Source organism: Osmerus mordax, chromosome 14 (genome assembly GCF_038355195.1).
Source record: "Osmerus mordax isolate fOsmMor3 chromosome 14, fOsmMor3.pri, whole genome shotgun sequence".
In the NCBI taxonomy this organism is placed as follows: domain Eukaryota; kingdom Metazoa; phylum Chordata; class Actinopteri; order Osmeriformes; family Osmeridae; genus Osmerus; species Osmerus mordax.
In genome coordinates this window covers 11,909,378-11,981,466 of record NC_090063.1, presented here as the reverse complement: position 1 = coordinate 11,981,466, position 72,089 = coordinate 11,909,378, and the positions used below count along the sequence as shown (strand labels likewise).

Sequence of the window (72,089 nt, the reverse complement as noted above, 5' to 3'; positions counted from 1 at the left end):
GGGGGGTGAGAGGACAGAGTCAGGCTGGGGGGGGGGTGAGAGGACAGAGTCGGGCTGGGGGGGTGAGAGGACAGAGTCAGGCTGGGGGGGGGGTGAGAGGACAGAGTTGGGCTGGGGGGGTGAGAGGACAGAGTCGGGCTGGGGGGGGGTGAGAGGACAGAGTCGGGCTGGGAGGGGGTGAGAGGACAGAGTCAGGCTGGGGGGGGGGTGAGAGGACAGAGTCGGGCTGGGGGGGTGAGAGGTGGGGAGAGAGAAAGGGGGAAAGCTCAAAGACACGGTGGGCTTCTGTCACCCACATGCCAGCCTGGGCTAAGGGCACCGCTAGACCATACACACACACACACACACACACTGCCAAACCACCCTATATTATAGCCCACACCTTGTATCCAATTCTCTAGTACTGGAGAGTTAAACCCCTCTTTCTCTTCTCTGTCATGTATAATGAATCCTTCAGTATGTGTGTGTGTGTGTGTGTGTGGCCAGTAAGATCACTGAGCCAGGCAGTGGAAAAATAACCATGTTAGTGAGAGAGAGCAGAAAGGCTACATCTGTCACTCTCTATTCTCTCTGTCTCACTGACATGGCCCAAGAGCTTGCTGCTACGACCCAGCTAAATCAGCCAGACACACACACACACACACACACACACACACACACTCCTAACACAGAAACACGCACACACATGCTCCAGTGACTAGCACTTACTCATGGAATGCTGGATACTAAAGAATTCCAGACTGTTGATTCTTCCACCCGTAAACAAACTTATCGAAAAAGGCCTCTTGAACGCTGGCCATATTGGACCCAAATTCACCTCTGCAGGATATTGCTTGAGACGACACTTCTTCCTGGCCCAGTCTGACCCAGACAATCACACTCAGGCTGTTACGCACCTAATGAATTTCAAACACAATCCGATCGAAAGGTAAGATGGAGTTCCATTCGCTTATTGAACCGGAGGTCACTCGGGGAGGGCCAATCAGATCGCACATCGATGCCATGCTTCCTATTGCCACAGCCCCATAGTACACTATCAGCTTCCTGTGTCAGAGATGGAGATACGGACGAGAAAACAATAGGATGAGTGCAGGCGTTTGAATATGCATGAGCGGATAAGGGCATTCAATAGGGAGACCAGAGGCTTTATTGTGGTTAGCAGGATCTAAGCCAGGCTAATTCATGCTAAACCCAGGTTCATCAGTTGCTCCGTCAAAAACATCACAAAGAAGAAGTAGCTTTGGCCTAACAATGAATATGCAACCTTGGAAGGTCCTCTCGTGTGTGTGTGTGTGTGTGAGGGTTTGCTGTGCTCTTGCTACTTCTCATCCAATATGTTTTGACCTTTAAGACGACAACTCGTCAATTTCCGCCGAGGCGCCATCCACCGAGACCCGGCTAAAGGTATTAGTATCTGACTTCCTGACCTCCCGCACTGGCTTCTGGGTAGGAGGAAGTGACCTCGGTGTCATGTTTTTGTTTTATTTTCTCCTTCAGATAAAAACTTTAAGTGAGTGTGTTGTCTCTCCTGAAGGGAACGTTTCTGTGAGTGACACAGATCGACACGTAAAATCACAGTGCTGTACAAAAATAAATGGATCCACATCGCTCAAGGTTTGTTTACGTTTGCGATGCATGAAAGATCGATACCCACCAGGGCTCCTCGCCGGCCAGCACCATCAATAAGGCAAAAGTTATCAATCCACACCTGTGACTGATGTGTACTTCTAAAGGTCGTAGTTCACACGCATTCTGTGAAGTGCACTTGGGAGGATTCAAAGCAACAAGGCTAGCTTTCCGCACATCATTTATTAAAATGGCTGGGATGGATTTATGATGGATTCACTCAGAAGTGGATGAACGTCATAATTTCTACGATGATTTGTGAGGGAGTGGGGTGGTGGTGTGTGTTTGTGGAGGGTGTTGATGTCTAAGACCCAAAAATGAAAGGGGGGGGAAGAAAAGCAAATACAAGCCAAATAGTCAATTTGTGTCTTTTTTTCACGCTTGGTTGCTCAGTCTGCTTTTTCCCCTCCCTGCCCCAAAAGCAAAACCTCATTTGGAGAATGGACACAATTGGTCTGCCTGTCAAGAACGACAGCATTAGGCGACTGAGGGAGGGAAAGAGAAGCGAGCGAGAAAGAGAGGAAGAGAGAGAGAGGAAGTGCAAGATGGAAAAGACGAAGGGTAGAGGAGGGAATTATTTTTAGCATTACCATTTAGACAGGCAGTGACCAAAGCAATTTAATTTGACAAAATAACAAATAGGGATGTGTTACGTGTAGAATGCAGAGGCAGGAGAGTGTTCCAGCTAACTGGTAAATTATGAATAATATCGCAAGGCTGTCATTACAATAGAGTATGACAGAGAATTACAATGAGGGTGTCAACGCGTAAGTAGCCGTGACAAACCTCACTGGTGACATGACTCATCTCTCTAATGCAAAAATGGCTCCTGGAGCAACCCTTATGAGGCTAAGACTTTGCTGGATGTTCTGCTTGACCTTCCCTGAAGACGAGTCAAAAAGGTACAACTGGAGCTGTGGTAAGCATTCCCAAGAGTATTTTTAGCATTAGCTTCATTAGCATCGCCAGCATCATTTGTGGCATGACTTGTGTATTCAATGTATGTTCTGTCCTCCCATGTGCCTATTTCAGCTATTGCCATCTTCATCTTCATTACCAACATCGCTGTGATTCTCAACTCAAAGGAAGCCCTCCCCTCCAACATCCTGCTAGAATTATCCATTCACAATGAAATCCCTCAAGCCTATCTGATTAAACAGCCAATCACAATGCAGTCCCCCAAGACTGTTCTACTTAGCAAATAAATTACCTCTATGCCTACTCCACTAAATAACCACTCAGAGATCTCCCCTACCAAACACACTGGAGATGCCACACAGGAGTTAGTGAGCAATGAACAGGGGCGGAGGTCTGGTTCTATGAGAGGAAATGACATCACACATGGGCAGGAACAGACTGATGACAGTCAGGGTGAGCTCACCGTCTGGTTTAACATGTGCGCCGATCGTTCCCTGGCACCCGTTCTCCCGCTACCGCACCTGACAGCTAATTAGCTAACACTCCGCCATCTGATAGGAGAGAGGGGTTAACCGAGAGAGATGTGAGGGAGGGGGTGGAGGGAGGGAGGGGGGCGGTGGAGAAAGAGAGAGATGCGGAAACTACGAAAGAAAGAAAAAAAGTTACAAGGAAAGGAGGAAATGTAATGTCAGCATGAGAGATGCTTTATCTTTCAAATGTGTTGCTTCTTCCTCTTTGGATCATTCTGGAATTTCTGTCCTACATTCTGTGTTCTGATTACAGAACTCCACGTCCACCCCAGCAGACAGCTGCACCGTGTGTGTTAGCATATGTTCAAATACGGAGCATTGGTGATTGAGCCATTCTATGTTTGATCAAATAATTGTTCCATTAGTTACTTGAGGATTCCTGTTTTTTTTTACCCGCACATATGCAAACACACACACACACACACACACACACACACAACCAGGTCTGAACAGATTCCACTGTTCCAACAAGCAAACCAGTGTCCAAGAGCATACACACATGAACACACAAAATCATACACATGCATTTGACAAGTAGCATCCATACAGCTGTACGCACACGCACACACACACAAACACACACAAACACACACAAGAGCAGGTGTCCACCCACACACTCTCCCCCTCTCTAAACACACAAATACACATACAACATTTTAAATTAAATAGCTCTCACTCATAATTTCCACACACACACACCGGCACACATTCTAATTTAGCAAAACACAGGTACAGTGAAAGGTGTTTCTCTCATGTCTTCCAGACCACAGAAACAGACTGCATAATTTCAGTTCTAAGTGTGATTATGCGTGCGTGTGTGTGCATCTATGTATGTGTGTGCTTTTGGTCTCCAACAAATCAGATGGAGTCTTTTTCTCCTACACGCTCTGAGTTGTTCTGAGTGTGACTGTGTGTAGGAGAAGGAAGAACATGCTGCGTCTGGGTTTGGGGTGTGAGTGTGTGTGTGCGTGTGGTTGGAACAAAGCGGGTAACCTATCAACTTCCACGCCGCTTATCTTCAGTCTCAGTACACCAGCTTTAATACATTCCACTTTTGAGGTTAACACACTCTCCACGAGGCTACCCAAATCTCCCCAGTCGTCCATAATTCACTCACACACACACACGCGCACACACACACACACATAAACTAACTAAATAGCCCTAACTTTCCCTAATGGCTCATCGATTTTACTTCAACCAGGGACACAACAACTGGTCAAAGGTTCCGAGACTGAATGTGTTCATATGTCTCTAGACAGTGGTGCACTCGCTCACCTCTTGGCTGCTGAAAACATTGTTGAACTTTTCAAACTCCCAAGAAATCTTCTAAGGGTTGCATCAAAACATCTGAGAATGCAAATATGGTATGAGTAAGTGTGAAGGTCATTGACCCCCGGGAATTTTTTTTTTTGTGACCTCGTTCACTTGCTTTGACATCCTTTTCTATTGCAGTTGTCCACTGTCAGCAACAGCCCCCGCCAGGAGAAAGGTTTTTCATCTGAGAGAGAGAGAGAGAGAGATAGAGAGAGAGAGAGAGAGAGAGAGAGAGAGGGGGGGGGGGAAGAGAGAGAAAGAGAGAGAGGGGGGAAAAAAGAGAGAGAAAGATGAAGAGAAGAATGGAGAGAGACAAAGTGAAACAGTCAGAAAGACAGACAGAGGCAGGGACAGAGAAAGAGGAAAAATAGGAGAGAAAACAGAAAGAGAGAGAGAGAGAGAGAGAGAGAGAGAGAGAGAGAGAGAGAGAGAGAGAGAGAGAGAGAGAGAGAGAGAGAGAGAGAGAGAGAGAGAGAGAGAGAGAAAGCGTCCACATTCCTATACAGAGGCAATTCAAATGGTGAGTGGAGGGGTATTTCTGTGCATATTTAATATGTTGAGGACCTACAAACAGAAAAACCACACCAGTATATTTCACCAGTATATTTCACTGAAAAAAACAGACATGAATAATTGAACTGTGTCAGAGTTAAAGGAAAAACCTTTTTTTTTTTTTTATCAACCTTTTGGTATCACTTCAAAGGATGCTCAATATCCCTCTCTTTCTGCTGTCTCTAAAGCCCTGGCTCGAAATGAGAGAGGGAGTGAGAGAAAAGCATGAGAGAGGGCGAGAGAGAGATCACATATTGTCCATTCTGTAATTGCATGGAATTGTTTACTACCCCCCACCCCCTGTCCACACACACACGCACATTTCTCATCCCATCACTCCCCATTTCGATGAACGGGAGAGGGGTGTGGGGGGGTGGAGGATAGGGGTACCAGGAGTACAAATGGTTCGAGCGACGAGCTATGCAGTGTGTGTCTGTGCGTGTGTGTGTGTGAGCCCCTCCAAATCTCTGTGTCAAATTTTGTGATTTTGAGAGAGAGGAGACGAGAGAAGAAGAGGTAGATGGAAGAAGATAGACTGTGGGGAGAAAGGGACAAGAAAAACAATACACGTGTTACGGTAATATTCACACACAATTATTTATTGCCAAAGTGGCAGGTGGAGAGGAAGAGACGGAGGAAGAAAGGGAGAAGAAAAAATAGCTGTGGAGAAGTGAACAAAGGAGACGTGAGAGAGGGAGAGTTGGTGGAGCGACAGATGTAGTAGAGAAAGTGGAGAGAAAGAGAGAGCGAGAGAGCCACAGATGGAGAGAGGTGGATGAAGGGCTGGTAATAGTGTTTGGAGGGTAGGTAAGAGAGTGATACAAAGAGAGAGAGAGAGAGGGATGGTAATAGTGTTTGGAGGGGAGAGGAGAGAGATACAAAGAGAGAGAGAGAGATACAAAGAGAGAGAGAGAGAGAGAGAGAGAGAGAGAGAGAGAGAGAGAGAGAGAGAGAGAGAGAGAGAGAGAAAGAGAAGGAGAGAGAGAGAGAGAGAGAGAGAGAGAGAGAGAGAGAGAGAGAGAGAGAGAGAGAGAGAGAGAGAGAGAGGGATGGTAATAGTGTTTGGAGGGGAGAGGAGAGAGAGATACAAAGAGAGAGAGAGATACAAAGAGAGAGAGAAAGATACAAAGAGAGAGAGAGAGAGATGGTAATAGTGTTTGAAGGGGTATATTCGCCAATGGGGAGAGACATTTCTATTCTGACCCCCTCGACTGGTCGGCTACGCCTTGTCAACAGCACTTACCTCTGAGTGAGGTTGAGACGGCCGCCCGCTTGCCATACACACACACGCTCACAATACAAGCAATGTCCACCCTCCCTGCTACACACACATATACACACACATATACACATTTTTGGAAGGTAGAACATCAGGAAAGATCAGCTGGTATAGTATAATGATGAGACTATCCCTCATCCCAGCCAAGATGAGAAAGTATGTGTGTGGGATGGTGTTGAAGGGGATGTACCTGGTATGTCAGCAAAACCATTGTTTTATGACCACATTGGTTACTGCTTTCTTGTGTATAATCATTTTTCATAATGTGTGTGTGCACGTGCATACAATTGTGTGTGTGTCTTGTGTGTGCTGTGGCCTCACCTGTCCTCGAGGATAAATGGAGCCTGAGATGTGTGTGTGTGTGTGTATGCATCCATGCGAGATGTATTAGACCTGTCTACAGGACACATCGACTATTTGTTTAAAACCTGCCTGCAAGGCTTATGCATTCTGAATGTGTACCACACTAAATGCATCAAAGCCACTGTTTGTTTAAACTCAGTGCACACATACAAGTTCTCTCTCTCACACACACACACACTTCTCTTTCCCTATTTTCATCTCTCACACACTCACACACTCACACACTCACACACTCACACACTCACACACTCACACACTCACACACTCACACACACACACACACACACACACACACACACACACACACACACACACACACACACACACACACTGACACACACACTGACACACAACCAGACCTTTTTCTCTCATCATTATGTCTGTGTGGCTCATTGTCGAACTGTCATTTCGAAAACAATGCCAACGTCATGCATGTAAGAACTGTCCTCTACCAGAGAGGGAGACCGCTCCAGGTCATAGCCTGGTCCGAGTCGCATGTTACAAAATATACTGCGGCCTGCGACAGCTCCAGTAGTTCTGATTTAGCTGAGTTAACTGTAGAACACTGCATTAAAAATAGAGCACTTTATTCCACTTATTTAATCTCTTTGATCACACAGGCGGTATGTACGACTATGTGCTAATCAACACACACACACACACAACGTTTTGTAGATTGTTTCATCACCTTCCTTTAAACACTTTCCTTTTCATGTCCCTGTGTGTGTGTCTCCCCCTCGTCATGTGCGGCCAGCATCGCAGCGGATGTGCTTACAGGTGTTCATCTTCAAACGGCCGGCTCACGCCGCCAAGCGCCTTTCATCCCTACACTCACCATACAAAGATCAGGATCAGAGCGAGAGGGTGGGTTACTAGTTACTGTGTTGTTGGTGGGTTTTGTGTGTGTGTGTGTGTGTGTGGGGGGGGGGGGGTGAAGGGGGGGGCACGAGGTGTTAGGAACGGGTGTGTGTGGGGGCCAGTGAGCACAGAAGATTCACGAGAGAGATAGGTTGGGTAGCAACAAATGACACTCATTTCTGTCTCTCTTTCTCTGTTTGTCCGTGTCTCAAACACTCTCTCACACACACAAACACACACACAGCTGTGTGTAACAGATGGTTAGGGTGGAGTGCTGGTCCCCAGGGTCAGTGGGATCTGTACCTGCAGCATGTGGAGACACCTGGGGCAATGCTTCCCAGTGTGTGTGTGTGTGTGTGGGGCTGTACGTGTGTGGAAGTGTGTTTTTGCCAATTTCAGCACATCAAGTGTGTCTGGCTAGGAGTGTGTTTGAGTGTGTGCTGCTTTTCTGCGGCAATTTCAGCGCATCACATGTCTGTGTGTGTGTCTGTGTGTGCCAGACAGTTCAGTCATCCGGACTGTGCCTAGACCAGAGCTCGCCCCTTGCAGCCAACCAGCTGCCTGCCCTCTCCTCGCAGTGCCTCAGGAAAGCTTTCAGGATTCCCAGGAAGGCCCTCGGGAATATTCAGAAAGCCCAGATGGAAATGTGGCTAAACCTGTGGGGAACATTCCGCTCCATCATGCGTGTTTCAGGCCCCGCAGGCACAACCAGAGGATCAGAAAAGATATTCACTTTTGAGAAAGGAACAGCCGATAGAAAATGATTGAAATCAACTCACTTTTAACGCTGCTGCCTAACCGCCGAACTTCAGCTCAGGGTTGGAAAAACATGCACTATAAATGATACGAAATTCTACTCTAGATATTACAGTTAGATCTGACCAAGTAATTTGATTGGACAAGAGACATTGTATCAGTGCTGATATTGACTATAACAAGAGAGGGACTTTTAACTATACACATACTGAATCAGTCCGCTTTGCTGTAACTGTTAATTACAGTTTATAGTATTAACAATCGTTATCTATCTTGCAACAAAGGTCTAACCCCAAAGACAAACATATTACCACAACAGAATCTTCTTTCACTGGTCGCACAACGCATGTAAATGTACAGAGAAATGCACATGATACAAAGGAACCAGCCTGTTGTAACTGTTGTGGATCTACATAAAGTAGCCAGTTGCTAGTGTGCAGAGGGAAATGTTTATATGTTGCTTGGCAACAGTCCAATTGTGGAACTATTTGTGTTGGCGCAGCCAAGTAAATGATTCAATAAAACATATTTGTCTATTTACTGTTATAAACGTTTGTCAAACTGTTAAAGCATTATCACTCTCGAGGTCATACTGAACATCAGCACAGCACAGAACTTCAAGCACTAAGCCTGTGACATAGTACCTATGTAATTTCAGGTGATAGTACCAATCACCTGAAATTCAGTAGGCTACAACACCACTCCCTCTCGTGTGATGGTGCTTAATGTACACAGATTGTGTTGCTCTCTGCCTGAAAATCTCCAAAAGCCATCTCCAGATGTGATCACCGTTGCTTGTCTATTTTGTTGGCTAATCCACTCTTGGTTCTCTCCTGGGCTTCACTCACTGCAACACCCTCCCAGTCAACTGCAAGAATAACATGAGGCGCTGGTTGAGAACAAAAGGAATGGGATATTATGAATGGATACAGCCTTCAGTGAACACACGACGAGAGGAGGAGGATGTGGAGGAGAGAAACATGGCGGGCGCCCTTGAGATGTTGCTATCACACACGACAACAGCAACAGACAATGGCACGGCGCCAAGTGAAACGTCCCCAGTGAAGTTCTGAGTGAGATGAGACACGGAGATGAAAGAGAGAAAGACAAACGTGAAGAAGGGAGCGAGGAAAGGAAGAGCGACGCAGAGGGTTTGCATCATGGGTTTGCTGTTGCCGTTTGATACAAACATGGTTTATTCATGCTGCCGGCTTGTTAGGCACCCTAACGCTATTGTTATTCTGCTGTAGGGATGGATGGATGGAGGGACAGTGAGATGGAAGAGAGAAGACTAATAAGGGACAGAGGGATGGAAGCTTTGGATGGATGGATGGTAATGGTTGGACCGCAAGCACACACAAGTGCAGATAAAAAGAAATCATTAATAGGAATGAAAGACAAATAGGTAAAGACAACTGACATGTTAAAAACCACCAAATGACTTGACCTTCACTGACACACACCCTAAGTACAAGGCAGGAGCAAAACATTTCTACATTTTACATTTACATGTAGTCATTTAGCAGACACTCTTATCCAGAGCGACTTACAGTGAGTACAAGGACATTCCCCCGAGGCAAGTAGGGTGAAGTGCCTTGCCCAAGGACACAACATAATTTGGCACGGCAACCTTCTGATTGGTAGCCCGATTCCCTAACCGCTCAGCCATCTGACCTTCACTATTTCTCAGACACGACGTGTGGAAATGGAACACCAGAAGGAAATTACAAATTACGTTTTATTTGAAACTATGAAATCCAAATTGACAAATACATTTCACAAAAAAACGGGACAATTCGTGTCCCGGGAAAAAATAAATAATGTCCGGGTCGTTCAAAAAGATAACTATCCTGGGAAAACCGGGGAGGCACTCAAAATTCTTTCATATATATATATTTTTTATTATTTATCATTATTTTCCCACCCTAACTAGATCCCTATTTTTTGAAAGCGTTGCTTGTATCGGTTGGAAGTTTCCGTTGCATGCAGAATGTCATTTTTGGGGGGCGAAAAGTGAAGCAAACAGTAGCTAAATAGCTAGGCAGTCACAAACATGCGCGCGATTACCTACAGTAAAACATCAGTAGTAGCCCTTATGCTGGGTAGGCTACACACAACAAGATAATCGGGCAGATTTTGGGCCAATTTCCCCCTTCCGACAATCCTAATAATTTCCCAATTATCTACAGATTATTTTATCAGATTTTCCCTTGGTATGAGGTGTGTTGAGAGTGAACGAACTTGCTCGGAAGAACGTCGGAGCCGCCCTGATCGCGAACCCCGAGGACAAACACCACACACTATAGGAGCAAAACGGTTACATCTAGGATTTTTTTTCCTCATGTTTGTGGTCTCTCACATTTTGAAAACCTTAAAAAAATATATATATATTTTAGTGTGTACCCAGCATTACCGGTCCGAGGGTCAGTTCTGAAGCTAGGAGCAAAACGGAGCACAGCCGACATCTCTCCAGCCCAGGTGAGCAAAATGGTAGGCTACATTATGGCTGCTAATGCTGGGTACACACTAAAAGTTGCCTTTTAGTCCCCTCTAGTTGCATTTGTTTTGTTCCGTTGCAAAGGATATAGACTAAAAATATAGGTTGACACCCACCTTTTTTAACACTGCTCATATCCCTGGGTTTACTTTGTGTGGGTCCCAATTCCAAACAGCAACATGGCAAGGAGAGCATTGCAGTCGCTGAAATTAGACCTCTCTGCGTTTTTGCTCATTTGTCAACATTTCAACATCCAACCATAATTCTAATTTGTTTATGGAGAATTATGTTCGTTCGAAAAGAAAACAACTGACAAATTGGCAGATTGACAAACATTTGATTAGATTAGGGTACATATTAATCTACAACATTCTCCTGTACTGAATGATAGTTTGCTGTTCTTGGAAAGCTACCTTGTAGATTATCAGTCCAGATCTAACACATCTAATGGTGGTAATGAAGCTGTTTAGTCCAGCCTATTGACAACTGACCCCCGGTCACTCATTATCTGATAGAGCAATACTCCTGTGTCTGTGTCTGTCAGAATTAAGTATGTGTGTGTGTGTGTGAGAGAGAGAGATAGAGTGCGTAGTCTTGGTCAATAGTCAGGCACCAGTGGTAATTTGACAGCAATTATTACAGTTTTTTTCAATTGTTTACACACAAATACTGGTACTTTAGACACAATGACCACAACATGTAACTCATGCACCAACCCCATGAACCAATTCTGCTAAACTACAAGCACAATTCCTGCTTTACACTCAAATTGCAGTTCTAAAACACACTTTTTTCAAAACACTACACACAATTCTCTGCATTTGGCACAATTTTCATGAAGAAAATATTTTGTTTTCACAAGGAACACACTGCCATTCAAATACCTACACTGACTCATCGCATGGACAAACACCTGTCACACAGTTTTACAATTAGCAATCAGAGCTTTAGCATAAAAGGGCAACAGGTGACCTCTTCTGTTTTGGAGCAATGGATGCCAACATTGGAAACAGAGGCAGAGCCAGAGGAGTGAGAGTAAGAGGAGGAGGACGGGGAGGACGAGGATGGCCAAGGACCATAATCTCTGATGAGGTCCGAGCCGCTTTGGTTGACCATGTGGTAAACCATGGGATAACAATGAGGGAGGCTGGGCAAAGAGTACAGCCAAATTTGAGCAGGTACACTGTAGCATCCATCATTCGGACTTTCCGAAATGAGAATAGGTAAGAAATTTATTCTCACTACAAAATTGCAGTAGGCCTACTGCATATCAATACAGTACTCAATGAGTACAGTAGTACAGTATTGCCTGTGGACTGTTCTGTAGGACTGTAAAAATAAAGTATGTTTCAAGTATATGGAAAATGTATTCCTACTTTGTATTCCTACACAGTATTTACAGTATTTTACTATTTGTTTGGCAGAACTGAAAGATTACCAACACAAGGTGGTTGGGAACGTCTTCTGTCTCCTGAACAGGAAACTGAAATCATGAACATGGTCCTAGAAAATAACGCCATAAAATTACGGCAAATACAAAGAAAAATAATAATAATGTAACTGTACAGTAAATTATTCTGTTGTTTTGTATGTAGACCACTGTATGTGCAACTTTGTGTTGGTTGGGATGTACACTGTGTACATTGTTTTTCTGGGAAAAATACGTAAAATATATTTGTTACCGTGTATTTGTGTTCTGAGTATAAAAACAATATTCTCAAATATTTTACAACACACTTATGTATATGTGCTGTCTGTAGTAAGTGTAACACTGAACAAAAAAAGGCCTAACTCACTATGATGAATGAAGAAGTGTTTTCCATTTATCATAGTGTTTTACATTAAGCACATCAGTGTTCAAATGGTTCTTATAAATGTCTATTCATATGATGGTTTGTGTTTGTCATTTGAAAACAAAATACAATTTTTAGATTAAATAACATTGTTTTGAATGTTAAGTTTAATTTTGCAGGAGAAGTGAGGGGTTTTGCCCATTGTGTGTGTGTTTTTTTTATTTGTGTGTAGAGTTCTGAGAGTATGAGGTAGGCATTCAGAAAATGTGTGTAACCAATCGAGAAAAACTGTAAGCACTGCTCAGGAGCCTGTGTGTGTGTGTGTGTGTGTGTGTGTGTGTGTGTGTGAGTGAGTGAGTGAGTGAGTGAGTGAGTGAGTGAGTGAGTGAGTGAGTGAGTGAGTGAGTGAGTGAGTGAGTGAGTGAGTGAGTGAGTGAGTGAGTGAGAGAGAGAGAGAGAGAGAGAGAGAGAGAGAGAGAGAGAGAGAGAGAGAGAGAGAGAGAGAGAGAGAGAGAGAGAGAGAGAGGAAATGAGATGGAACTAGAGAGTGGCCAAGAGAGTTGGTGAAAGCCCGTACCAGAACTGACTTTCGTGTGGGAGAGAGATGGCGAGCTCGTCAATGTGCTGATTCAGGGCTCTTTAAACAGGAGCTGAGAGCAAGGCTGTGATTAATTGAGCAGCTGATTGGTCAAAGTGGACAGTTATCGGCTTGTCTACAAGGCTTGTGATGGGCTCAAGTAGACAGTATACATTTACATCTTGAAGCTACACTGCAGCAGTGTAGCTCAATGTTGGCTTTTTATGCGGTAGCATGTTAACTGTTTTTCGTCCGGCCCGCCCGCGGGCCCGAAAACACTGCCCCCTGCCCCCCCCCTGTTACTACGCACTAAATGTTAATAAATAAAAATTTTAGACTACTACACATGTTACACATCATTGGAAAGCTAAGATTCTTGTGCTTGTAGATATGTAAACCATTTCAAGATCGAGTCACAACAACAAGTTTAGTCAACGTCTTTGTCCAGTCACCACTTTGGTGTTGTTTACAAAGCCAAACGTCTCTACTTACCCTCAAAGGTTCTGTGTCGTCCAGGTATGCAAACAACACATCAAAACTTGATCTGCGTACATTCCCAAGGGTTCAAAGTATCTAACCATGTAAAGTAATTCGTCCAAATACAATGTTTTACGTTCATGAATAGCCATTATCCTTTGTTTCATTATGCAAGTTAGCCGACTGAAGAAACAACTTGTTCACATAAAAGTGTTCTTTCTCCGGTTAGCAACGGAGAATTTACGATATGGAGGCATCGAAATGTCCGTTGAACCCTCCCCTTTTGATTGACACCTTGTTTGACCCAATAGGAGCTTCCATGCCCCGTTGACAGCCCTCTAAAGCCAATTAGGTCTGTGCGTCCTGCCCCCCCCCCCCCCCCACACACTCTTTCTAAACAAATTTCTCGAACTGGCTTCGACTGGCTCTGAAATGAGCTCGTTAGCCTTGTAGCTGAAAGCTAGCTGAAAATGCCAATACCTCATTTGTATGTGTCTGTGGAGCCTTCAAAATAAAAGTCGATTGCGCAATATGGTTGAAAGAATCAGTTTTCTTTGTGCGCCAATCCTGGGAATCAGATAAAGCACTCCAATGTGTTCATGCTTCAATTTTTGTGTTTCAGTAATACTAATTAGGGATTTAGCTATTATATATGATAGTTCTAAGTACCACCTTTCATTAGAGATAACAATTATGAAAAATAATACCTTTTATCCTGAGTATTTGACCTTGGTTACAAAGGGTCATTTTGGAGTCTCCAAAAGGCCCTTTTAGAAAATGAATGGATGTACTCTTATAAAAACATGTGTCAAATATGAATATATTGTGGTATTATGTTTGACTTTTGATTTGAATTGGGTAAGGCTTCAACCTGTGGTCCAATTTAGTCTTCCAGCTAATACCTACCACCTCTAGGCCTCTTCAGGCCTCTGTTTTCAAAACAAAATCTAGGCGGAAATAGAAATTTTCACTTTCCTTGTGTTCAAGCTTCTATTACTCAACACTAGTAGGACTGACAGGGGTCCTGACAACAGGGGACATAACTTCAGAGTGTCAGCTTTCAAAAGAGATCATTTACATGCATGTACTCCAAATGGTTCAAGAACAGCTTCCAATTTACTTTGGGTATGCTGTTTAGGCGTTTTCAGGCAAATTTAACAGGATTATGAAAAGGTTAAATACGTTTCACCCTCTGCGAACCCCCGCCAAGGTCCTACTGAAACTGCAACATAAACAGGCCACAGACTTGGGTCCATCACAGAACCTTAGCAGTCCGTTTCAAAAGAGTGTTCAATTTCAATGTGTTCAGTAGCACATGAATACACCAAGGGATAATTTGATTGTGCTATATTTTCCCTTTTTTTCTTTTTTCTTCCTGTAAGGTAATTAAGTGTAGGCTTTTACTTGATGTAAATGAACTGTACTGACAAGGTCTTTTCACTTACGGTATTTCTCAAACGTTCTTTTAACTTGAACATTTGGTGAACGAGTGACCTCGCCTTGTCTTTGTGCAGCCGGGTGGAGATACTTGTTGTCCACTGCTGTGTTTCCTCTAGGAAACCTTTCAGCGGCAGGGGAGGATGCACTGCACTGAGAATAATGTGTCACTTTGCTCTCTAGGTCATTTCAATTCCTCTGACACACACACACACACATACACATACAAGAAGGCCTGCACACACGTTCTCCCCTTGATGCTCACTTTGTTAACCCTAACTCATTTCTTGAGTCGATAATGTATGCTAAGTCTAAAATGTGCTATTGGGTGTGAGTGTGTGTATGTGTATGTGTGTGTTTTAAATCCCTCCCCAGCTTCTAGTCATGCCAGCCTGGTTTGGAAAATAGCCCTTCATGAATAATGTTCGAAATAGACTGTGACAAAACCTTGAGGTAACCAAACAAACAAACGTTGTACCCTGGAGAATGTGGAGGATCAAACACCACAAAAGCCCCAAGTGTGTGTGTGTGTATTTGAAGCGAATGATAGAGCAAATATGTGCATGCCCTCACGAGACCAGTGAAAATAAAACTGCCATGACACTTTCAAATGCATAATGCCAGTGAATGTGTGTTTAAAACATCAATGTTGCAATGGCACTTCTCCATTTGAGAGAATCCAACAGGGCCTGAATAACAGATCATTGGTTCTCTTTCAAATGCTTAAGTCTACAGTGTTTCTTTGTTGTTGTTTCTTTCTGTGTGTAGCCTGGATCTCACAGGACACACGCACAAACCAAGCAACACGAAGGGAATCAATATTTCATCAAAACAACTGATCCTCTGTGTTAATGTGCTCCGTCTTGGTGATGCGGGATGGCGGTCTGCTTCGTTGGTCGAACCGTTTCTAGTTTGAGTGCAGGTGTGTTGTTTAGTCTACTGTTTCAAGATCACCAGGGTATTTGGAAGTTTCTTGCTTGTCGCTTGCTTTCAGTGCAGTTTTCATACCAGGATGATTCAAACACTTGCTATTTGAGCAAGTGTTGGCTCCTCCAAAGCTCTCTGTTTTCTGAGAGGGGCCCCTTTGGCCTTTCCCATGTGTAGATATGAAGGCAAGGGGGAGGAAGAAAGAAAGACAGAAGGAACGTTGGTGCTATCTTCACGTTGCAGACCAGCCAAGGTCCGGGAGGGATGCGTGTTTCATCTAACCCCTCCTGTTGATTGAGAGAGGGTGGTTCTCTGCTTGTGGAGGCCTGCATGTGATTATGAACTCTCTAAATCATTGTCTTATCTCTCTCTCCCTCTTGCTCTCTCTCCTTTCCTCACCACTGCGTGTCATTTGCTTTCGGTCTGCTATTTCTCTCCCTCTTTCTCTCTTTTCTCTCCGTCTTTTTCTCCTTCACAAAATACGTGAAAGGAGGTGTTGACCCACTTTTTCTCTCCTGGTCGCAAACATTTTTTAGGAGCACGGTGATGAAAGCCATCCCAGCCTTTTGGATGAAGACCTCCTTTTGAACAGGACTAGACTTCAGCCAGGGTTAGATCTAAACCAGACATAGACCTTAGCCAGGGCTACACTTTATCCAGGGCTAGACCTTAAACAGGTATTGACTGTCCAGGGCTAGGCATTGATACACACACACACCCAATCCCAGACAAGACCATAAAATCAGTGTGACAGAGGAGGCCACCACCAGTGTTGTGCTGGGGTCTGCACGGCCCAGTGGGCCGTAGGACTATTTCCATCACAAAGTACCCTGCAGAGAACTGCCCATTGAAGAGACTGACGTGCTACAAAACGGTTCTAGTCAGAGAGTCTCAATGCAGGGTATTATCCCCCTGAATGGGCCTTGGGATGGAGGGAGGGGCCGGCGTTGTGGAGCCAAGCACTCGTCTGTCGGAAGAGACAATGGGAGAGTAGTGGATGATTGTGAAAGGTAGAGTCAGAGAGTGCATTTGGAGTTCATCTGTCCAGTATGACTATGACAGTCCTTTTTTTTTTTTTCTCAACCTCTCCTCATTTTTTTGGTTCCTCATTCTGTACAGTGTTGTCTTTTCTTTCATATCCAGTTGTGAGACAGAGGGAATGTTGGGCTTTCTGTTTTCACAGAAAACTGGGAACGGTAGAAAAAGAATGAGGATCGTTTGTTTCACCCCACCTGTCTCTTCCACATCTCTCCTTCCTTCCTCTCATCTTCACCATACTTCTCTCTCTCTCTCTCTCTCTCTCTCCCTTAAATTCGCTTTGATAACGCTTTATTGAGATGAAGGATAACCGACCGTTCAGTGACTCTGACCACTGAAGTCCTGTTGAACTCTGCCCTTCTGTTCCTGGCTGTATTTTCTATTTGCACTTCATCGCTTCGGATGTAATTGTCTGCTTATGACAATTACATGACTAAAATTGAAATGCACATTTACATCATACATCACAAACAACAGTTTTCTCTTTTTCTCTGCCCCTTGACTGCCTCTCGTTTTGTGCCCCTCTCTGCCTCTTCCACTCCGCCCCCACCCACCCCCCCCCCCCCCCCCCCCCCTCGCCTCCACCCCGTCTCTTTTGAACACCAGCTGCCCCGCTGCCCCCCTGACTGGTTCGAGCCCGCCTGATCCCTCTGTGGCGGGGAGAAATGAGGGCCCCATAAACACCCACCTTAATCAATGAACATCCTGCAGCACGCTGCAGGACTTAGCGCAGCGTACGCTGGGATCTGCTGTGTGCACCCTCCACATTACATTTACATTTAGTCATTTAGCAGACGCTCCCCCCAAGGCAAGTAGGGTGAAGTGCCTTGCCCAAGGACACAACGTCAGTTGGCGTGATCGGGAATCGAACTGGCAACCTTCGGATTACTAGCCCGACTCCCTCACCGCTCAGCCAACTGACTCCCACCCCCCCACCCACCCCGGCGTGAAAAACGACCTGCTAGGAACTTATCAATGGTGTTCATTCATAACTTGAGCGACACTCAAATCCTTCCACTTTCTGCCATTTTTTGAAATGTGTTCGACATTGACAGTGCCAGGGCGGTAAATTATAGGTTGTTTAAATGTATTTTTCTCTCTGGAAAATTCTCAGTCATTTTTAGCTTAATTTTTTTTGTCTGTCAGAGTCGTATGAAGGACTGGGATTGGACGACGAGAGGCGAAGAGGTGCTACTCCTCGTGGTGCTGTGTGTGTGTGTGTGTGTGTGTGTGTGTGAGTTTGTGTGTGTGGGGACAGGACTGGGTTGAAAGGGTTAAGTGTGTGAAAGCTAGTCTTTTCTTTATAATTTGTGTGTGCGCTTTAGTTCAGTTGTGGTACGTATTTGATTTAGTTTGTGCGTGGCACCAAACCCATATGGAGCCCATTACCCATGGCCAGGATACCAAGGGACAGCAGTCTACATTGCCAGTCAGAGCGAACAAGGGAACACTCATGGCCTTTGTGTGTGTGTCTCTGTGTGTGTGTGTGAGCCGTAGATATTATCTTAGGTACTTTCTCACATTTTACATGCATGTCTTTCATTACATGTCCAATTGAAACACAGCCATTTTAAACAGGTCCAGCACAGAGACCCTTTGTGCTCTGTGTATGGTCAACGGTCACTGGTGAATAGGGTTAGAAGGGAAATGGGTTTGTGGTTGTGCTGACCGCTGCAGATTTAGGGACTTGCGGAGTGGTGGGAATGAGTGGGAGTGGGAGAAAGTCGGAGAGAGATACGGGGAGTAATAGGAGAGAAAATGAGATGGACAGATAACATAAGAGAAAGAATGGAGAGATGGACATGGATAGCGACAGAGGAAGGCAGAGCGACAGGCCAGTTAGAGCAGAAGAGGACACACCACAGAGAACATTTTTGCAGCGCTGGAATGATAATCACACTGCTCCATTTCAGTGACCTTCCTCCTCCTTCCACAACAACACCACAAAACCTAAAAGCAGAAATGTTTAAATAAATCGCTGCAAATGAACAAAAAATAAGTAACTGAAGAGCCCTCTTTCAAGTACATTCCAAAGAAACCGAGGTGACTTCGACCAAACTCACTTTCATGCTCAAGGAACCGATAAAATATATTCAAATGACCAGCGGCTGGTTAGCGTGTTTGGCTAATACGGCTATATATTTCTGTCAGAGATATGGGGTGACTTGAAACAGAAGTGAGGTTTGAAGACAAATGGCTTCCATTTACTGTAGCAAATTAAAAGCCTTATCTCGCCAAGTCAGAAGTTATTACCATTTTGCTTTACATTAAAGAAGTCCTCTAAGAAGTTAGGGCAGAAATTCGACTGCATGGTGTGGAAAAAGCCGGCATGCATATCTAATGAAGATTTGAATGTGAAATTACACATGGAACACTTTTACATAGTAGTTTTGCTGACTTTCACCAGGCAAGGACAATGTTCGCATTGAAGACTAGGGTAGTGTGAATGTTGGAAGTATTTGGTAAGGAGTCTGACAGATCACACAGACCAGTAAGTGTACACTCCTTCCTAAGGTAAATAATTGAAGCCTCTACTTAGTGTCAGACCGTGAGCTTGGGTCTACCCTAATTAATACTGTTCTCTCTCTCTCCTTCTCTCTTTCTTTTTTTCTCTCACTGGGATGTCTGTTCCCCAGTGAGACAACCCAAGGATTTATTTTCATAATAAGCACACAGCATATCTAAATTGTATACAAAGACAACGGTTTTCCGACACGCCTTTGAGAGATAAGATCTTTTCACAGCTTAACAAAGTCTCAAGGGTTTTGTTTCTGAGCTTAGGTTGATACGGCACTTTCTTTAAAAGCAAGGGGAAATCAAAGAATATTCAAAGAATAATCTCTTAATCATCCAGGATATTTGATTGTCCCTCCATGTCTTGGCTTTTGACTGCTGTACTCAATCAAAACAGAGTGTAGCAGCGTAGGTCTTCAACATGATGCTGTTATCCACCTGTCAAATGAGACAAGATAGTTGTTCAGGGAAATGTAAAACACTGGCACTGCACTCCAGTGGATCTCATCCTACCTGTCGGGAAGATCCTACCAGGTTTCCTGGGGAGGCAAACTGTCAGGCCCTCGCCAGCTCTCCACTGGTGTCCCACAGGGCTCCGTCCTTGGACCCCTCCTCTTCTCTCTGTACACCACCTCACTTGGACCAATCATCACCTCCCATGGCTTCTCCTACCACTGCTACGCTGACGACACGCAGCTGTACCTGTCGTTCCCCCCCGACCGATCCGGGGATCTCAGCTAGGATTGAGGCCTGCCTCACAGACATCTCCGCCTGGATGACCGAGCACCACCTCCAGCTGAACCTCGCCAAAACAGAACTTCTCATAATCCCGGCTAAACCCTCCATCTCCCACGATCTCTCAAATACCCTGGGATCTGCGACGGTGACCCCTTCATCCTCTGCCAGGAACCTTGGGGTTACCATGGACGACGAGCTCTCCCTCACGGCCCACATTGCTGCGGTCTCCCGGTCGTGTAGATTCACCCTCTACAACATCCGGAATATCAGGAGATACCTGTCTGAGCACTCCACCCAGCTGCTAGTCCAAGCACTTGTCCTCTCCAAGTTGAACTATTGCAACTCGCTGCTCGCTGGTCTCCCAGCATGTGCAACCCGCCCTCTTCAGAGGATTCAGAACGCAGCGGCCCGCCTGGTCTACAATCTACCCAGACGCTCCCATGTTACCCTGCTCCTCATCTCTCTCCACTGGCTACCTATTATGGCCCGTATAAGATTCAAGACCTTGGTATTGACCTTCCGAGCAGTGAACGGGACTGCACCCGTCTACATCAAGTCTCTCCTGCAGCCTTACACCCCCACCCGTCACCTACGGTCTTCTTCAGACAACCGCCTGGTGGTCCCACCGCTCAAGACCGCCCGGTCCCAACACAAGCTCTTCTCCTGTCTGGCCCCCCAGTGGTGGAATCAACTCCCCACCTCCATCAGAGACACTGACTGTCTCTCCACCTTCAAGAAAAGGCTCAAGACGCACTTGTTCCGGGAGTACAACGGTACATAGGAATGGTTCGCTTGACCCGATGTTAGTTTCCTCAAGGATCACAATGACTCTTGCTCAGAGACTTGTTGCTCTTGTGGTTAGTGGTAACTGATTTAAAATTGTTTGTACTCGCTGTGATATATTGTTTTTATTATTGTTGCTTGTTTTTTTTTGTTTTTCTTTCACAGGTACACTTGCACTTATAGCAGTTCATGTTGTTTAATTGTAACTTGTTTAACTACATGCTCTTATCGTTCTTCCCTTTGGCACTTACTTTGGTTGTTCACAATGTGTGCTTCATGTTTTGGCTACTCGCAATGTTTTGTGACTATCTCGTTGTTATGATCAGTGACCTATGCACTTTGTAAAGCTCTCTCTTGGAAGTCGCTTTGGATAAAAGTGTCTGCTAAATGAATAAATGTAAATGTAAACACACCCAACGTTTCATCTTCTTCACATGAATCTTAGATCTGTTTCAATATTCTGACAAAGTAGTTGGTCTGTAATACTGGCCTCTTTTTTTCTCTTCCTGACCCCCAACTACACAGAAAAAGGAATGCTCCAAAGAACATATTGAACGGAGAACCGCCCCCACTTCCATCTCCTGTCATTTGTATATGTTCATATGAGAGTGGGACATTCCATGAGTGGAGCGAGCCGTGAGAATGTTTACGTGTGTGGCCCCATGTTGCTTCTCTCCACTTGCCCCCCCCCCCCCCCCCCGTATGTCTGTCCATCAGGTGTGTGAGTGTATCCGGCAGGGGTAGTGGGATGTGTGCGTGTGTGTGATGAATGGGTGGGGGTGGGTGGTTGGCAGGGGGGTGTATGGCTGACCTCTGATCCATGTTGGACCTGAAGTGAAAATGAATGTTTCCCATGCTTCCATGCTATGAATGTGTGTATGGAGCTTGGCATGTGAGCTTATTGAATGAGGCAGTCATTGCACAGAGAGAGAGAGATTGCACTTTTTGGTGGTTACTATAATTGAGAGCAGCTGTTTAGATTCTGCATAGAGCCTTGTGTCTGGGCAGGGTCCAAGGTAGTGCATTAGCTAAGACATTAGCTCACACAGAGAAAGAAGAGGGCGATTGTTAGTGTGTGTGACTTCAAGCTTGACTATGACAGCATGTCGTCACACAGACACACACACACCCGACACACAGTCTGCAGGGGCTTAAGAATGAATGAAGCCAAGTCTGCCAGTTGTAACATCACTGAACAACTGGCTAGCAGCTGTAGTGAAAGGCCTGTGGAGGAGGGATTGAGAGAGATAGAAACTCAAACAATACCACAGAACCCTGTCAAACAATACCCTCTCAAACAATAAAGATAACAGTGCAACAACCCCCTGCGTATTCAGGGGAAAATGAAACCATCCTCGTTTGTTCCTTGGCGCAGAGGAACAGAAAGTCTCTATTGTGGTGTGTTTGAGTGAAGCCAAGCGTTTTTTTGCAACAGCAAGCATTTTCTTTTCTCGCTAGCCGCAGAATATCCTTACAAGGCTTCTTTTTTTTTTTTCTTTTTTTTTTTTTTACACGTCTGGTCTAATTCTTCTGGTGATTCCCTTCGACTTTGAGAAGAGGGAAAGGGAAGGTCACTCATTAAGCTGTATTACGGGTTCCTGTAAGCCGGCCAATCAGTGTTTTAATGGTACCCAGATGAGGGGGAAGTGGGCAGTGGAGGTCAGGGGTCACACATTGGTTTGATTACAATGCAAACACGAACTCAAACACACACACCGTTGATAACCTCTCACACGCTACTGTGCTGAGATCATTGAGTTTGTTGAAAGAAACAAGTTGCTGTAGGACTGGAGATATCAAGTTAGTTTAATTTGGCGGGATGAAAAATAGAGTGATATAAGATGGTGTGATAGAGAAAATGAACAACTGAAGGGAGGGGAAGACCAACAACAGCTGAATGGAATGGATGGGAAAAAAGAGATAGAATGAAAGGTTGAAGGTTGTTTTGTTCTTCATTGAAAGACAGAATAAAAATAGATGCATGCCAAAGGAGAGAGCAAAAAAGAGGGGGATGAAAGAGGAATTTCTCTGACTAACGTGGACAGGAAGAGCAGGAGCACTCCAGTTCTCATGAACTCCAACTCCCATGAGATCTAACAGTGAGGGTGAACTGTGGGGTACGGTACTTCCTGTAGTAGTTTTTTTTATATTACTGCAATGGAAAAACCCACGTAAGCAAATAAATAAGCAAATACACAGGGAATATATATATATTTTTTTTGTTTAGTTAAATAAATAAATCAAACCTGCAGTGGTCAACTGAATTTTCCAAGACTAATGCATAAGCACTTGCTTTACATAGCTTCGACTCTCAACTCTGAGAGAATCTCCCTAATGGCATTCATTTATTCTACAAGGAAGAAGCTTTTGTATTTTTATTAAGCACTACTTTATTGCCCGATGATGAATGTATATAGCTGCTTAGGGTGACATTGCTAAGAGATGGACACTAAAGTCACTGCTGTGGTGCCATGATCTGGAGGTGAGAGTGTCGACAGGGTCTCATGTTGTGATGGCGTGTTGGGGACATCTGTGCATGTCAAGTGTGTTTCTGTGTCTGCATGTATGCCCAAACATGCCCTTTTTTGGACTTGTAAATCCGAGACTGTGGTGTTGTTGCGTACGTTGGTCTGGTTGTCCTGGACAAGCTCACACAAGCAGCCATCCCTGGCTGATCTGATTGTTTCTCTGGCTTTCTCTGGCTTTCTTCTTTTCGGGTTTTGTGAAAAAAGTATGATGTGTTTCTTGGAGAAGGACACTTCTTGTTGACATGAAGATGTCTTTTTCCAGATGTTTTGTTTTTGTCTTTTCTTCTTCTGTTTTTTCCTCCCCCTTTCCTCCCGTCTGTTACTTTTATTTTGAGAAAATTGCCTGTTTCTAAAAATAGCCCCCATGGCATGAATGTGATTAAGAGCAGAAAGACCAAACCATGTGTTTGTCCACTTCCTGTCCAGAGGCCAAATAAGGGGGTGATGGGACGGTGTCCATCCAGGAAGTCCCATGACCTTCTCATTACGACTCCCACATAGACGTTGAGAAACACACACAAACACGCACACACACATAGCGGGGATGTTCTGTTTTCTAGTGACTCTTGTTAGTAGTTCTCAGGGCAGGAGGGCATTGGACACAGCTGGAGTGTGTGTGTGTGTGTGTGTGTGTGTGTGTGTGTGTGTGTGTGTGTGTGTGTGTGTGTGTATCTGTGTATCTGTGTATCTGTGTTTGATGCTTTCGAGTGTCCAGATCAATAAAAGTTGGTCTCAGTTTTAAATGGAATGTTTACTTTGTCATCAAAGATTCTGAGGTATTGGAGACATCAACACACACATCGTCTATATTTGGACAAGAACAGCAACACGCTCTGAGCTGTTGTCGGGGACAAAACTGTCATCAACGAATTCAAAGAAGAAGAAAAAAGTCACCATAGCACACAATGTCCAAATGTTTTAAATGACAAAGGGGCTAGAGTCCTAACTAAAAAAACAAGTCTTTTAGGAGGAGACACACAGCAATGATACGTCTCCATAATATAGCATCGGCAGCTTGCCTCATAGACCTCCAAATTGTTCTCTCTCTTATTCAACCCAAAATCCATCAACATAAATATTTCACTCGGGCCATTTCCTCCAATAAAACGCATGAACGGACCTCAAAGCCCCAGCAGACCTGCCCAGTGCTGCCAGCAGACCTGCCCAGTGCTGCCAGCAGACCTGCCCACTGCGGCCAGCAGACCTGCCCCCTGCGGCCAGCAGACCTGCCCACTGCGGCCAGCAGACCTGCCCAGTGCTGCCAGCAGACCTGCCCACTGCGGCCAGCAGACCTGCCCCCTGCGGCCAGCAGACCTGCCCACTGCGGCCAGCAGACCTGCCCACTGCGGCCAGCAGACCTGCCCAGTGCTGCCAGCAGACCTGCCCACTGCGGCCAGCAGACCTGCCCAGTGCTGCCAGCAGACCTGCCCAGTGCTGCCAGCAGACCTGCCCACTGCGGCCAGCAGACCTGCCCCCTGCGGCCAGCAGACCTGCCCACTGCGGCCAGCAGACCTGCCCAGTGCTGCCAGCAGACCTGCCCCCTGCGGCCAGCAGACCTGCCCGCTGCGGCCCGCGGGTTTTCAATACCGCCAGAGACAAAAAAAACAAAGCTTTGGAATACTTGTGCATGTCATTGCTCTCATCCTATGAATGTATCCACCATATATCTTCTCTCCTTTCGAGACGTGCCCTATTGAAACCATTCAAACACCACTCTGCCTCTCTCTGTGGTGTTCTCCAATCCAAGGGAAACAAGGTCGGAAGTGAATTTCACTTCTTCTACTTATCAGTGTAAGTCTGTAATATCCTGTAAATCCCACTTATATGTGTTAGCCTATGGGCTAAGGATGCAGTACTTAGTGAATGAGTTGATCGGTAAAGGCTAGCTTGGCACTTGGAGTGATTGAGTTGATCGCTTTGTAATCCTGCAGGATTGCCGCTGCTAAGTAGCTCATCCTTGTCTGTGAAGAGGGAGACGCATGCTGATGCTGCTAAGATGTGGACGGGAGGATAAGCCTATTGTTTTCCCTTAGAAAGCAACTGAGAGGAACTCAATGTAGGGTAACACTGACGCAACACTTGGAAAGACACGCGCACACATACACACACACACCAGTCCCCTTTACAGAGGAAATTTCACCAGCCGCGCATACACACTTTCAGGAATTTACGTGTGCACAAACATGCACACACAAGTGTGTATATTCAAACACGCACACCAGTCCCCTTTGGAGCAGAGCTTACACCATCTGCACACACACACACACACACACACACCCAACTGCTTGCCTCAGCGGTAACTGGTGTGTCTTCAGCCCCTGAACAGCCAGGGCATCGTTTAACAGCCACATCCTGCACACCGTGTTGTTTTCAGTGTGTTAAAACCAAATCATTCAGCATTCTTTTTGATCGTACTGAGCAGTGCATTATGTTAAAACTGAGTGTGTGTGTTTGTGTGTGTGTGTGTGCATCTCTGAGCAGCCTATCAAGAAGGTGCCTGGAGGCCACAGTTCCAACATGTGTTTTTCCAGGTCTCATGTCCAGCCTGTCTCCTCAGGGTCCTAAGCTCTCTGCGTTTGGGACAGGATCAAGTCCTTCAGCTTTCTAAATAGAAGCCACATTCATTTTTATTCAGTTCTACTTTAAATACTGTATCTCCCTTTACGTTGTTATTAAACTTTGCATTTTGTCTCCATATCATGACTCTGTCTATGTCTCAGACCACACACACACACACACCGTGCCAGTCAGTCGGATGCAACATGGCCATCCCACCTGTTCTCCTCTCCACTCACACGCTCTGATGTGGTTCAGTGGTCTGACTTCTGAGAAACGAGCCGTTGGTGATTTAGTCTCCCTTCTCTTCCTCTCTCCCTCCCTCTCTCCCTCTCTCTCTCTCTCTCTCTCTCTCTGTCTCTCTGTCCCCCACATCTCTCTCTTTCTTCTTTTGTCTCTTCCGATCTCGCCCTCTCTCGGTCTCTTTTTGCTCTCTCCCTCTTGCTCTCTCCTCTCCCTTTCCCTCATTCTCTCTTTACCTCGCTATCTCTCAGTTTCTCTTTTTCCCTCGCTCTCTGCTTGGTCTGCCTGGTCTCTAGCTTTAGGAGATAGATGAGTGTAAGCATGCATGGATGGATGTCTTCTGCTGGTGTCCTTCCTGGCAGGAAGACTGGCCTGGACACTCATCTCCACTGGAGTCTCTTTCACTGGACACACATGGACTCTACTTAGTACCACTTAGTACGACTAGCCTTTTTTGATGTCATAGAGGGCTTCACAGATGCCCACAGCTATATTATACTTAAGGCTATACTCTTCCTTCTTGAATTGATACTATACTGTATTTACACATGTAATATACACAGCAAAGACCACTACTACTGGTCTGATGTTAACTGGTATGGTACGAGTTTGTCTTTATGTACTGTGACAGATAGCGCATTACATTAGCTGAGATTGTTTCTCTTGCCTGCCTTATCCTCTCCATCGCTATTTGGCCCTCACAATTTAGAACAGGGCCTGGGGTGAGATTGGGGAGTGTGCCCACACACACACACCTCCCTCCCCTCGCTTGATCATCCCACCAAATCCCCAGATTCGTTCTGTCTGCCTGCCTGCTTGCCTGTCCTCCCTCGCCCATCCTCCCCCTCATCCCCCTCTTCTCGTACCCCATTCTCACCTCGTCCTCAATCAGGGAGTGGGTCTAGCGTGTGTGTGTGTGTGTGTGTGTGTGAGGGTTACACCCACTTGCTGACAGATGGACACCTCGGGCGCTTTGCCGGGAGTCCCACTTTGAAGACCCCCCCACCCATCCTCCTCTATCTCCATCCTCCTTCTCTCTCCATCCCTTCCTCTCTCCTCCTTCCTTTTCTCCATCTTCTCCCTCTGTCTTCTGTGCTCACAACAGCAGAAAGAAACACTGATGGGGTATGTGCGTGTGTGTGTGTGTGTGACAGAGAGAGCCCCAGAAACCATGCCATGGGCAGAGGAAGCCACGGTATGTTTCTCATACAAGGAGACAAAACTGTCCTGCGTTTGACACAGTAACACTGGTAGTAGGTTGAGAGAGGGGTAAATGTGTGTGTGTGTGTGTGTGCACTCACATAATATTATTCATGAGAGATTCCCACAACCCTTGAGTGTTTTTTAGCTGGAAAACTCCAGTGAGAAGCGGAATGCTATACGCATGCAATAGTTTACGAAGAGGACCGTGCACATTCATATTTCACCACAGACGGGGCTCAACTTGTTAGTTTAACCTCACTGACTCACTGCTAGAAAGTATGTATGGCACACACCTTTAATTCAGATGGGGCCCAGGCTTCAAGTCCATAGATGTATGCTTGGTGTTAGTCGTAAGTATCTCTGCACTGAAAGTGCTTACTACTGTGCTTCAGTCGCAGGTGTGTGTGTGCGGGTGTGTGTGGGGTGACCTCTGGGTCCTGTTCTATTAAACCCTGGTAGCTCTCTGCTGTCCCTTATATTGGACCACTGTGCTGTGTCAGCGGATAAACAGACGATGTGTGTGTGCGCTTGTGTGTGTGTGGGGTGTGTGTGTGTGAGTGTCTGCACATGTCGTTAACAACTCAAGTCTCTTGATCCATATACAAATCTCCATGCAAATTAAAGGTCGTCAATGACCAATGGTGAGGCTGGCGGGACACCTGTCATTGGTCGACAGATTGTGACGCACTGACACCGGGCTAGTGGGCGTTGAGCGTCTCTGACAAACCTCCTTGTAAACGGTTTTGCCGAGTCGCCTTTTTCTTGACATATCGCCCATCTCTTTTGGTCCGGCGGCCATTGTGGCCTCGGTTTCCACTTTTACCCGGCGAGAAACAGGAAACTAGGTCTGCGTGTGACAGAGTGGATTGTCTGGAGATGTGCTACTGTGAGTCGCTCCATTCATCATATCCAAGGCGGTGGTCTCTAGCGAGTGTGTGGGTGTGTGTACGTGCATCTGTGTGTGCATGTCTCTCCCTTGGCTGTGTGTATGTGTGTGTGTGTTGGGGGGGGGGGCATGCCTGTGTGTGTGTCCATGCTAGTATGTGTGTGTGTGTGTGTTCTCTCCCAGGATCCCAGTACCAGGGTCTCTATGCTTGAAGACAACTGTGTAAAGGCTAATCAGCTCCAGTCTTCTCCACTGCACACACACACCCTGGCTCAGGCTCAGGGTGTGTGCTTCATTAAGACCACCAGCTGGAGAGAGATCTCACTTCATCCATCACACTCACTCGGCCTTGGATAGGCTGGCACACATGCACATGCATGGACACACACACTACACACACTGACACACACACACGCAGAGGTCAGAAAAGCAGTAGAGTTTATGAAGAGGTCTCTCTCCTCTGATATTTTCACTCCTCTCCAGTAGAAATCCTCAGAACGACATGGAGTGTGTCAGTTACACTCTTTCCACAGAGAGTTCATGATCGTATTTAATTCAGTTTTACCTTAAACCCGGATTATTATATATTTTTTGTTGTTGTTGTTGTGTTTTTCTCCAGTGTACTGCTACAGTGACAATAATGAAACCAAGTAAATCCACCCAGCAGCCTGAGCCTGCTCTCTTAATGATAAAGAGGTGAAGCATCATCTCTTCTCTCTCCGGTGTGAGATGACATCTAATTTCCCTCCGCCAAGAAAGGGGAAAACTAAGCGGTGACACATGGGACACTTTGCAACGAGTGGCGACTGTTCCGCCATATCCTCCCCTTCCCAAACAAACACACACATACACATATTTCCATAGTTCCACAGAGGGTACTGTTTGGACCAAGAACACCATGATTGAGGAGGATGTCATTCTGCATGACTCATTCTAATTGGTTTTCAAGTCTTCTTAAGGAAGTATGGAGTTGTGTTTTATCTGTTTGACAGAACAGGGAGAAGAAGCAGATGCTGTATGTATTGGCACTCATAGTTAGATGTGAGAGAAATAGTGAGAGAGAGATAGAGATAGAGAGAGAGGGAGCGAAAGATACAAGTGACTAAGAGAGCACATACATACACGCATGTATGCACACACACACATACTCCAATCCTGAGTGCACATTTGTTCTTGATGCTTTTTAATTGTGTTGCTGTGGCGACCGGGACAATGCTAAAAGGCTCTTTTAAGAAAGTGATTTGGGCATTCATTTAGCCATGCAATTAGCCATGCAATTAGCCTCACACAGATTTAAACATCCACAACCTAAAGTATCTCAATCACCACAACAAAACAACAGGAGAGAGAGAGAGAGAGAGAGAGAGAGAGAGAGAGAGAGAGAGAGAGAGAGAGAGAGAGAGAGAGAGAGAGAGGGAGGGAGATGGAACAGCAATGGACAATGGGGGATGTAGAAAGCAAGAAAGATGGAGAGGGATTGAGAGATAGAGAAATCCATAGGCGTGATATGACCAGGATAGTCGGGGGTCCAGGGACAGAAAGAGAAAGCAAGAGAGAGGTGGAGAGGTTGGAATGGAGAGTGACAACCTTGAGTGAATGAAAGAGAGTGAGAAGGTCCAGACCTGCAGAGATGTACTGTAATGGCTTCTAAAAAGACCCCATCTCAACCCCCCACAGCGCAGCCTTCACTCATCACACTTAGCATGACTCATGCCGTTCCTCCATACCACCGGGAATCCTTTTGTCTTTGTTACTGCACTTTAAAGCACATCAGCGCACAATACATCTCAGTTAAGGCTCTGACAAACCTAAATTAGCAAATGTTTTGTGAACCACGGAAAAAAAAAGAAAGCAAAAAGATTGTGTCTGTTGTTGAGGGGAAACGTGCTGCTCCTGCAGTTTTGTCCTTGGCATCGGTGTGGTTGGTTTTGATGAGGACATTATGGGTTTGCGGTTGAAACAGTCTGGGTTCATGTGAGGGGACTGTTTCTTTGACAAGTACTTTATAAATCCCCATTGATGCCCAAGTTTGGCCCAAACAAGCTTCAGGCCAGCCAGTATAACGATGGGTATTACTCTTGTTGTTTATTGGAGTGAAAGGCTGTAAACACGAGCGCACACACACAAATGCACACACACACACACACACACAAATGCACACACACACACACACACACACAATGAATGCGCCAACTGTTCAATTCTCTGGTGTTGAGGGTTTTTTGTGCTTTTGTATGAGAGAGTCATTCAAGATGAGCGGAGCAACAAAAGCAACAAGAGAAGGGCAGGATGGAGGGATGTGTGTTGGAGATAAAGGAAGCGAGGGACTTTGTGGACCTGAGTCACACAAACAGATGTGGCTAAGGAGGGAGGAAGGAAGGGAGAGAAGGAGAGCAAGAGGGAGGCAGGAAGAGAACGATGGGGGGAAGAAAGAAAGGCAGAGAGAGCGAGAGAAAGTGAGAAAGTGAGTAAGGGTATGAGGGAGGGAGAGAGGGAGGGAGACAGGGGGAGGGAGGGAAGTGGGAAAGTGTCAACGCGGGAGTTGGAGGGTAGAAGGAGATAAGGATACGGAGAGGAAGAGAGAAAGGGAGGATTAGCAGTATTAGAGAAGAGAGGGAGAGGAGAGAGACGGGAGGATCAACAGAAGTAGAAAATAAGCGTGGAAAAGAGTGAAAATAACAAACAGAAGTAGCGGTGGGGAGGGAGAGGAAGGAAGAAAATGCTCAGAAAATGCAGAGCGAAGTTTACTAAAAGGGTATGGAGGTGAAAAAAACTAGGGGAGAGACAGACATTGAGTGAAAAGAACCCTTTGTTTGCCCTTCTTGCCTCAGAATGATCTGTTATGACTCCAACACTTGTATTTATATTGAGGGAGCCTTCCCAGTCTAAACAAACACACAAACTGTAAACACACTTACAACACACATGTTTGACACATGCACACACGCAGAAAAAAGAGAGAGAGAGAGAAAGAGAAGGATAATTCTGCAAAGACACTCGAGTATCCTTGAATTCTGTCATGTCTCATTGAGTCTAACAGAACGTCCAAAGCATTAGACTCATGCAGTGATCAACAAAAAACGAATTAGCCTTTGGTCCTATTTTGAAAACACACACAGTCGCCATGTTCTCTTGTCACTGTAACACAAAACTGTAGCAACAAGCTTGCCTGCATTTGATATCAAAGATGAGTCAACATGCAAGAGAGAGAGAGAAGGAGAGAGAGAAAGATACAGGGAGGGAGATATGGGGAGAGAGAGAGAGAGAGAGAGAGAGAGAGAGAGAGAGAGAGAGAGAGAGAGAGAGAGAGAGAGAGAGATGGTCAAATCTTATGCAATGGAGTGAAATCTTTATCTTTGAAGCTGGCTGGGGAGAGTAGAGAGATGGAACACGGTTCCATGTTCGAATGGTTCCAGGTTCTAAGGTAGGTCAGATTCAAATGAAACAGGGAGAAATGAGACTGTATTTCTTCATTTTTGTTCCTGCAACCTATAGATATTATGGAACTCACATACACACACAAAAAAGAAAACAGAAAACACATCACACGCTCCCTACACACAGACACACACACTTGACACACGCTCTCCAATAGGGAATGCTGCCTGTGCCCCCAACCCCCCCCCCCACAAGTTTCTCCTGCCTCTCAATGGAGGTTAATTAGATTCTCTCTGTGGACTGAGAGACCAGTGTTCCTATGGAGCCAGTCATGGCTGTCTTTTGTAGCTCCCTGTGGGATAGTGTAAGGATCTCTCTCTCTCCCCCACACACACACACACTCACACACCCTCCTCCGAAGTCAACTTTGCCACGGCCACAGGTCCCATTCATCCGGCGTGTCCCCATGTATTCATGGGACATCATTGATGAGGCAGGGGGCCTTTTGTAGGGAGGGTCAACACCCCCCCCCACCCCTCACCACTCCTGCTTCCCCCCCTGCACCCCGTTCACAACCCAGGGTCTCTCTCATTTGCCATATGGCATGGCTGAGGGAGGAGGGCTTAGAGGGCAGGGGGGGAGGGGGGGGGGTGGGGTTGTAGTCGACAGACGAGCTAAAGAGGGGTGGAGAGGGTCGTCTTGGGGGAGAGGGGGCAGTGGTGTGTGTATGTGTGTGTCTGACGGGGGGGAGGGGGGGGGGGGGGGAGTGCTAAAGGCACTAAGCAGACTGAGAGGCCGGGCAGGGCCCTGGATGATGACATGGATTTCTGTCCTGGAGGGGAACACTGAAAGGGAGGTGGGGGGGAGAGGAACTTTTCTCCCAGTCTGTCTTGGCCTGTCTGACTCACTGGGATGATGAAGACTGATGGAGTGCTGGGGGGTGGGCGGGGGGGCGGGGTGGCCGGGGGGGGGCGGGGTGGCCGGGGGGGGGCACAGTGGAACAATGAGGGCACGCTCAGCACAGGGGTCGGCTCACGTCCATTTATCTTCATCACGTCGTCAAGAGCATCATCATCGGCGGCGTCGCCATCTTTATTGGAATGATCTTCATCGCCAACACAATCACCATCCTCCTCTTCTTCCTCCTCCTCATCACCATCATTGACAGAATCATAAAATCACCATCAACCACACCAACCAAGATGGAACTTTGATATGGTCTGTCTACTGCCGTTCTAATTTTGTATAACAGTGAGTGTGTGTGTGTTCGCATGTGTGTGCGTGTGTGTGCGCGCGTGTCCGTCAGATGGGCAAATCCAACCTGCTGGCCTTGCTACACAGGTCAGCACCCCACCTGGGGTAACAAAGCCATTGTGTGTGTGTGTGTGTGTGTGTGCAGCAGGCGAGCCTCTGACCCATTTCAGTCATCCCTGATCCGATCAGGAGTCAGGCGAGCTGCCTCTCGCCCCTCGCTCGCCCGTGGCGTCCAGCTCGGAGGTGAGAAAAGGTTTAAACGCTGACGTAGTCCAACGCTGCCTTTGATAGCAGCAAGTACAAAGACACAACCCATCCTCAGGCTCTGGCTTAGAGAACTGGGCCATGGTTGGGTTGGGGGGGGCAGAGCAAACAGAAGAGGGGGAGAGCAGGAGGGGAGGAGAAGTAAAAAAAAAAAGAGACGAGGGGAGAAGAGAAGAGAATAGAGGGAAGCAGAGGAGTAGAGAGAAGAAAAGAGGAGAGAAGAAGAGGGGTGAGAAGAGAGGAGGAGAAAAGAAAGAAGAAAGCCATGAAGATGACAATGATGTCCAAAAAACGAGAACTGATGAAGCAGATTTTGTGTGAGAATCACAGTAAGGTCTTTTCAAAGGGCCAGGCAGGCCCGGCCACATGCTTAGGAAGACGAGAGTGCACACAGAAGAGATACAGGATAATGAAACAAGCGAATGAACAATTTCCAACCCAACTTCAAAGGCATAAATCATGGCGCATGCACGAACCACAGCAGCAGCAACAATTCCAATTCAATCTCAATTCATTAACACTGCTCACTGCAATTCAAGCTATAGAGTAGAGACACCATGGTACAGCACTGTTGGTGCACACTGAACGTATTGTCATTGATGTGTGTGTGTATGTGTTAAGAGAGGTGTGGATGTGGGTGAGAGGAAGAGACACAGACAATGTGGTAACTGTGTGCAGCAAAATGAGAACGCAAGGCACTAATGAGATTGTGTGTGTGTGTGTGTGTGGTGTGTGTGTGTGTGTGTGTGTGTACGCAGATGCACTACTGTGATAACTCTAATGGCAACCTGGCTGAAAGCTCCGACGTGAAAATGAATGTGTCTTTTAAGCAATTACCGCATGCCTACAGTGTCTGTGTCGGAACACACAGACAACACATACACACACACACATACACACATTCAGGCTTTGTTATCCGTTTGTCTATTGTGCGGTTTTCATCTTATGCTTGCTAATCAATGTTCATAGACGGATAGGCCTACTCCGAACAGATAGAGGCATGTGTCTGGTTGTGTCTTAGAGAGCTGGAGAGAGAGAGAGAGAGAGAGAGAGATGAGAGAGAGAGAGAGAGAGAGAGAGAGAGAGAGAGAGAGAGAGAGAGAGAGAGAGAGAGAGAGAGGTGGCGAGATCTGCAGAGAGATGAAGGGAAATGAGGAAGATGGAGCGATATGGGTAGAGGTGGGGGGAGATGGAGAGAGATAAGGAGAGATGTAGACCGTGGGGTAGAGGGTGGGAGATGGGGAGTGAGAGAGATGGGGAGATATGGAAAGAGGTTGAGAGAGATGAAGAGAAACAGGGATGGTGATAGAGAGGGAGAAGTTAACCTGGTGACAGTTTTTAAGACAATAGGATTCACCTGTGTGGAAGTCTTGAGACCCTTGCTGTTGCATTAGGGTGCCTACATTGAAGCACAAAAAGAGAAAATGAAAGCACCACAATCCTGTATTAGACTCCATTTTAATGTGTTTATCTTTTTTGTGTGCAATGTCATCATTCATTCTTGTAAAGCATAAGTCACTTCCTGACACATTCCTTCAAAGCGCTTTTTACCAGTGACAAAATATGGTCATCAATCCCAGATGGCACCATTTTTCTCTTTTCAGACTTGAAAAATGAGAGAAAATTAGTCTCCTTAGAACTCCCATTCTCTGACACAAAAAAGACCACTTTTCTGGATGAGAAGAAAAAAAGCCTCTCTCCTAATTCATTTAATCAGGTTCCATGAAGACCTATGTAGAAAGACTGTGCCTTTCAGCATGAGAGTAGTTGTTAGCACTTTTATAGAACTTTCTAAAACGTCTTATTACGATGTCAAGGTGATTCTAAAACCAGAATCCGCATACATACACACATGCAAACACAAATGGGAAAAACTTGGTGGCTTCTCTTTTCCTGTCTGTGACACACACACACACAGCAGATCTCATTTGGTTCATTCTCTGTGTTTTAATCAAGGCATAAGCTCCGTAATCACGTCCTCAGCAGAGAACATATTTAACGAGGGGGAGAGTGAGACGGGAAGAGAAAAATAGACGGGGTAGAGTGCGTCAGCGTGAGACCGAACGAGAACAGGGAGAATGGGTAGTGGAAGAGAGAGGGAGAACATCAGGAGCGGGAGCTCAAGTAAGAACTGGGGAGGAGGGAAGAGGAGGAGAAGTGAGGAGGTATAAAGAAAGAAGGAGAGTGGGAGAAGGGGTGGTCGGAGTGGGGATTGGGTGGGTGAGGGGGTCCTTACCTCCCACAAAGCCTTCCACGTCTCACCCATTCCCTCCCTCCGTGGCTGGTCCTTTCATGCTGTCACCCAGAGAGAGGCTGAATAGACCTTTATTATTCAACAGTCTGGAGGGGGCCACGGGGTCAGTGCACCCCCCCCCCTCACACACAAACACACGCACACACTCATCCAGACGGGCATGCATTCAATCTCGTCTCACACACACAAAGGCATTATTAAAGTAGCCGGTTTGGAGGAATACACTCAAACACAGGTTTCGCCTTCCATCCACCCACCTTCTTGTCAAACAAGGCTATCTACCTGCTCCTCTGTCTGCTCCCTGTGTGCAGGACTGTAGCAGGGATCACATCCCTTGCCCAGGAGTAAAGTGGCGTGTTTGTGTGTGTGTGTGTGTGTGTGTGTGTGCTAGACGAGAGGGAACAGAGATATGCTGTGGCTGAGCTCTCTCTGCTCAGGCTTATCTACTTCAAACCCAGAAGCAGTTACGAGCTAATTGGAAAGTGACAGCCACACTGCAGCGGTGGTAGACACCTTCCTTAGCTGATGTAAGTAAGGGAAAGGAGAGAGAGCAGGAGAGAGGGAGAAAAGGAAGGGAGAGTTCCGTAAAAAGTCAGTTAAACAGCATTACAGTGACGAGTGATTCTGTGCTTCCTTTGAAACTTTGTCTCTCTCTATGTGTGTGTTTGTGTGCGTGTGTGTGCCTGATCCTGCTCTGCCTCTTTTATCCTAACTTAGGGAACTGTCTTATTAGTTTGCTACTTCAACGCAGCATCTTTTGCATTCTATACCTTGTACCAGACAGGACGGTTTATCAAGGGCAACATCATAAAAACTGTCTGATGAAAGTTATTTGCTCATTTGTGTTCTGCGCAGCAAAGCTCTGATTAGAATTTATTGCTCGTTAGACGGAAACCTGATCCTATCTGTCTCAGAGTACCTGCAAAACTCGACAACATGCCGGTTGATTAGTCAAAGTGATGAGGGCTCACTTCTTTCATAAATCCCATCTTGTAAGCGACAAAATTGCTAATTAGCTGGAAAATTAAGGTTTGAAGTCCGGAGTGAGTGTTTTAAAATGTCCCATCTGACGGTTGTTAAGGCCTTTAACATGTGAAGAAGATAGGAGTCGGGTCATAGGGCATCTGGCTAGTCAGTAAACCACCGAACCACTGAAACACCAAACCGGTACACCAAACATGAACATCACCCTGAACACCATGCCCTGAAAGCTAGCAGCCTGTCTAAACAACATTGATCCAGAAACCTGTTTTCCATTAAACCTAAGTGAGAGGGGGAATGTATGTATCTCCATGGAGACCTGCCTCTACCAGAAACATGTAAAAGCGCTGAGTAGTGAGAAAAAGAGGGGCACCACCGCTCTCCTTCTCTTCCTCCCTCCAGTCCTCCAACCCCACTACCCCTCCATCCCTCCAGTCCTCCCACCCCACTACCCCTTCCTCCCTCCAGTCCTCCCACCCCACTACCCATCCATCCCTCCAGTCCTCCCACCCCACTCCCCCTTCCTCCCTCCAGTCCTCCCACCCCACTACCCCTCCATCCCTCCAGTCCTCCCACCCCACTACCCCTTCCTCCCTCCAGTCCTCCCACCCCACTCCCCCTTCCTCCCTCCAGTCCTCCCACCCCACTCCCCCTTCCTCCCTCCAGTCCTCCCTCCCACCCCTTCATTCCTCACCTCAAATCCCCTGTCCCCCACAACCAATCAAGGCTCTCTTACGCCTGTCCTCTCCTCCATCCATCCCTTCCTCCCCACACCCTTCCTCTGTCCCTGCCATCACCCTCTTCCACTCCTGTACTCCTCCACCACTTCCTCGTCCTCCCCAATCCACCTCGGAATTCCTCATCTCGACTCCTCCATTCCGCAGCTCCCCATGGCTCTCCCGTCCCTAGGAACTGTAAATCCAGCAAGGCTGGGGGGGGGGGGGGGGGGGGGGGGGGGGCTCACTTAAACATGTAACACACTCAGGGCTCCCTTCGGAGGCGGCCCTTTGCGATATGGTTTACGGCGTCTGGCTTAAAACAGAGCAGCCTAAGTGCGGGTGTGTGTTGTTACAGCTCACGTTCCTCACCTTCATCCGTCTTGAGTGTTGAGGGTGAGGGCTCAAGGAAACAACAGGGGTTTTGTGTCATGCAGTTCAGCCGTTGAACGAGTCCCTCACCCCCGACATACAGGGGCCCTTGACAAGGACCCCCTTCACACACACATTTATATACACACCAAAAACATTTATTGAGCTAGTTAGTAATTACCGAGCGGTGGGGTGTGTGTGCATGTGTGTGTGCATGTGTGTTTGCATGTGTGTTTGCATGTGTGTGTGCATGTGTGTGTGCATGCCAGAGTGATCTGTTTCCAGTTTGGCTGTGTGTCCTGCAGATCTTGTAGTTGGGTTAAAGTTCTCCATTATCCATTGTTACCAACCAGCAAACGTAGTTATTGGTACCAGATGAGAACAAGAGCTACATTTTGTTTCACTGTTTCCAACTGGGTCTGCAGGACGTAACTTACAAGCTGCCATTTTCATAATTTGAAACATGCTGGGAAAATAGTCTAACTCCACCAAAAGCAGAACTGGAAAGTCGTTTCTGAAGAGTTTAGGAATATTTTCCATTCACACCGAAAGAGTTTCAGATTGTAAAACTTTAATAGATGCTAACAAATGAGAAATTTTGGACCACAGTTTTAAACCCTGTTTGTAGACCACAGTTCATTGGCCACTATAATACAATGAATGCCACAAAGATAACCATTGCCTGATTGACTTTTCAAGGAAAAGTATAAATCTTTACAAATCAGCTCTATTTTAGTCAAGTCCTTACATATGTATAAGTGATTGAAATAACTAATGTACATTCCTCGACCACACTCCAAAATGGCATGTAGACCCACATTTTGTATACTACAACTTCTCTCTATTTCACTGTAGTCTAGTCTCCACTTAATCTCAGTGCCACAAATTAGCTGTCAGTCATCACATGGGGACCAATGCCACAACGTAAGTGGGGGGGGGTGGGGGGGGGGGGGGGTTGCCCACTCTCCAGTCTCCCGGCCAATCAACAACATGCCAGTCACTGCTCTACGTGCCCTACATGCAAAAAGGCTTTCCTCTACCTCAGACTGATATACGCAGCTAACACCCTAATACACAGACTAACATACCCAGCTAATGCCCTACATTACAGTAATATACACAACTACCTAACTGACAAACTCATATAAAACAGCTAACAACTTATTATGCAGCAAACTTACCTGGCTAACAACCTAATAATCAAATAAATATACTCAGCTATACCCTAGTATGCAGACTAACATATGCAACCAAACAGCTAACTACCTCATACACATATTAACACACAGCTAACTAACAAATGGATGAAGTCTCATTTGCCACAAGGAGACTTGATGACTTTTCAGTGGTGGTGAGTGGTGAGTTGACTGAGCATGGACTACTTGGCTTCTGCTGAAGTCTGTAGCTGGCACTCATGTACCGGAGAGAGCTACAAAGACAGCTATGCCCACATCATGTGGGAGGATAGTAAAGGAAAGTATAGAAGATCTGGGCCCACACAGGAGGGGAGGAAATTATGGTGGTCTCACTGATTTCTCTTGAAGGGTGTGTCTGTGACTCAGAGTATGTGTTTGTCACGACAGTGCAGTCAGGACCAAGCACACCTCACTACCCTGTCACTGTCATTGTTATTTGGTTAGTGTGTGTTTGTCTGTGTTTGTTACTGTGCTACATGTTTGTTTTTCAGTATGTGCATATACAATCATCCATCTGTCTCTCTCTGTTTGTGTATGTGTGTGTGCAAGAGGGGGGGGGGGGGAGAGAGTTGAATCACCAGGAGGCAGCTTGGTATGAATCATATGAAAACAAGGACAGACAGGGAGAGATAATGGACGACTAGACAGCCACGCTGCTCACCATCATCATCATCAGAACCAAACCACCCAGGAGTCAACGCAGACCTCCACATCGCTGCTGGAACTTGAACTGCATAGAATATGCATTTTAACGTCAGTACAGTACTTAAAACTATTCTTTGATTGATATAGAGATGAATGTCTTTATTGCATCATTCGGAAAGTGTTACAAAATGTTGTAAGAAGGATAGAAGTTTTGAGACTGAAGCTGTCGTTCTGGTAGGTAAAAGGACTGTTACATTCAAAACACAATGATCAGCATGCTTCTGTGTTGGTTGTGAAGTGCCTACTTGCGCACAACAGACATGGGTTTCTATTAACTTCGTCCAGATGAAGCCTTTTATTTTCTGCCCGTGCTGTAAACATGTCGACCAACTGTTGACACGACTCGCAATATGCCATTCCTAAAGCATGCGCACTGCATACAACTCGTGCGTGAACAACCCAATGTTCAGTTTTCCTTCTGGTGAGATGAACGAGAACCTCATTCGTGCCCAACGAGTCATAAAGTAATAAAGGCCTACACTGCCGATAATGAAAAGAAGGGAGGGAGAGACTGAGGGAGATGATGGTTCTCGGAGGAATAACAATTACTATTGTTCTGATGTGGGGAGAAGGGTCTTCGGATCATCGCTGCTGAAAAGCAAAAGGTCTCTCTCTCACACACCCACACAAACACACACACACCTCCTTTGGAATCTACCACGGACCGCTAATTGAATGAATGACAATGCAGTCAGACGAGGCGACAGATGCTCGCGTGCCTTTACAACCGCAGCAGACGCGTTTCTGGCCGCAGCTTCTAACCCGACCAACTACAAGGAAGTGCATGGTGGCGCATTCCGTTTGACTCAAGAACTTTGAGCTGGGAAGGCAATGATTGTTCCACCTGCTGCGTCTATTGTTGATGGGGAGGGGAAGAAGATAGCGTTGAACATTGATGACAGAAGTTTAATTTGCGTCATGACTTTATGACTACAAGCTCTCGACTCACAAGTTCTTTATTAGAAACCCCTTAAGTCAGAAAAATTCAGCTGTTGATGCTACTTGTTGGTCGTTTGTGTTGTTGTATCGGGCTTGTGGGTTTGTCTCGGGCTTGTGGCTTTATTATTAGGTTAGTTGTATGTTAAATTATTACAAAACAAGGGAAAAAATTGAATTCGTCACACAGGCCAAGTAGCTAAATCCCGCACCTGTTTCACGAGACCGAATAACGTATACGACATTTAATCCCGTATCACTTTGTTCACCAACTCAAATGAAGAAATAAAAGATGGGGCTGGTTCTTTTGATGGGGGTAGCGTGGCTAAACGTATTAAGTTTCCATCTGCCTTTAGATTATAACTACTCCATACATTGATGGTTTGATTTCACACAAAGAGAGTTTAAAACATTCCCTAACGCCCCACCTCATTTTTTTTCCACCTTCTCTAAAGTCCCGAGGACTTTTGCGCTTTTGTTCTCCAAATGTGATTAGTTCTCTGGGGCTCGAGCAATAATTGCATTAGCGCTTTGTGCTTCGTTTTGAGACTCTGAGAAGCTGCGAGTCTGTATCAAACCTGTTTAAATAAGAGCCAAGGAAATGTGCAAAGTAGGAATACAAGCGTAGCCACTTATGAATAGACTGGGAGAGGGAGAAAAACAGTTTGCGCCAATTTAAGCAAGCGGGGTCAAATGTGCACGTTCTGTTTTCCAACAGCACATGGGACTAAGGGAATTCCCTATGCAAATGGCCAAGTCGGCTGTCCAATTTCTACAGATGTATGTTTTAAAATTTAAAGTCCACATATCTTAAATGAATTATCTGGTGACATGCATTAGCCAAAGGAATATTCAGCGACCGTCCTCGTGAGATTTTTATTTTCCATCTCTCATGTTGAAAAGTAGGTTTAGGCTATACTAGCAACCACGCAGGCTGCAAATTGTTTAATCTAGCATACACGTTTCCAATGAAAGATTGTTCATTTCCAAATCCCAAATATTGGGATTCACATTTTTTCACAATCGTCATTCATCATTGAGTTGCACCAAATTTTGGGTAATCCAACAGCCATGTAGCTATCCCTGTTAAAAGATGATGTGTGTCATGTCACAAAGTTGCATCACTGAGTGAACATGCGATTATGGATCAGACCTCGAAAAGAAAAGAGCAGAACACTTGGCAGAGCTTTTGTTTTGGGATCACTGAGCCCCATCCGCCCCCCGGTGACTGATCATTTCCTCCCGGGTCTGAGGGGTTGTAATGTCGGCTGTAATGACCGGGATCCCGGTGCCAGACAAACCTCACCAGATGGTCTTGGGATTTCGCAGTCCCCACTTGCGTACGTTCTTCTTTTGGAGGTTGTTTCGTATGCACGGATATTCATTCATGATGAGAGAGAATGTGTGTATGTTAAATGGTGAATGCGCACGTGCGTGTGCGCGAACGACCGGGAGGGTATCAAATAATCCGTCATGCAGAGTGTGAGTGATGTAAAAACAGCATTATGCACGCGGGGACCGAGATGTCTGCCAGCGTGACCAACTCTTAAATGCATTCATTAGAACCGGGGTCCCTTTCACCGCGATTTGCCACAGGGCTTACCCAATATACCCTCGCCAAAGACGGGCAGAGATTAAAAGAGGTGGCGCATGTGAAATTCTGCTCAACAACATCCAAGAGAAGAGTTATGAGGAGGGAGGGAAAGTGTATAGAGTAGCTGCTCACCAAACAAAGAATAATAGACCAGAGGAAAATAAAATGAAATAAGATGCATTCATAGGCTATAAAACCAACCAAGCCGTCTGGTAAGCTCAACTGTGACGGTTTGATAAACAACTGAATAGAAAGACCAGCGAACATAATTTTGACGCAAATACTTTTTACTTTTAGGTGACACCTAATAATTTGAATGTCTACTCTCGAAGAATGCATAAGCTTAGTCCAGTCTCCAAGCTGTCTACCCAACAGACCCGAAGCGACAGAATCGTAAACCACTCTGTCTGTTTCTTGTAGTGAAGGACAGAACCATGCAGGCAAACGTCGCTATAAATGAAAGTTTGTCCTGAGTTATTTGCACCGTGCCTATTGTCATGGCACGCTCACCCGGGTGAAAGTGTAGAAAGTGAACCCGAAAGGGCGGAGTTTGCACCCGCGCCCTCTCTCCCTCCTCCCTCTCCGTCTCTCCACTTTTCTGAATTCTGAGTGGTCACCATGCCAGCGTTTGATTTAGGGAAGCGTTTTGTCTTCGCTGGCAAGAGAAAGGGGCCGCTGTTGTAGGCTAGATTGAGGCGGGATATTTTGGGGAAGGCTGTCTGACGAGACGCATCAGACAGAGAGAGAGAACGACAGAGAGCGCACGACACTCAGAGAGCGAGAGAGAAAAAAAGAGAGAGAGACGCACAGACTCATGCGGCGCTCAGTTGATGCTCCAGTGAATTAGAGGTACTGGCAATAGCTTTGTCTCCGGCGTGGGAGAGACAAGCAGTTTGGATACAATTGAGAACATGGGAATGGAGGCGAATCGATAGTCTGAATTTTAATTGCCGAGCTCATTTGATGCAATGCAACAGTAGACTTTGAGAGAGCACGAGACTTGTTAAATTGATCAACAGGAATTGCATTTTCTTTTATTCATATATATTTTTTGCATTTTGGATCTATTTCTACTGACAAATTCACAGTCGTTGCTCGACTATGGAATCCGGGAAGATGAAGTGGCACTTGTATATCAGAATCTGGAAACTTCTTGCAGTTTTGACTCTGGTAACGCAGCATGCCACCGGTAAGACGTTGAAATATCAAGTTTACGAGGAACAAAAGGTCGGTACAGTGATTGCCCGTTTGAAAGAAGATGTTGCCGATGTTTTAGCTAAACTTCCCAGCACCGTTTCCCTTCGCTTTAGAGCTATGCAGAGAGGCAGTACATCATTCCTTACGGTGCGCGAGCACGACGGAGAAATTAGCATCAGGACCAAAATAGACAGAGAAAAACTCTGTGAGAAGAACCTTAACTGTTCTATCCAATTCGACGTTTTAACCCTCCCAACTGAACACTTACAACTGTTTCACGTGGAGGTAGAAGTGCTGGACATAAACGATAATGCGCCCCAGTTTGCTCGCTCCGTTATTCCCTTAGAAATCTCAGAGAGCGCGGCCGTGGGAGCGCGCATTCCCCTGGACAGCGCCAGCGACCCTGACGTCGGGGAAAACTCCCTTTACACATATTCCCTTGAGCCCAACAACTTCTTTAAAATTGACATTCAGGCCAGGCCGGACGGAGCCAAATATTCGGAGCTTGTGGTGCTGAGGGAATTGGATAGAGAGATGCGTGCAGGTTATGAACTCCAATTTACGGCGTCTGATAAGGGCGTTCCCCCCAGAACCGGTTCTACTCTGCTCAAAATTAGCGTTGCAGACTCAAATGACAACAGCCCTATATTTGAGCAATCCTCCTATGTCATCAATCTATTAGAAAATGCACCTGTCGGCACCTTGCTTATAGACCTGAATGCAACTGACGCTGATGAGGGCACAAACGCCAAAATAGTCTACTCCTTCAGCAGTCACGTGTCGCCTAAAATCATGGAAACGTTCAAGATCAACTCTGACACCGGCCACCTGACCCTCGTGAGGCGCGTGGACTTCGAGAGCGTGACGTCATACGACATCGACGTGCAGGCGCAGGACATGGGGCCCAACTCCATGCCCGCACACTGCAAGATAACGGTCAAAGTGGTGGACGTGAATGACAACAAACCAGATATAAGCATCAATCTGATGTCACAGGGAAAAGAGGAGGCGGCGTATATATCCGAATCTTCGCCGTTGGACACGTTTGTGGCTTTAGTGAGAGTGGAAGACCTGGACTCTGGCCTCAACGGAGAGGTGGTGTGTAAACTCCACGGTCAGGGTTCTTTCAAACTCCAGAAGAGCTATGAGAACAACTACATGATCCTCACCAACGTGTCGTTGGACCGGGAGAAGAGGTCCGAGTTCAGTCTGACCGTGGTGGCCGAGGACCGCGGCGACCCCAGCCTCTCCACCATCAAACACTTCACCGTCCACGTCGGCGACGAGAACGACAACCCGCCGCATTTCGAGAAGGGCCGCTACGAGGTCTTCAAATCGGAGAACAACGCCCCCGGGGCGTACCTCACCACGCTCGTGGCCCTCGACCCCGACCTGGACGCCAACGGGCAGGTGAGCTACTCCATCGTGGAGAACGCCGTCCACGGCAGCTCCATCTCCACCTACGTCACCATCGACCCGTCCAGTGGCGCCGTGTACGCCCTGCGCACCTTCGACCGCGAGGACGTCAGCCGGATTGCCTTCGTCGTCCAAGCCAAGGACGCCGGCGCGACGCCGTTGCTGAGCAATGCCACCGTCGTCCTGACCATACTGGACGAGAACGACAACCCACCTGTCATCGCTGCGCCCCAGCTGTGGAACCACACGGCCGAAGTGCCCGTGTCGCGCTACGCCAAGAAGGGCGAGCCGCTGACCACCGTCCGCGCCACCGACCGCGACACGGGCATCAACGCCGAGCTCACGTGCGTCCTCGCCGCGGGGAACGAGGACGGCTACTTCGCCGTGGACGCCAGGACGTGCGAGGTCAGCGCCAACGCCAGCCTGGAGGACTTCCCCCACGAGCACGCCGAGCTCACCGTGGTGGTGCGAGACGGCGGCGCCAACAGCCTCAGCGCCCGGGCCATGCTGACGGTGACCCTCTACGAGAACATGGAGAACCACGTCCCGGTGAGCGACCAGGGCGAGAGCCCCATGGATGCCTCACTCATCATCATCATCTCCCTGGGCGCCATCTGTGCCCTCCTCCTGGTCATCATGGTGGCCTTTGCCGCCCGCTGCAGCCGGGAGAAGAAAGACACCCGCCACTCCTACAACTGCCGGGTGGCCGAGTCCACACACCATGGCCACCCCAAGAAACCCTCTCGGCAGATCCACAAAGGTGACATCACGCTGGTTCCCACGGTCAACGGGACCCTCCCTATCAGGGCACACCATCGCTCCCCCTCCGCTACGCCCCCCATGGAGCGGGTGGCAATAGGGAGCCGGCAAGGCCACCACAGCCGCCAATCGCTGAACAGCCTCGTGACCATCTCCTCCAATCACATCCCGGAGAGCTTTGCTCTGGAGCTGACTCATGCCACGCCACCGGTGGAGGTGAGATGGTGTTCCCGCTTCCGTGAGAGCACACACCCACCCACCCACACACACACACACACACACATACACAGACACACACGGCCAAGTGAAAAGTAATCTTTCTTTGTCACCTATGTAGAACGTTCCATCAAACTCTCTCTCATTCTCTCTCTCTCTCTCTCTCTCTCTCTCTCTCTCTCTCTCTCTCTCTCTCTCTCTCTCTCTCTCTCTCTCTCTCTCTCTCTCTCTCTCTCTCTCTCACACACACACACACACCAAATCCATTTAAATCTCCTAGCCTCTAAGCTTTTATCTTTGACAGTCTGTCAATCAATTCTATCTTGTGGTGCGATCACGAGTCATAATAATATAGTGTAGTGATTCTCGACTAGTTTTTGTCTTTAATGTCTTTACCTTGTTTGCATCCATCATTTTTTTCTAAACCATCATTATGATAACATTTGCCAGTCATTTGTCTCCATCGTTATCTAGGCTCCTTCATCATATTATCCCCTTTGGGTTTTTTCATCCATTTTGCTTGGTTGTCTCCTGCTGAGTGTTCCGTCCTCCATCTTGTCCTCTCATTGTTCTGCCTGTGTTCATTTGTGGTTATCCATCGTCCATCCGTTATTCATCCCCCTCTTTTTGTTTTCTTTTTTTTATTCGTTTATCTTTCGATATAGCAAGTCTCACAGCTTCTGTCCATGCTTCATCAGGGCCAGTACCAAACCCGACCCAGTTTCCGTGGCAACAAATACTCGAGAAGCTACAGGTAATTTACCCCCCCCACCCTTCCCCCTCCCAAAAACAAAAAGTTATTTTTTTAGGGTGGGGGGTGGGGGGGGGGGAGTTGCTCTTTCCTTCTATCATTCGTTCCCAACTTGTTTGTTTCATTGTTTCACGTTGTCACACTATGTTTTCAGGGCGGTCTTATTGTATTTTTTGTATGTTTGAGTTGTATGCTCGTGTCAGACGCATGCCCCAACCCAACCAATGCACTCCATGCACTCTTTAGTTAGTTCCAGGCTTATCATTACATTTGCTCGATTTGGAAATGTGTAATAGAATTGCTGCACTCCCAGGCCCACAGAAGGTTGAAGTAACAGCATATTATTAATATTTAGATTCTGAAAGGTGTGTATAATAGATTTATGGAGCTCCTCTGAAGCAGTTTTTGATAGATGGAGGATCCTATCTTCTACTGGAGTATCTCTGATTCATTGGCTGAACTGGTGGCTTTTATGATGGTGTGAATCCATCGATCAGCCTGATTCACTGCCTGATAGATTTAGGAGCTGTATATTGATTCATACGGGAGATATATGCACCTTAAACTACACTTCTACACACACAGTGTCTCTCGATAGCAAAGCAGGTGTTTGAACAGCATAATCTCTCTCATTTCTTTCACACATAACATAATTAGTCAATAAAATACTTGCTGATTTCTTAACCTTGAAGAACACCTATTCTAAACAAACAACAAACTAATGAATTTAGCTCATTAATGTTCGCGGATTGTGTTTTTGGGTGTGTTAGGTATGCCCTCCAGGACATGGACAAGTTCAGTTTAAAGGACAGTGGGCGTGGAGACAGTGAGGCGGGGGACAGTGACTATGATATGGGCCGGGAGTCCCCTGTCGACAGGCTCCTGGGAGAGGGCTTCTCCGACCTCCTCCACCTTGACCTGCACCACAGACTCCACCCAGGTGAGACACCCCACCATCTCATCACGCACACACAACCAAATGCACCCCTAGATCCCCCAAGGGGCACTGTCATCAGTCTCTTGAACATCTTCCCAAACACCATCCAACCCCAAAACATGCCCACCAAATATCGTTGACGACAAAGCACTCTTGCCTGTTCAGCAGTGCACCACGCCCAATGATTCATTTGGAAACAACGAGGTTGGTCCACAGCCTTTGGCATAGGTTCCAGCACCACGGAGAGCTCCACATAATCCACCACTGCCACCCCACCACCCAACCATCCCTCATCTGAACACCAAGGTCTCATCCTGTCAATACTCCTTTGTTGTACATTCACACAATGCCCATTGTGCCCAATCCTCATTTTTCCCTTCATTTCAACTCTCAGCTCTCATTTCCACGCATTTTTATCACTGGTGGCGGGTGGGGAAGCATATCTCCGTAACCCCGCGTCCCCCCCCCCCCTCGCTCCCCCCTCGCTATCTGTCCCCGAGATAGAGCCGTGTCTGTAAGAGGGGCTCCCGGAGCAGCGATGACTCGCCTGCCACTCATGGGCGTAGCGTCGCCAGTGTTCCGCGGGGCGCTTTCCTTGACTGACAGCGGTGAGCTTTCATGTCTGAACTGAGGAGAATTCAGAGTAATTGCTTTTAGAATGATGTTATTCTCTGACAAACCCCCCCCCCCCCCCCTTCTTCCTTCCTTCCTCTCTCTCTCTTTCTGTTTCTCTCTCTCTTTCTCTCTCTCTCTGCCTGAGAGGCACTCCATTCCAGCTCCCACTGTTTTTGTCCTCATCCCTGTTATATTCTCTTCATAGAGGGAGGATGGTGGGGTGTGCGAGAGGAGGGGGACGGAAATTGACAATTGAGGGGGAGATTAACTGTTCACTTCCTCGTTTGAATGGCGTGATTACATTTGTTTATTCGGAATGGAAAAATCCGCCTTACAAGACCCGACAAGGCAGAAAACAACTTCCCCCATCAACCGTATCTACTCATTACATCTAGAGCAGAGGCAAGGTTATAGAGACCCAGATCTCAGCAGGGGCTGTGGAGCATCTCTCCCTCGGTTCTCCATCAGTGTCTGTGGCGTGCCTAGTCTTAAGGAGGTGTGTGTATTGTGTGTACAGGCCATGTTTTCAAGGTCTTCTGCCTGCAGCACTTTCACATTACTTTGAGGAACACAAAAGCAAAACGCATACCTGTCCAGTCTCTTCTATCTGGTGGAAAACAGAGGGGAGCTTCACCTCTGTCTTTCTCTCTTTCTGCCTCCCTCCCTCCCTCCCTCCCTTGTACTCTGTCTTTCTCATTCTCTCTCTCTCTCTCTCTCTCTCTCTCTCTCTCTCTCTCTCTCTCTCTCTCTCTCTCTCTCTCTCTCTCTCCCACTCCCCCCCATTTCTCTCCTCCTCTATCTACAACAATAACGCTAACCATGTCCCCCCCCCCCCCTCTCCCTCCCCAGCTATGAGACTGTGCACAGAGGAGTGTCGTGTCCTGGGCCACTCAGACCAGTGCTGGATGCCCCCCCTGCCCTCTCCAGCCTCTGCCTCCTCCGACTACCGCAACAACATGTACATTCCGGGGGAGGAATCCCAGCAGCCCCTGCTGGATGATGACCAGACCTCCGTGGACTCGGAGCGCCGCAAGAGCTTCTCCACCTTCGGCAAGGAGGTGGGCGGCGAGGAGGGGGGCGCGGACAGCGAGGTGTGCGGAGGGGGCGGAGGAGTGGGCGGTGCGGGCTCCCTGCTGTCGGAGATGAACAGCGTCTTTCAGAGGCTCCTTCCACCATCCCTAGATGCATACGCCGAGTGCAGCGAAACGGCCGCCGCCGCAGCAACGGCGGCAATGGAGCCACGTGGAAGCGGTGTGGGTAACGGAAATGGGGCGCAGGACTCCAGGAAGGGGCTGTTGCCCGGGGGCAAAGGTCCCGCCTACCCGTCAGGTGTGGCGGCCTGGGCGGCCAATACCCACTACCTGAACCCAGGGGGCGGAGCCACAGGGCCCAGCCCAGCATGTCACACGTCCACCAACACCCAACCACCACATCTAAAATGGTTGCCGGCCATGGAAGAGATCCCAGAAAACTACGAGGAGGATGAGTTTGATTCGGTGCTCGGGCTGGGCCACCTGGGCGGGAAACGCAGCGAAAGCAGACACGAAGTCATGGACGCCAGCGAACTGGTCAACGAGATCAACAAACTGCTCCAGGATGTCAGGCAGAACTAGACGATCACCTGGATGCCCATCCTTGGGACTTTGAGACAGGCGGTGTCGTTGTGGGAAGGCAGACATGCATAATCAAAGTCAGAGCCCAAAACAGACTAGACTCGCAAGTTAAGGTAAAACTAGCATGGCTCTGAACACATTTGATCGATCCTTTACTTGTTTACAACGTTTGGAATCTGAGAACTTAAATGTCCAGAGATGTTCAGCACTCTGACTTTGATTTGCTGATGATCCCAGGCATTTTCTGTGCAAGCGCTGAATCGTGTTTCACAAACCCTTGTGACTTCTTCAAAAAGGTTCCCACATTCTACAGTTCCACCAATGGGACTATGGTAGAACCAGAGGCAGGAAGAAGGAACATTGCGTTGCATTTATAATGTACAGTACTGTTGCTTCATTGAAGAGAAATCACTAAACTGTTGTGCTGTATCTCCTGTTCTTGGTATAAACGGTGTAAGCAATGTGATTGTACAACTGAGTTTTGTATTTTAAAAATACACTTTTTCTACTCTATATTTATAACTGTGTTGTGTTTGTACAGAAAAAGAACATAAAAAAGTATATTTTTTATATTTTCTCCGCATGTTATGCTTTGTAAGCTCCAGAGTCTTCTCTTCATGCTTATCCTTATTTTGTAAAAATGAAGATAATTAATTTGTGTTGTCGAGCGTGTGTATCTTGTATGATAATCACAGTTGTGTTGGAGTCACACGTTGGAAGTGTGTTTGTGTGGTAGGCGTCAGTATTCATTGTAACCAATGGATGAAAAATAAAGTTGTAAGGGTGTAAGTGCCTATTAAATATGCCCCATTTATTTGTTTTCAACCGGCACCATGTCATCATCTAGTTAACCTTACATTTCACCTCTTTCTCCCCTCCCCTTCTTTCTCTCACTCCCTTTTTACATCTCTCTTTCTCTCTCTCCATCTCTTTGTATCTCCCTCTCTCTCTCCAGGTATTTCTCTCTACATCCCTGTCTGACAAGCGTGAAATTTTCCCCTGACGAGGACTGACAGTGATGTCTGACTCTTCCAAGTGCCTCGTGTTATTTCAACGCCACAGTCACACTGTCAGTTGCCCCACCCCCCTGTGTACTACCACCCCCTACTGATAGGAGTTAGAACTGCAACTCCACACAATTCAGACAAAGCTTGAACATACACACACACACACACACAGTGGATACTGTTGGATCATGAGAATAAGCCATTTCTTATTGGCTTATTTTTAAATGATCACTTCATAATTTTAAAACAGCCAGGCTTGAGTTAGGTTCATGTGTCTCAGAAGGATTAAACATTATCACGCATATGGTGAATATGCTAAGCAAATCATCAACATCTGACTCCAGTTCCACTTCATGAAAAACCTAGTGATAATGGTTGATCAATTGAGCCATATGGACATCTAATTGAATTAACAATGAGAGAAATCTCCTTCACGCTTTCTCTAATTATAAAATCTTATGTCAGGAAAAAAACGTAAATGTATGTTTGTAGAGAAGGGAGAAAATCGGGTGACACGATTTTTTGTGAAGTTTTGTTTTTTTCACACTCTATCCTCTTTTTCAATGAAATAAATAAATATGAATCTAGTGACTGCCCGTGGCAATTAACCTTGGAAGGACTGGCGTTAGACGGAGGTCAAGGAACCCATTAATACCACAATCAGTCATGAGACTCTACTAAAGAAAGAGAAGTGAATGATGAATGAGATGATTTATCACAATTACAGACTATGGAGATAAAAAGTGCAAAAACAGATTTATCCTCTCTCTCCTTCTCCCTCCCTTTATCAGGCTATCTCTTTCTTTCTCTCTCTCACTTCATCTCCCTTTCACTCACTTATCACTGCTGCTTAATCAGCTTTTTAACTCAAGCTCAGGTGATATGGAAACCCAAATAACACCAGGAATAAAAACAATTACTTGCAAATGGATTTCCGAAAGCCAAATTAGATCAATGATATGTTGCCAGGGTGATATTTGCGAAGGATGTGTTTTGCATAATGAGGATGTAATGGAAAACTATGCAGGGTGAAAAAACTATTTAATTACAGTCCTATATAGCAATGTTCTTAGGAAATAATTATGACATAGTTACGTAGTGCCAGATTAGAGTCAATTATGATGTCCTCCCAGAGAGATACTTTGTAATACTAGGTGCAAAAATGAAAGTCTGTCTGACTGCCTGTCTGACTGCTGTATATCTGACTGCAAGTGCCTGTTTCCATGCATGCCTACCTGCTTGCTTCTCTCTCTCTCTCTCTCTCTCTCTCTCTCTCTCTCTCTCTCTCTCTCTCTCTCTCTCTCTCTCTCTCTCTCTCTCTCTCTCTCTCTCTCACGGAAGCAACATTCTTGTAAATCTACATCCACCCTTTCTAAAGACTTTTCTACAGAGCATAGTTGATGCTGAATAGATTAGATTTCATTATCCCCCGTTAAGTGCCAATATGTATCAACATTATCTCCACTTGGGGTTAATGTCAGTCCACCAGGGACTGATCAGTCCACCAGATGGCGCTGTGGACCTTAGGTGGATGTGACCTGAATACCACAGAGACTGTAGGGCTGGGACGACACAGACTTGGCTGTGGTCTCTCTCTCTCTCACTCTGTTTGGCTGGTTTCTGAGCATACACACATTCGCACGTGCGCACACACGCAAACGTGCACACGCACACGCTGCAGAGCTAGTCACGTGCACAGATACACGCGCACTTTGCTCTGCAGGTCTCTAGCAAATGTGTTTTGTGGGTTGTGGCTGTGTGTGCGTGTGTGTATGTGTATGTGTGTGTGTGAAGAGTTTGCAGTGTTCATGTGTATTTGAATGAATGTGGGTGTTGCACTGTATGTGCATGAGTGCTTGTGGTTGTAGTGTGTGTGCATGTGTGCGTGTGTGTGTGTGAGAGAGAGAGAGACTGTTGTGTGCCATGGACTCACACTCTAATACATTTCCTCGTCCAGCTTGCCATTTAGAATTGGAGAGCAGCCAAGCCCTGAGTAGTCTGGTCTGATCCCTTCTTTCTTTCCTTTTCTTTCGCTCACTCTCTAGCTCTATCTCTCTTTCTATCTCTCTTTCTATCTCTCTTTCTTTCTCACTTTCTCTCTCACCCCTTGAGTCTCTCAATATCTCTATATTGCTTTAACCCTCTCCCTCTCTATCTCCTTCTCTCTATCCCTCTCTCTTTCTCCCTGCCTCTTCCTTTCTTTTTCAATCTCTCCCTTCTCTCTCTAATTCCCTCTCTCTACCTTTGTCTCTTTGTCTCTCTCTCTCCCTCTCTTTGGCGAGCCATTGAATCACAGCACACGGCTCGGCAACGAATGCTAAGGGGGGACTCTCACTTCTGCAGCCAGAATTCTGGCTACGTTCCACACCAGATAGCAACACACATGCACACACACGCACACACATGCACACACATACACACACACACACACGCAGACACACACACACACACACCTCAGTGCCCTCATAGAACCCTGAGGCAGTGAGCTAGCTGGCGTGCTGTCCAGATGGCTTCATTACTGTATGGCTATAGGAGGGACGTCAGTGGAAAACTGATATATCAGTATCTGATTTGAGCTCTGTACTCACATGTCTACTGTTTGTTTTGAGCCGGACAGGGTTGTTGGATGTCGGTGTGTGTGTGTGTGCATGCAGCGTTTGGAGAGTCTGTACGTTTGTGTTTGCGTGCGTGTTGTGTTTTGAGAGTGTGTGTTTGTGTGTGTAGTGTTTCGAAAAGGCGTTTTTATGTGTGCAAGACTGTCCTCTTGTTGGACGCAGTATGTATGCTTGTGTGTGCAGGGTTGCATGTGTGTGCGTGTGTGTGTATTCCACTTCCCCATTGTCTGGGAGTGTCCCAGTGTTATTCCCCAGATGACCCGTCTCCTCCCATGTGACCTACTTCCTCTCAGTGTTGTGTCAGCCTCCATCCCCTCAGCTATTCATCTCCCTTTGGTGTGTGTGTGTGTGTGTGATGTGTGTGGTATATGTGTGTGTGATGTGTGTGTGTGTGTGGTATGTGAGTGTGTGTATGCTCATGACAACATTCTCAAGGCATAGATTCCAGGTTCTACTTGTGCACGTTGTGTGTCCAGTGTGTGTGTGTGTGTGTGTGTGTGTGCGTGTGTGCGCGTGTGTGTTCACAGGCAACCCATCCATCTATTCCCCAGTCAGTCCTCATGTGGAGCATGAAGTTGCCGTACCTAGCAGGAAATAAGACATGCTCTCCCTCCACAAGACCTCTGTCATGCCTGCTTTTCCTGGCCACGTGTCTCTGGTGACTGTCTCTACCACACACGCGCACACACACACACACAGTGTCTGTCCCCTTACTTCTCGCTCTCTCTCTGCCCATTTCTCATTGTCTCTCTCCCTCTATCTCTCTCATTCCTGCGTGCTCTCTCACTCATAAATGGTGGAGCGATGCATTCGCCCATTCTTTCCCTCCACTTTCTTCCTCCCCTCCCTGCTTCCCTCCCTTCCCGGCTGTTAACGGGATATTTCTTAAAAGTAGGAAAATGAAATATGAGGAGGTGAAGGTACTGTTATGGCAGCAGGTGTGTGTGTGCGTGTGCATGTGTGTGTGTGAGAGGGAGAGAGATACAGGTGCTCCTTCAGTGTCAAAGCATACTGCAGACTCAATCTGGGCTCTGCTGATTGGCCAATTAGGGCCTGTTTCCAGGTGACAAGTGGCAGTCAATTTGCTCACTTCTACACCCCCCAAACGCCTCCCCATCCCTCTCTCTTCAACAACCCCCCCCCCACCTCTTTATCTCTCACCCTTTCTCCATCTCTGAAATATCTTTCCCCGCTGTCTCCACCTGCCACTCCCTCTCTTTCCTTGTCATCTCCCTCTTTTTCTCTCAATTATCACTTCTGTCTCTGTCCTCAGCTCCTTCATTCGTCCTCCTCCATCCCTTTCCCCTCAAATTCTTCTCCCTTTGTCCACCCCTCCCCCACTCCCTGTCTGCCCTCCACCTAACGTCTCACCCCCTGCCCCCCCCCCCCCCCCCCCCCCCGCCGCCCTCTCTCCTCGCCCGCCCTCTCTCCTCGCCTATCTCTCTCACTTAAGGCTGAGCAGGGGCCACGTCTTCATTCCTCCAACCTGGAGACACGCTCGCGTTGGGCGGTGGTGGGCTGAGAGGGAACGAGACAGCTTTTTCTTCAGCCTTAATGGAAATCGGTGTGAAGCCGCACACACACACACGCACACACGCACACGCACGCACACGCACGCATGCACGCACACAGAGAACTGAACGAGCTGAGATCGAAGGCCTGTAGTTGCCACCACCAACCTGATCCATCAGTTCCAAACTCCAGCCAGGAAACATCTAAACCTTCTCAGACTGACCGAACCACAGTATAGCATCAAATGATTGGACTTGTTTCCAAACGTGGAGTTATGGCTCTGAGCATGCGTCTTTGTGTCTGCCTTAACACACATACCACCATGGGAACGCCAGCCCAGCACTGACACGGCGTCCTGGTGGAGTGTGTAGACGGCCCCCCCTCACCGACGTCTCCGGTCAACCATCTGCGAGCGCCGTGGAGGTCCTCTGGTGGCGAGGGGGGGGGGGGGGGGGGGGGGGATATATTTCCGAGATGGAGAAAGGGTGAGAGATAACACACACACACACTCATCTCTGGTGCTTACCCTCCTTGCAAAGTTCTTTGATATCGTCTCCAAGTCTTGTTCCCTCTGACCCACTTTGATGCTGCTGTCCTGTCTTTTCCTCTCTCTCTCTCTCTCTCTCTCTCTCTCTCTCTCTCTCTTCTATTTCTTTATTTCCTTTTCTCTCTCCCTCTCGCTCTTACCCTTCCTCTTCTCTACCCTTCTCTACTTAGGAATGTTGAAGTCTTGAGAGCTGCAGTCACCTCCATGAGCCTTTGTTTCGTTGTCTCCCTTGTTCTCGCTCTCTCTCTCTCTCTCTCTCTCTCTCTCTCTCTCTCTCTCTCTCTCTCTCTCGGTCTCTCTCCATGTATTTACAGTAGATGAACACTTATTCTCTCTGTCTCCATCTCGCACCTACTCTCTCTCTCCACCCACACTGCTTGGCTACATCACATTTAGCAGACGCTCTTATCCAGAGCGACTTACAGTAACTAACTACTTCCCCCGAGGCAAGTAGGGTGAAGTACTGTACCCCCCTACTTTGGGTTTGGATTCGCCTCCAGGAGGCCACCCAACAACTTCCTTCTGCCACCCCATTGCCACCCCGAATGAAAATCTCTAGATCCCTGGGTTCTGGTCTGGTCTGGTTCTGTACTGGTCTGGATCTGGTCTAGATCTAGGCTGTGTCTGGGTCTGATTTGACCAAGACTTGAGAATTGACTTTGACCCTGGTGAAGAGATAGTTTCAGTAATGTCCTTGTACACTCAGCAATGGTTCCTCCCTTTGGGCTTTTTTTTCACAATGTATGCTTCATGTTTTGGCTACCCGCAATGTTTGGGGCTATGTCGTTGTTATGATCAGTGACCTATGCACTTTTGTAAAGCTCTCTCTTGGAAGTGGCTTTGGATAAAAGCGTCTGCTAAATGCATAAAAAAAAAAAAAAAAAAAAAAAAAGATTGGGGTGGCAGTATTTTTTATTGGGGTGGCAGCTGCCACCCCTTGCCACCCCTTAGATCCGCCACTGCCAGAACCAGATCAGATCAGACATGACCAGACCAGAACTAGAACCAGAACCAGACCAGAACCAGAACCAGACCTGACCAGACAAGTCCAAAATCTGAACAAATCAGAGCAGATCAAACTTCAACCTGCACAACATCAATTTATAGCTACATCACCCAGGTTAATCCCAAGTCTGACATCTCATTCTTTCCTTCACCTCTTCTCATTCATTTAATCTTTGTTTCCTTACTTACTGGCACAGCATATTCCATTCCCTCAGAGGAAGACTAAATGCTTGGGTTTAGTGTGCGCTGGAGAGAGACCATAGAATAAGGAGAGCTGAAGACCTCAGGAGAGAGATCTCAGGAGAAAACAGTGAAGGTCAGTGGTAGCATATGCTGTCTGAACCCCAGAAAAGAACAAGAATTGATTAGAACACTAGAGAATCAGGCCATTTGGCTATTCGCTGTGTGTCTCGTGTCTGAGTTCTATCGAGCAGCTTGCTTTTACGAATAATATTCGCCCACCCGTGTGTGTGTCTTAGTGTGTATGCACGTGCATGTGTGTGCCCACATCTGTGTGTATGTGTGTATTCCAATGCATGTCAGTGAAAGATTAAATATTTCCCCTGAAATTGAATAGATGTTCATATTACTAGCAGAAATCAGAATATAGCAACACCAAAGATTGTTACAGGCTCTGAGATAATTAACCCACAAAATTGGTCCAGGGCAGGTATTACCTCTAAACTGGCCGAATAGCACTTTGCTGGTTGGGAGGCCACTTAGCAGAAAAAAATCGTAGCAATTACAGTTAATGGTTCGAGTGTATTAGAAAATGATACTGACAGCGAGTTACTTTTAGCGTGGCGCTAGCTCCAACACATAACCTTGATAGAGCACGCCAACAGTGGTTTTGGACCGGATTCTCCAACGGCAAAGTTATATACAAACAACAAGGATACAACTCCAGGGAAGGGGGGTGGGGGGCACTTTTGCTTGACGTCTGCCTGTGGTTATTGTATAGTACTACAAGCTTGTTTTTCTGTGGTGGACAACTCCCCTAGCCAGAGAGACCCGAGTGTGTGCTCACTATTATCTGTGCTTGCTCTCTGAGGTGCTGCTCACACATATTCACATACTCGCACACTGCTCGCACACACACTGCACCACACACATGCATGCAAATGCAGTCCCCATGTACACACACACGCACACACCACAAAGCACAAATACCTGCACACATCCATGCACACAGGCATGCTTGTACATACACACACACACACACGCACACACACACACACACACGCACACACACACTGAGGCAGATGCTATGGGCGATAACAAATGAGTGCAGGTCAAGACCTCCTTTATGAATAGAATATGGCCGTAGGATTGGACATGTCTCGGCCAATCATACAGCCATATTCAGAGCTATGATTTTATTAAGCGCAATAGTCTTAATTGTGGCCTGAAGCAGAGAACCAGGGAAGGGACCAGTGTGTGTCTGTGTGTGTATGTCTGTGTCTGTGTATGAGTGGGATGCACTTCACATTGCGATACGATGAGATACAACCAGAATTAAAAAGGAGGCCAATTTCAAGTGGTGTGTTTATGTACAGAATGTTGCAAGTGAGTGTGTGCATGTGTTTGTATGTGTGTGTACGTTTGTATGGAGGGGGGACTCACATTAGCAAGTCAGAACACAGTACTGAAAAGAACATTCTCAATTGGTAAATGCAGTTGGTCAATATCACACACACAAACAAGTACACGCACACACACACACAGGGTGGTATTTGTGTTGGCATTCTCTCTCTCCAGTCTGTCTTCGGTTGCTAGTGAGTCATTCAGACCATATTGATTTGCCATTCATTTATCCGTGGGAGAGAGCCAAGTAAGGCTGAAGTGTGTGTGTGTTTGTTTGTGTGTGCATGTGTGTGTTGTGCCCCTTTATATTTGTGAAATATCCCCAATGAATGAAGGTGCTGATGACGCATCAGAAAAGTCAACACGTTGTCTACCAACAGGCAATGAACTGAGGGTGAGAGAGCGATGGAGAGAGATAGGAAAGATAAGGGGAGAAAACATATGGAGGAATCATTGTCTCTCTTCCCCTCTCTCTCTCTCTCTCTCTTTTTTTCCTCTTCATTATTCATCCTTGTTCTTTCTCTTTTCTTCTGTCCCCCATCTCTCTCTCTCTCTGTCTTTCTATCTCTTTCTCTTTCTTTTTCTCATGCTCTTGTTTCTAGGTCTGAGTTCACACCCCTCAAGATTGACAGAGAGCCCACATTGACATAGAGTTCAGTGTCATTTTCATGCAGTCCCATTGGTCCTGTGTGCGCGTGACCACAAGTGATTAACGATATGTTCCGTTTGTCACCAGCAGGTGGAACTAAAACTCTTTCTCCTGGACACTCAGGTTGCCAATGTTTTAAGGAGTCAAAGCTACAGAAGGCAACAAAAAATATTGGGTATCTATACAACCACATTTTCCTTCCTCTCTTTCTCTACACCCTCTCTCTCTCTCTCTCTCTCTCTCTCTCTCCCTAAATTGATTAATTGTGAATCCACAGACAGTTTTAGCTAATGATTCAAAAGAAACTACCTGAGTCGGACAATTAGAGTGAGCCAAGAGTCGGCGTGAGCTACTAGACTTCTAATTCTTTGGAGTCATTAAAACGATGGGGTGAGTGGGATGGGTAGAAACATACACACGTGCATGGACACACACACTCACACACACATACACAGGAAATTAGACTGTCGTTAAACACTGGTCTGGTGGACGGAGACTTCTGGGTAGTTACGCGTTTAACACTGTCACCATAGCAACAGCTAAAAATGGGAGAGACCATGCACGCATGCACGCGCATGCAGCACACACACACACCCACACCCACACCCACACACCTGACTCCGATGCTTCTGGTTTAGAGCCTTTTCTGTGTAAGGACAGCTTATTAAGTACATTAGCCAAGTGTAACATGATCACTGCATAACCAGGGCCAATACTCATAGCTGTTGAAACATTTCATTTATTCGAAACTTACTTTTGATTGTGTGTGTCTGTGTGCGAGCGGGTATGTGTTTACTTGCAGGGGTGTATTTGTGTGTGCACTTGCATGTGTGTGTGCCCGCCCGCATATGTGTGTGTGTGATATCTCCTGCTGCTTCAGCATTACAGCCAGTATGTCCTCACCCTTAACCAGAGGTGATGGTCCGTAAGGCTGTCTGTCTGTCTGCCGGGCAGCAGCGCTGCAGAGAGACGTCACGTGTGGTTGCTCCCCATCAACTGGTCTAAGAACAGCTCAGGGTTCTCCACCATCCATATCCACTTCAGGTCTGGTGTCAGGGAAACAGACACAGGATCAGATCTTGACTGGGTGAAAAGAACAATTAGGATCCACAATTTGACAACTCTCCTGTATGACAACCTCTGTGTAACATTGACTGCAAATAGACCAACGTTGGATGTGCTTTAGAGTAGCTGTTCAATATGGATGTGAAAACATCGCCAGTCTTTTCCTCATGTGCATGTGCTTTGCTTTTTCAGGTCTAGAAAAACAATGATTTTTTCAAAAATTTGTTTCTTATATAAACTCCAAAGAATAATTCAATACATCCTGGATTATTTTACAACGTAAATGTATTTTTTTTATTTTAGAAGTGAAACCGAATGTGACTGAGGTCTTTGGTAAATAAACAGTCTGTGTCCGAAACATGCAATTGCTACAGTATCGACCAGATAATCCCATTTAAACCCAACAGATTATTCTATGACTTCTAACTCCAGCGTCCATTAACGGCAATTTGTCGAAAGAGGTTGGGATGATCTTCCTAGGCTTCCTTTTCCATAAACCCATCCCTTCATCCCTCTCTCCCTTTTGTTTTCTTCATCCCTCTCTCCGCCCTCCTTTAGCCTCCTACTTCTTGTTTCTCTCCATTTTCTAATAAATCTTCCACCTTTCAGTCCCTTTCTCCCTCCATTCACATAAACAACACATTCTCCATTAAGTAGCACTTTGGACGTTGTAAATTCTCTTTAGGTCCACAACAAGGCGTTTAGAAGGGTGCCGGACCCAATTCCCCATTGACAAACAGGCTTATTGGCTGGGTAGAGGGATGGATTGAGGGAGATGGAGAGAGGGAGTGAAAGATCAAAGCGAGGAGGTGGAAATGACTGGCAGATGGACCCAAGTCTCCAGCCAATGAGCTGAGCAGGTCTTGAAGAGGTCTGGGGGGGGGGGGGGGGGGGAGGGGGGGGCGATAAAGGAAGAAAGTGAAAGAGGAAAATTGTTTCTTTGTGATTTAAGACTTGAGTGACTCCAGGACAGTAAATCCATGACATACATTGGTGTGGTTTTGTGCGTATGGAGATTGGCCTTTGGTTCATTGGCTGGGGAGGGTGGCATTAGTGTGCACACACACATTGACTCTCTCTTTCTTAATGTCTCTCTCTCCCCCTCTTACCTCTGTCCTCCTCCTGCTCCCCCATCTCTTTCTTTCTCTTGACCACCCACCCCTCTTTCTCTCTCCCTCTCTCTTTCTCTCTGTAATTTGGTTTATTGATGAAGTCATTCCGTCGGCCTTGCCTCTTATTCGGACCATTGCCTACACATAGATTCTACCGGTTCATGGACCGTAAGCACACACTACTGCTACTGTCACTGGTCATGTTATTATCGACCGTGTGTGTGTGTGTGTGTGCACGCTCACTCGTGTGTGTGTGTGTGTGTCTATACACGTGGACATTTAGCACAGAGTCTGAAATCATGTTCAAATCCAATTTCACATTGTGTACTGTCCACATCCTTTCCACTCTGTCTCTTTCACTCTTTCTCCCTCCATCCCTCGCTTTCCAGTCCTCCTTCCTCCCAGATTACAGTAAGAAGGAGAGAGGGCAAACAAATGGGTGTGTGGGGGAGGGAGGGATGTACCTGTATTAAATCCTGTCCTCCTTCGCTGATGGCTGGGGGAGATAAGTCTCTGTGGTTATCTGTCCTCTCCTGGTGGCTGGGGACTGGACACACACACACACACATACACGTAAGAACAAGTGCACTAATACGCTCACACACACACACACTAAAACACACACAGGCACAAACCCTGGACAGGACTGGGCTGCAACCACTGGTGCCTAGCTGTATCGATTGGAACAGTAACACAGTTATTTCTGCTAGTCTGTCTCAGATAGCTGACCCAATGGCAGGGCCCCCTCTCCCTTGTAGGAGGAAGGGAAGGTGGGGGGGGAGAAGGTGGAGAGGGAGGGTGGGAAGAAAACCAGAGAGGTGGAAAGAGGTGGAGGAGAAGGCAGTGGATTGAAGTGGAAGCTCCGGAGAGAGCGAAGGAGGGTCAGAGGAGATGGAACGAGGGAGAACAACAAAAGGAAGGTGAAAGAAAGAGGAGGGAAAGAGAGTTAGAAGGAAGGGGGTAGATGGAAAACAAGTGAGGACAGGTTCAGGACTGTCATTGAGGCGCAGACACAAGTGTAAAATAGTCATCACATTGTATCCGAGGTGTCGGTGTGATCGCTTCCTCATTAGGCGGATGACACAGTCTGCATGGTGTTCCAGTCAGGACTGGGAGCTGCATCTCACCAGCAGAAGGAACCAGGTGGTCTTGTGTGTGAGTCACTGATTGCAAGAGTGAGTGTGTTTGTATGTGTATTTGTACTGGGTCGGTGTGTGTGTGTTTTCCAAACCGCCAAAGCCCTGTGCACTGTCAGAGCTGCATCTCTCTACTTCTTGTCGCTCAGGACAGAATTTACCGCTCCCCCCCGCCCCCCATCCCGAATCACTCCCCAACACACTCACCAAGCCTTCCTGCTGTGTCAAGGTTAGGCAATTACCCTTCACTGACCAGTCATGTGCACATACTAACACACACCCCCACACACACACAAACGCACACCACGTTTTTTCTGTCACCATCCTCCTCTCGTTCAACAACACACACGCCTGAACACACACACGCCTGCACACACACACACAGGGCTCCAGTCAGTTTGAGTGGAGTCACATTGAGTGAGTCCTGCCCGGCTCCACTACAGTAGATTCATGGGGAATATGAGAGCGATCAGGCCTGAGCACTTCTAACAATGTCTCACGATGTGCTTGACAGCCCTGAAAAACAGCCAGGCCTCTCAGACCCCCAGAACATCAGCTTTACTCCCTCAAATAGCCCTCTCGCACTGTCTCTCTCTGTTGCACTGTCTCTCTCTCTGTGTCTCTCTGTCTCTCTGTGTCTCTCTGTCTCTCTGTGTCTCTCTGTCTCTCTGCTTCTTGGTTTCTCTGTCCCTCTCACTGTCTCTCTCTGTTTCTCTCTCTTTCTCACTCTGTCTCTCTCTCAATTTCTCTGTCTGTCTCTCTCTCTCTCTTCCTTTCTGTCTATCTGTCTCCAACTATCTCTCTCTCTCTCCATCTCTGTCTCTCCCTCTGCCTCTCTCTCTCAGTGCACAATGCTTACCCCCTCCTCCCTCCCTCCCTCCCTCTCTCTCTCTCTCACTCTCTCTCTCTCTCTCTCTCTCTCGTTCTCTCTCTCTCTCTCTCTCTCTCTCTCTCTCTCTCTCTCTCTCTCTCTCTCTCTCTCTCTCTCTCTCTCTCTCTCTCTCTCTCTCCCTCTTCTCTCCTCCACGTACCTTCCCTCCTTGCTTCCTCACTCCACTGCTCACTCCTGCCTCCACCCCACCAGCCCTCCGGTGGACACCTCCAGGACCCCTCACAGTATGGGTGCATTGAGGGGTCACCCCTCTAGTTATGTTTAAAATGGAATTATACAAGGAGTATATATATATATATATATCTGCCGGACAGAATAGCTATAAAGCTTCAGGAACATTCAGTCCTACCCAGAACCCCCCCCCCCCCCACACACACACACACACATACACACATACACATACACGTATACACATGCACTCACACACCGCCACCATCCCCATCCCATCCCCCTCCATCGAGTCTGATTCACGGCATTCAATTTTCACTGGGTCGTAACAAGGTGATGGGGTTTTGCAGGTGGGGGTGATGCGGTGGGGGCAGGGGGGTGGTGCAGTGTGCAGTGTGGATTGCGGGGGGGGTGTGGTGAGTTGCGAGGAGATGGGGGGGGGCTGTCAGAGAAAGAATTGTGTGTGTGAATTGTGTGCATGTGCACATTTGCATTTGTGTGTGTGTCAGAGAGGGAGAAAAAGACCAAGGGATGTTTAGGAGGCAATCACCTTTAGGCATCTTGTCACCTTCTCTAGTCTCCAGACGGTAAGATATTTATACATTGTAATAATTTCCAGAGATGATTTTTATCGACAGCAGCTTACATTTTACATGACTGTTTCAAATATGTGGCTCATGTGGGATTTTAATGCACATCTCTTTCATTCACCAGGCTCCAAGCACAAATGATATTTCCCAACATTCATATCTAAACCTAATTACATGCACACGTACAGAAGAAAAGAAATTAACCCGGTCTAAACCAAGCTCTCACTTTGTTCTCTAATTGCAGTGAGAGATTATCTGGTCATGTGATTTACAGGAAGTGTAGCCTGATGAGTTGGTCATGTGATTTGTGTACCCTGACGTGGACTATTACTTTCATCAATCTACCAAGGCTTACGCTAAGACTCAATTTACACAAACAGTCGCCACAGCACTTCAGGAAGTCAGTGATTAGTCACACAAACCTTTGCGATGTTGGGTTTTTCGAGTCTCCTCCCCTTATTCCCGCTGCTCACGTGATCTCATCACAGATGTGATGTCAGAATCGTAAGAGACTTACGCGGTCACGGGTAACAATCATAAGCCAACCCAGATTCAAACACTCATGAATATTAAATAGCCCTGATGCTGATTCATATTCCTGACTTATATTCAGATTTGCAAAATCCCAGAGAGCCCTTTATTTTCATATCCAAATATACAAGGGTTATGCATATGTGAATCAAAGATCAGTTGTGGTTCACAAGCATATCTTCAAGAGCCTATTGTTCTTTTTTTGTGTGTGTGTGTGTGTGTTGGAATCTGTGGCTCACCAACATATAGATATGTTTCTGAAAATCTTTTGGCCTGCTCAACGTTTTAATGTCAGTGTGTGACCCCTGCCCCTGGTGTCGATCCACACTGGGAAGTACTCGTCATGCACTCTGATGCAAGTGTAGGAATATACCTGAACAGCGATAGATGTGTTTTGTCTGGGTTTGTTTTGCACAATCATTGGCTCTGTTCAAAGTATCAAAATGATCTTTGCATTGGCATGATGCGTAGGGTCTGATGTGAGGGGAATAGTGATATAAAATATTCTCAAATGTATATAGTCTGAGTCGGAGTCTGTTGGCTGAGCGGTGAGGGAATCGGGCTAGTAATCCGAAGGTTGCCAGTTCGATTCCCGGTCATGCCAACTGACGTTGTGTCCTTGGGCAAGGCACTTCACCCTACTTGCCTCGGTGGAATGTCCCTGTACTTACTGTAAGTCGCTCTGGATAAGAGCGTCTGCTAAATGACTACATGTAAATGTAGCCTCCTGGGACACTGTGGAAACATATATCATCAGCACAAACCCATGGTGTTGAGTCAGTGAAGTTTTGAAGTTTATAGAAAAAGCTGCATGACTGGATTCAACAGTTGAGGTGCCCCAGAATTACAAAGTGCTTTATGAAAAAAAAATCTAGCTAATAGTTAATAAAAATATCCATAATTTGAATTCCAAAAGACTGTTGGACGGCTTGAGCGTTACATTTTCCACGAAGACCATCAAAATCGATACATGCCGACTGCATGTTTCTATAATGGTCCTCAATGGCTAATGCTTTGACACGTGCAAATATATTGAACAGAAGTTTGCGTTAGTTAGCTAAATTACGCAATTTAGCTAATTGCGTAATAAGCTACACACACTCCCTGTGTCCTCGTACGCACTGGTCAGTCCCAGCTTCCCAGCAAGGTCAAGTTCTTGTCCTGAGTTTGTTGCGTATGGGTAATGGTTTGTGATGGCCAGAATGATGATTGAGATTTGCATTGCTGAGCGGTGTAGGATGCTGTACCTGTCTTCTTGACTTGGCGACAGACTGACAGGGGGGTGGCAGAGACGGAGGGAGGGATGGAGGGATGGGAGATTAGGCTGTCTACTCCTGTCACTTCCTGTCCACGGAGGAAGTCCCCTGGGGACGTCACTTCAGCTCGCATCCTCTCAAAAACGGTCTGATCCATACACACCAGCACTCACACACATATGGCGCTGCAAACACACACCGTAGGGATGTGAAAACGAAGCTAGCTTGTGAGGTGACGTCCGTTACAATGACTTCCAGCTGTCAGGCCTCTCACAGACTTCCTGTCTTGGACTCCCTGCTGCCACTCCAAGTGAAAAATAATTTTGGACAAATATTTGCAATGCTCCTTTGCAATTACTTTGCCAGTGCCACTACTAACAACCACATTCTCCTCTCCAAAAGATGGAGAGAGAGAAGATGGAGAGAGAGAAGGAGAGAGAGAAGATGGAGAGAGAGAAGGAGAGAGAGAAGATGGAGAGAGAGAAGGACAGAGAGAAGACGGAGAGAGAGAAGGAGAGACAGAAGAAGGAGAGAGAGAAGATGGAGAGAGAGAAGATGGAGAGAGAGAAGATGGGGAGAGAGAAGAAGTGATAGAGATAGATAGAGGTGAAAAGTGAAAGAAAAAAAGGCTGAGAAATTAAAGAATGTGTAAAGATAAAACAAGTAGGAAAACAAAACAGATAAGGAGTCTGATATTACGTAATCAGCCCTACAGTAGCTCTCTCTCTCCTCCCCTCTCTCCTTCACTCCCTCTGTAAAGAGCTCTATGTGAACGCTTCAGTGAAGCCTCAGTTGTCCCTTGGCGAGAAATTCCAGCATCCTCACTTGAAGCTGCAGAAGCACTTTAGCAAGGCCTTCACATTACGACCTGCCTCCATAATGTTTATATTCCGCAAGCCGGCCGTTTGCGGCTTACTGTGTCACCTGGCACACATCTTTTGGAGGGAACTTTAAGGGGAGATGATTGATTAAGAAAAAAACATGTTGTGAGCTGCGTCCATTTTATATCTCTTCGCCACATTTTTGTTACGAGACAATTTCCTTGTGTGGGATTTTTTCAAGCCTTTAAAAAATGGAACACAAACTGCCTCGTTCTGAGCTTTTTTAAGACCACTCGTTGCCCCGTGTCCATTTTGTTCACAGGTGACAGCCATTTTGAAAAGGACCTGTCTTCGATTGAGGTTTTAGAGTAAGACTTTCAGCAAATAAAAAATGCTTTCAAACCAGCTGTTAGCGCCAGTTTACCGCTTGGGTCTGCACTTCTAACACTTTTACTGGCACAGGATAGCAAAGAATATTTAAAGGAATACTGGCTCTTAACAAGTCAGCTGTTGGCAACATGGAATAAAACTACCAGCTGCTCAGTTATTTACACATTTGTTCAAGTACCAAGATAATTCACATTGGTGAAATCACAAGTCACTAGTAATTACAACCTCACAAGCTAGTATATGTAGCCTCTACATGAATAACACAATTATTTTATCAAATCCTCACATCTAACTTAAATTAGATCAGGTAATCAGGGGTGCAATTAAGTCAATTAAGATGTCTTAACGTCTCGTGTATGAACCTGATGGTTTTAGACACAATCCATCATTGACATCCATCTTAGTAAATGGATGCTGTTACTTAATTGGTGTAACCAATACGCTTTTACACCAATGATAATACTTACTACTTACTAATAAAGAGCAATGGAAATCCTAGCAGCATCCCAGATGACTTGGTGGAAGAACCTATATGTGGATCTCTTTCTTTTCTCAGAAAGAGGGGTCGACAAGCGGTCCGTGACAGACTTCAGAAACGAGCGACCAACTCTCCCCACGTGCAAGCGCAGAGAGAAGAATGGGAGGTTAGCCTGGGCTCACATTGACATTCACAGCCGTTGCGGCTATCAATGATTCACAAGCACCACAACCGACTGATCTTAGACGCAAGGTCAATACTGTCGACACCAAGAACTGTAGGTCTTGATCTCCACTCGTGAACTTTGCAGCACTAATAGAGTCTCTCTCTTTCTCTCTCATTATTCCATCCGTCCGTCCACTCTCTTTCTCTCTCTCCCCATCACTCCACCGCTCCACTTCCTTCATCATGTAACACCAATTCCACTTGATCTCACCTCCTTTTAGCTATTCAAGTCAGATAAACCTCCCACCCTCTTTCTTCCTGTCTTTCTCTCTCTCGTTTTTCTGTCCCCCCTCTAATCTCCTTTTCTTTCTTCATCAGAGTATTCCACCTCATTTTTCCATTCCTCCACCAAGAGTCCTTCTACAAGTTCTTTAATCCGGAAAACCCCCTCATCCCCCTGTCCCTCCTCCTTTCCCTCTCTTCTTCATCTCCCTCCTCTCCCTGCTCCTCTTCATCCTCCTCCTCTCATCCTTTCCCCTTCCCAACTTCCTCCTACCCTCCATCTCCACCTCTCTTTCCTCCACCTCTCCCCCCTCCTCGACCTCCTATCCCTCCTCCACATCACTGTTCTGCTCCGTGTCACTCCCCTGCGCCCAGCGGCGACATAATTTAATATTCTGGGGTGTCATCGTAAAACGAGAAAGGGGCCCGTCTTGTCAGAGCCTGGACCACAGCCCATTGATTTACTGGGAGAGGCAGAGACATAGGGAGAGAAAGAGAGAAAGAGAGAGAGAGAGAGAGAGCGAGAGAGAGAGAAAAAAGGAGCAAAAGAGAGAGAGAAAGGGAGAGAAAGAGAGAGAGAGTATAAGGGACATAGAGAGAAAACAGAGAGAGAGGGAACAGGTCTCTTCATTTTATTGGCCGACAGGCTACAGTCAATCTATTGCTCCGACGCCGTGACAGGACGAGGGCCCGGGAAGCCATGGGAGTGTGTGTGTGTATGTGTGTGTATGTGTGTGTATGTTGTTGGTGTGTTGGAAGCCTTTGGGTTCATCAAATATGATCACAGGGTGATAAGATGGTTGTGAGACAGTTTTGTGATGGTTAGTGGGGTTTACAGCTGTAATGAGGTGAATGCAGACATGCTAGAGACTGTGGTCACTACCATTAGAAGGTTGGTTTACGAGCCATGAGAAAATCCACCAGTCCACAATCTGGGGAAGGTACAAATGAGGATTTGTTATTGTATATATACATATATGTACATTTCACACCTCTCTCTCTTCCTCTCCTTCTCAATCTTCATCATTTCTTTCTTTCTCTCCCTTCTCCCTCTCCCTCATCTCTGTCTCTCTCTCCCTTCTCACTCTCCCTCATCTCTGTCTCTCTCTCCCTTCTCCCTCTCCCTCATCTCTGTCTCTCTCTCCCTTCTCCCTCTCCCTCATCTCTGTCTCTCTCTCTCCCTTCTCACTCTCCCTCATCTCTTTCTCTCTCGTCCACTTCTTATTCCTTCAACCTCTTTCGTTGGATTGATCTGGTATGAGGAGTAATGGATCAATCAATAGAGAAGACATTCCCAGTGATGCTCTGTGTTGGTGTCAGTGCCCCAGCATGTTCAGTGTATCAAAGCTCTTGACATACCTTCACCTCATTCATCGAGGTCAGGAGGTCGACAACCCACACACTCCATAGGTGGTCAGCCCCCCCCCCCTCTTCTAGACCGGTCCAGCCATCTCTAAACGTATATCCCACAAGGTTGTTTGGAGACTACTTGTATAGATGAACGTTGGGCACTTCGTTAATCATAGTTTAATCGCTCGATGAAAAGCAAAGACCGAATAAGAAAATAGAAAGAAGAATAACAATGCTTTAATTGATTTGAATCGACGCCCTCAGAAACGGCAAACACTTGTGATCCAGGCCTTTATTTAGATGCGGTTCTTTGGAACACCGTTATCAGTTCTCCAGCTTAATATTAACCGAATTATTCACCGAACCAAGTGATGCTATATATTTTCACAGTTCTCATGTCGGTAGTGAACATAGGTGTTAGCTGGAAGGTGGGTGGACTGACGATAAAGACAGACAGGTGTGAAGATGTGGGAAATTGTGTACAGTAAGTGTGGGAGTCTCTGTGTGTGTGTCTGTATGTTATAGGATGTATGTGTGCTAGAGAACATTGTAAGTGTATATTGTGTAGGTTTGTGTGTGTGTAGGTGTGTGTCTGTCAGATGTATGCGTGAGTGTGATCCTTATGTAAGTGTGTACCTTCTGGGATCTGACTGTGTGTGTGGGTATGGGAGTGGGAACATTGTTCACTGTAAGAGTAGATTGTGTGTGTGTGTGTTGACTGCGTGTGGACCCGGACCTCAGAGCGATCGATGAGGTGAGTGATATGATATATGCAGGTGTGCTATGATGGAGTGCCGGACCAAGGTTTTAGCTGGGGCCTCAGAGCAGTGATTCATTAACCTGGTCTAGAACGGCCATTACACCGTTGTCCCCCCCCCCCCCCCCCCCCCGCCCCAACACACACCCTCTCGGCCGTATACTGGAAGATGCTTGGCATCAGTCTATTTTATCATTTTACTACACCTCATTCTCACTCTCTCTCTCTTTCTTTCTCTCTCTCTCTCTCTCTCTCTCTCTCTCTCTCTCTCTCTCTCTCTGTCTTCTCTCTCTCTCAATCACACACCACCTACACTATCTCTCTCTGTCATGCCCACACAACCCCCCCTACCCTCGACTCTCCAACCCCCCCACCCCACACCCATCTCCAGCAGTTTATTGCAACCACACGGTGCCACAAAGTGCCGTAGCAATCACCAATCAATCTTTTACACTCATCTCTCCTCTCCACTTGGCTGACCCCCCCCCCATCCCCACCACTCCACCCTCCTTCCCTCCCCACTCCCTCTTTCAGCATCTTCGCTCCAGCCCTCCGCTAATCCTTCTCGCCCGTCTCCCACAGCCCTCCCCTGCTCCTCCACTCTTTCTCCTCTCCCCCTCTCCCTCCCTGTAGCCTTGTCCTTCGTCCAGCAACCGCCGCTCCCCTCGCCGTTCCGCTCCTCCGCCCTCCGGCCCGGCTCTCCCCCCCCTCTCCCCTCCCTCCCTCCCTCCCTCCCTCCCTCCCTCCCTCCCTCCCTCCCTCCCTCCCTCCCTCCCTCCCTCGTCGTCCGTCAGTTCTCCCCTTCCTGGCGCCTCTCCTCTGTTGTTCCTCTCCTTTCCTCCCCCCTTCTTCTCACTTCCCTCCGCCACCCTCTAACCCCCAGCCACCCCAGCCCCACCCCCACCCGACCAGCCCTCTCTACTCCCCCTCGTCCTGTCTGGGGGAGTCTGGAGGGGTAATGGCGCTTGTCGTCTGGTGTCTCCTCCATCAATATCTGCTCCTCGGTCCACACACAGAGGTCAGTCTGCCCCCCCCCCCCCACCTCCTCTTCTTCCCCTGTACCGTCGACCCTCCACCCTCACCAAACCCCCTCGTCTGAGTCAACACCGCTCTGTCTGCAGCCTCCGTCCACTGGTCCTCTTTCTTTCTCCCTCCCTCCTTCTTTCCCTCCCTCTTTCCCTCCCTCTTTCCCTCCCTCCCTCAGTTTCACCTGATCCAGCCAAAACAAGTGCATTGTATGGAATCTTGTTTGTACACATACACACACCGCACACAAACACACACAAGGGAAGGACACAATATGATCTCATGTTGGTGCTGTCACATGCTGTGAATTCTATCCATTCAGATCAACACATCACCCAGTGTTTACTGTGGGTAGTCAGGTCTTGGGTCACTAGCATTGCTGACTGCCATTTGCCGCGGGTGCAAGTTAATCGGATGTGTAATGCTTTAGGGGTGGTGTGGTAGTTATGGTGGGTGGTTAAAGTATGACGGACGACCATGGCCTTGTGGCTTATGTTGCTTATCACGACACCCTGAATGCTTTGGTGTTACTGTGGAAATCATAGAGGCAGACATTGATCAGCGGGTGGGTACTTTGTGCTTCACTGTGTGGTGTAAGTGTGTTTTTGTTGCTGTGTTTTATTGTTTTTTTTATAGTGCATAAGGAGTTACGTACAGGCTGTGTGAGAGCATGGGTGAAAGTAGTCTTGGGTGTGGTGTTTTGGGTGTGCGTGTGTTTGTTTGTTTGTGTGTGTGTTTCCCTGCATGAGCCTCCAGAGCAGGTTGTCAGGCTCCTTGGCATATGGTGTGGACCCAGGTGATGAGGCAGTCTCCAACACAGCCCTTATTTACTGTGTGTGTGTGTGTGTGTCTCTCTCTGATGACCATCTGTGCTCCGCTCTTCAAAGCAAGCCCTCCCGGTCCAAGCCTATGGACGGATGAAATATTAAACTTCTTTTCCAGGTGACACCGAAACAATTTGTTACTTCGTCTGCTGAGCAGTAGCAGGAAACAAACACCTACCCAAACCCGAGTCAGAGTCCTTTCACCTGCCACTCTCTCTCTCTCTCTCTCTCTCTCTCTCTCTCTCTCTCTCTCTCTCTCTCTCTCTCTCTCTCTCTCTCTCCCTCTATTTCACTCCCTCTATCTTTTGCTCTCCCTCTCTCTCTGTCTTCTTTCCCACAAAAAAGTCAATCTTTCCCCCTAGTCAGGGCCTGAGTAGCTTGGAGGCGCTTGTGGAATCCAATAACGTTGATTAAGTGATGACAATATAATTACAGCGATGGCACGGGCGTAATCAATCTCCTGCTCCCTGAAATGGATAAACGACTCGGCCAGGGTCATCAGCATAGAGGAGATAACTTCTATCCCTGTCCCCTCTCACACCCTGGAAGAGAGGGGCACACGACGAGGAGTAAGGGATGTTCAGAAAAGTTGAGAGAGAAACTGTTCAAATCTTTTGGGGGTTTGAGAGAAAGAAATGGTGAAAAAGAGAAGGAGAGGATGAAGATATACATTCATGTATAATGTGTATATAGCCTGCTGTATGTGTTTGGAGAGGGAGAAAGAGAGAGTGAGACTGAAATAATGAGATTTTTGAGTAAATATGTATTCCTTCTTGA

The 72,089-nt window shown here is 46.8% G+C and overlaps 1 protein-coding gene across 1 annotated transcript; it reads left to right on the top strand.

Annotated features, from left to right (window-relative positions):
- Window positions 1-43,147: 43,147 nt before the first annotated feature.
- Window positions 43,148-50,330, top strand: pcdh18a (protocadherin 18a). Its single transcript, XM_067250317.1, has 4 exons — window positions 43,148-45,634; window positions 46,300-46,388; window positions 47,156-47,325; window positions 48,787-50,330. The coding sequence occupies exons 1-4, from the start codon at window positions 43,148-43,150 to the stop codon at window positions 49,548-49,550; spliced, it is 3,510 nt and encodes a 1,169-aa protein (XP_067106418.1). The 3' UTR covers window positions 49,551-50,330.
- The last annotated feature ends 21,759 nt before the right edge of the window (window positions 50,331-72,089 follow it).

Bases quoted from the DNA above. Each gene is read 5' to 3' on its own strand.
- pcdh18a (XM_067250317.1), top strand. From the start codon at position 43,148: ATGGAATCCGGGAAGATGAAGTGGCACTTGTATATCAGAATCTGGAAA. The intron at 46,389-47,155 runs GTAATTTACCCC...TGGGTGTGTTAG, and splicing joins AAATACTCGAGAAGCTACAG to GTATGCCCTCCAGGACATGG. The intron at 47,326-48,786 runs GTGAGACACCCC...CTCCCTCCCCAG, and splicing joins GCACCACAGACTCCACCCAG to CTATGAGACTGTGCACAGAG.